The sequence below is a fragment of the Prosopis cineraria genome, unplaced genomic scaffold, assembly GCF_029017545.1.
Source record: "Prosopis cineraria cultivar Desert tree isolate PC_DT_omini unplaced genomic scaffold, ASM2901754v1 PC13, whole genome shotgun sequence".
NCBI lineage: Eukaryota > Viridiplantae > Streptophyta > Magnoliopsida > Fabales > Fabaceae > Prosopis > Prosopis cineraria.
Window position 1 is genome coordinate 33,983,209 of NW_026555344.1, and position 72,089 is coordinate 34,055,297.

At 30.5% G+C, this 72,089-nt stretch overlaps 2 protein-coding genes and 1 long non-coding RNA gene across 11 annotated transcripts; 1 reads left to right on the forward strand and 2 right to left on the reverse strand.

The window, feature by feature from the left end:
- Nucleotides 1–3,032: 3,032 nt before the first annotated feature.
- LOC129291628 (uncharacterized) lies at nucleotides 3,033–36,738 on the reverse strand. 8 transcript variants are annotated; one of them, XR_008588729.1, is made up of 4 exons: nucleotides 36,469–36,738; nucleotides 36,088–36,392; nucleotides 31,748–31,896; nucleotides 28,409–28,667 (listed from the first exon to the last, which is right to left on the reverse strand). It is a non-coding gene; the product is annotated as an uncharacterized LOC129291628 (long non-coding RNA). The 8 variants fall into 8 exon arrangements; XR_008588734.1 differs by lacking the exons at nucleotides 28,409–28,667; nucleotides 31,748–31,896 and adding an exon at nucleotides 3,033–3,297; XR_008588735.1 differs by lacking the exons at nucleotides 28,409–28,667; nucleotides 31,748–31,896 and adding an exon at nucleotides 4,833–4,917.
- A 17,952-nt stretch (nucleotides 36,739–54,690) lies between these two features.
- Nucleotides 54,691–57,186, reverse strand: LOC129291138 (cytochrome b561 and DOMON domain-containing protein At3g25290-like). Its single transcript, XM_054928336.1, has 3 exons — nucleotides 56,383–57,186; nucleotides 55,646–55,900; nucleotides 54,691–55,184 (listed from the first exon to the last, which is right to left on the reverse strand). Exons 1-3 carry the CDS (start codon nucleotides 57,028–57,030, stop codon nucleotides 54,873–54,875), a joined length of 1,215 nt encoding a protein of 404 aa, XP_054784311.1. The 5' UTR covers nucleotides 57,031–57,186; the 3' UTR covers nucleotides 54,691–54,872.
- Nucleotides 57,187–69,342: 12,156 nt separating this feature from the next.
- On the forward strand, nucleotides 69,343–71,881 carry LOC129291493 (60S ribosomal protein L32-1-like). 2 transcript variants are annotated; one of them, XM_054928868.1, is made up of 4 exons: nucleotides 69,343–69,477; nucleotides 70,069–70,174; nucleotides 71,322–71,503; nucleotides 71,592–71,881. In XM_054928868.1, the coding sequence occupies exons 2-4, from the start codon at nucleotides 70,085–70,087 to the stop codon at nucleotides 71,719–71,721; spliced, it is 402 nt and encodes a 133-aa protein (XP_054784843.1). In that variant the 5' UTR covers nucleotides 69,343–69,477; nucleotides 70,069–70,084; the 3' UTR covers nucleotides 71,722–71,881. The 2 variants fall into 2 exon arrangements, with proteins under 2 accessions (XP_054784843.1, XP_054784842.1); XM_054928867.1 differs by having other exon boundaries at nucleotides 69,366–69,486.
- The last annotated feature ends 208 nt before the right edge of the window (nucleotides 71,882–72,089 follow it).

Sequence of the window (72,089 nt, forward strand, 5' to 3'; positions counted from 1 at the left end):
ACATTAATAATGGTTATCTTGTGTCTCGAATAACAAGTTTCCCTTCACAACTCCTTTTTCACCACTATCTTTGTCAATATAATCTACATAATTATTTCACAATACTATATATTAATTTTACATTAAAATAAATAACTTTAATTTAAATAGTTAGAAAGTTTTAGATCTATAATCCATATTAACACTAATTTAAGATTTACGCCTCATTTAACTTCCCAAATTCTTTTCTAAAATTCTCATACCCTAATAAACTATTTTATCCTCAAATCACTTCTAGTATCACAATTTCATCCTTCTATATTTTAAAAATTCATGCAAAAATAAATTAAAAATTTTAAAATTATCCTGAAGCCTCAAATCACCTTTCTATAACCTCAAAAATACCTATTCATACTTAAATAAATATTTAATAATCATAGGTTTATCCCTACATCTCAGATTGCACATAAATTCAACCATATAGATCTAAATTTTTAACTCAAAAATTCTTAAACATGAGTTTCAACCTCAAGAAAATATTCTATAATATTTATTATATCCCTAAGAGTTTTAACCTATATTTTTAATCCATCATATCATCAGATTAACTATCCTATAGAAAATCTTAATCAAAATATTTACTCTATCCTACAAAATAATCATATCACTAGAAAGCTAATATTATTTAAAAAATAACTATAAAATTAATTTTGTAATTAAATAAATTTTTAAATGCTAATCTAAACAGGAAAGTTAGAACATACCTGAAGAAAAAGAAAATAATCCCCCCTTGCCAGAAAAAAGCCGAGTAACGTGAGAGGAAGAGAGAAAAATAATATAAAAATGGGATTGTGGTCCCAAAATTATATTAAAAAAAAATTATAGGTTCGAATTTAATTATTCAAACCTTTGGGCCAAAAGTTGCAATTTCCTCTAAATTGCATCTTAGCCTCTCATGCTTCCTAATGCACACACTCCCTCCTTTTTATACATGAAGGCACCTCTTCTCTTCCCTCATCTAACCAATGTGGGACTTAGAAACAACAACCTTCCACCCCCCTTTTTTTTATTCCTTCTACCTTCTCTTTTTTTTTAACACACAATAAAAAAATTATTTATGTATTATATCTTAACTAAATATTGCTTATGTGATTTTAAATTTAAATTTTTAAATTTATAATTAAATACCTAACCATAATATTATTTCTAAATAACCTCAAATAATATAAATTTCTATTATTATCATTTTTTTTCCCTCAAAACCTAAATTTCACAATTTCTTTATTATATAAAAATCAGGATGTTACAATGAACATCTGAGTTACAACCATGAGTACTAACACTTTGAATATGGTGTCCTTCGAATAATGAATCAAACCTAGACTAATATTGCTTACAATACTACTTAGTACATAAAGAAGTTGGTGGAGCATGCTTATACAAACCAACAATTCTTAGGCATATACTAGAGACCTTATCAGTCAGATTATATCCCAACAATTTTTGCTATTAATTGCAATTTTGCACTTTAGACGGCCATGCGTGTGCTTGATATTTTGACAAGTGCTCTGGAGATTTTGCCACAATCTCATAGGGGTAACCCCACATCTAGGTGAATTCATCAAATATAAATGTAATGAATACATCATCCATAAGAAATATAAAATGATTAAGAGGTTGGCTCAGCCTTACTAACAATGCATTTTATTACTTTCTCATACACCATAGGAAGGGGACAAATATTTTTAGTACTAAAAGAACCAACACTTAACTTGTTCTTATCGATATGAATTATTTTCATAGGATCTCTAATCACAAAGATTGGGTTATCATTACTGTTAATTTCATATTGGCTTAAGTCCCACTTGTAACACTTGCCTCGAGTGTTATCCAAAAATCACATAATTCAAACAAACTAAATGTGGTTAAGGAGTTGATCCTCTAACCAACTTAAGAAATAAATCATTTAAAACCTTAAAAATAATTATAGGTTCTACCTATAGCGCACGAAAGCAAGCTAGACAAAAATGGAATAAAAAGATGCTGTCATGACAGTAATTTATTGCTGTCATGACAGCCCTCCTGGGCCAATTTCCAGGAGGCACCGTTCCGTCATTCGACCTCCGATCGAAGTGATTTTAAAGCTCACACATCACATTCAAAGGGTACTATAAGTGTACCAAATTTCAAAAAGATCCAACGGTCGGATTAAAAATTAGATATGTTAAAATATTGACTATTTTTGCTGTCATGACAGCTACAGCACTTCCGGACCAACTTCCGGAGTGTACCATTTCATCATCTGACCTCCGATCGGAGTGATTCCAAAGCCCACATGTCACTTTCAAAGAATATTATTAGCATACTAAATTTTGAAAAGATCCAACGGACGGATTGAATTTTGTGCAGGTTAAAAAATCAACACTGTAGCTGTCATGACAGCAATTTAATGCTGTCATGACAACACCTCCAGACCAAATTCCGAAGTGCATCGTTTCTCCGTACGATATCCGATCGACGTGATTCTAAAGTCCACACGAAGCTTATAAAAGGTTTTACTTGTGACCCAAATTTTAGAAAAATCCAACGGTCGGATTAAGATTTGGACACCCGGATGCAAAAGTGCAGCTTTTTGGTAAAAACTATTTTCAAAATTGTCCAATCTCATCCTAATGGTCACAAACCTGTGGAAACACTTTGGAACACATCAAATAAGATTAAAAACACCTGATAGAACATTCAAATGATGGAAAACCCCCATACATCAAAATTTGACCACCCGGGTGCCATTTCCCAAAATGGACCCTAAACCCCCAAAATGCACAAATCATACAAGAGTGGTCACAAATCAATCCAAATACCATGTATTTATATAAATACATATGCTAAACATTTTCACTTGGCTCAGAGCTCCTTGTGGGGCCCACGCACCCACTCTCTCTATCCAAGCTGTATGTTTGCCCATAGCACACCATTTACAATGCAACCACTTTGTATTTGCTTATAAAATCACATATATATATCAAAATAAAGATCTGCTTGTAATAGAAACTTGGTCTACTAAGTAAATCCATCAAAACCACACATCATAACCAAGTTTCCTAGCCACAAGTTTGCAAACAGACAAAAATTCATACACAAGCACACGATCCACACATATTCACACACACACACACAATCATATCCTACTGGCACCCTAATCTTAAATACATTACAATATATTTGCTCAAAAGAAAGGGGTTGCAGTTCTTTACAAATCACAAGCAAACCCCTAGCTTTGCTCCTTTCCCCGTCCACCACTGGATCCTTCGCCTGGACCTAGAATATTGAAAAGAAAGGGGTGAGACAACCACAGTCTCAGTAACAGCGAAATTTACATTGATTATTACAAAGTAAGCCATAATCAAATAAACGAATAATAAATTCAACATAGTATATAATTTAGCCATTTAAAATGCATGAATGCATGACCTAGGCCGGTATGGCCTTTCATGACCAACAGAATGCCCCCTGGCACTCTTTAACTCGCAGGTAAACCTTATACCTACTTGTACCTCCACAGGCACAAAACATAATCTAAGGCATGATCTAATCCACCGAACCGCCTATGCCCCTTCGACGTGAATCCTGAGCAGTCAAAGCTAACTCCCTCCCAGAGCCAGCCCAACTTACTCTCCATGTGAGGGCTACCTTGGCCTAGGCACTCAACCTCACACTTCATATGTCGGATTCCCTCCCCCACTGAGAGGTGTCGAACACTCAATACACTAACCACTTTAGTGCACTGAGCCCACAATACGTAAGACAACACTGAGTACTGACAGTGTGCCATAGAATATCAAAAATCCACACCTTCTTATTGGTGAACTCCCACCGAGATCATGCCTTTTACTCTTGTCTACCTTTCCTGAGTATTGACCATTCAACACTCTAAAGTAGTATAATATTTATAAATCTCATTTCCATAAAAACATTGTTATTAAACAATTAGAAAACATATTTGCACTATAATCAAAGTAGTACCCCACAACCCCTTATAAAGCACATTTAATCTTTTAAAACATGTAATGCATGATAACTAGTAATATTTATTCAAAAATAGCTAAAACAAAGTAATAAGAAATATAAATTCCCCTGTTACCTCAACCCTTTGGTACTAAAAGGGTTCCCCTTGTACAAAATAGGGCTCGGCTTGTTCCTTACTTCTCAATAAATTCCACCAACAATTTCCTATAACATATAAGTGATCCACATCACTTATCATGACAAATAGCATTAATGAAGACTATAACTCATACCACACAACTTAGGTCAATGAGTCATAATCCACCCTAATGGTCTATATATTAAACCAACCATTCACATAGTATCACTTAACCACCAAAACCATTTATTAGCCATCACTAGGCTAATTTTCAATTTATATAATTTTTTAATCAATTAAAAACCTTCACTTAGTGTCACCAACTTTCACCATTAGCCCTTATAATGAAAACCAAACCTTAATTTAAATCTTATTGGGCTCAAATAGCAAAATTATAACTAAATCAATAAGCTTAAACCATTGAGGAGAAAAAACCCAATTTCTCAGGGTTTATTTTGTGCCCAAAACACCTCTTTTCATCCAATTATCCACTCAAAATATTAGATCACTATATAGAAACTCAAAACATACTCCCTAGGATCCAAAGAAACAAAAGCTTATAAGAATAAAGCCTTTGGGATCAAAATTCAAAAATTTTCTCTTCCAAAAATTGAAGAAAATCAAGAGAAAGAGAAGAGGATTGAAGTAGGGAGTTTACCTATCGTGTAGCCGAGCTCGCAACGGTCGCAAAGACTCCTAGATCCAAGCCTAACTCCCTCCCTTTCTCTTCTCTTCTTCCTCTCTCTCTCTCTCCCGTTTGTGTGTTTCTTTCCTTGCTCATTTTCTCTGTGTTTCTGCATCAGTTTTGGCCTTTAAATTGCTGGTCAAAAAGTTTGGGGAAAATTACAAGAAAGGGCCCAACATTTTTTATTATTGCACAAAAGCCCGGGTCAACTTTGGTAATTTTTCCCATAGTTAAAAATCAAATAAAACCAAACTTTTGCTTAGTAAAATTCAAACTTTAGGCCTCTGTTAAATTATTCTAAATTTTAATTTAATTATAGATATTTTATTTTATTTTTATTTATTTTTATTTATTTTAAATAAATTTGAGTCTTAAAATTTTTAGGATGTTACACCACTTCATTTAATGTTTATATAATTTTTTTTCTATGCCATGGTCTTAGTTAATGGATCCACTAGATTTACATTTGGTCTTATATATTCGATTAAGATAACCCTATCTTTTAGCAACTATCTTATAACATTGTGCCTCAATCTAATATGCCTACTCTTGCCACTAAAGGTCTTAATTTTAGCCATAGTTATTGCTGATTAGCTATTACAAATCATCAACATATTTTATGTCAATTTTACTCTCAATATAATATTTGCTAAAAAAAGTTTTTCAGCTACTCAACCTTATTATTAACCCACTCTAGACTAATAAACTTTAACTCTCATTTTATTTGGCTACCAATTGATTTTTTTGCCTAAATATAAAATTTAGTTAACATCATTGTATTATTTTAATACAAAGAAAATCCATTATTTATGATACCAACATTTATGGTATCCTTTAAATATTCCATTTGTCTCATATGACCATAGCTTATAAAGACTCTATAAGTCAGGAGGGTTTCATAACTTAGTTAGCATTCCTTCTATACCACAACATAAAGCATTGGAAACTACTTCATGATTTATTATTGATAGATAACCAATTTTGGCCTCTTGGATAGTGAGAGAATCTCTAGCTTTTCTTTACACTTTTGAGAGAATGGCCATGTAAAAGTCACTTTTGGACTTTTCTCTTTCTCTACAACATTCTTATCTCTCATGATCTCTCTTGCAACCATTTTATGCTTTTATTGGTGTTACAAGTTATGGTTTTCTTGAATTCCAATATTTCACCTTTGACACATATTGGTTCACCTTTAGTTTTTTAGCTTGTTCATTAATTCGAGTTATGTTTCAGATTGCTCTCTTGCTTTTGAATCTTCTCGCTTTGGTTCTTGCCTTTCCTTCTCCTATTTTGCCTTAAATTTATTCTCTCTCTAGTTTCTCATGCATTTGCTTTTCTAGTACCTTCAACTATTCCTAGTTTCCGTTCTCTTTGCCTTTTATGGCCTCACTACTTTATTGCCATATAAATTATTTCAATCTTTACTAAAAAAGTGTGTGCTTGTTATTTGCCCTGACTCTAGAGTTTTCTCGAAAGAGGAAATAAATGTTGCTATGAAAGGATATATTGTAGCTCTGAGGCTCTTTTAAAGTGATATGCTTTAGAGAAAACATCTTTTTTATCAACTTCACAGATGATGAGGATAGGCATTATGTTTATCATCATGGTCCTTGGGTGGTTGACAACTCTCTACTAATCATAAAACCATAAACTCTTAATCTAATCATGCACAAGTTCAATTTAGACTAATATACTGTATGGATAAAGCTTAAAGGTCTACCTCCAGGGTCCATTAATGGAAAGGTTGCTTTGCTTATTGGGAATCTTCTTGGAAATGTTGTACATGCATATGATCAGGTTTTTTGGGAAAATGATTTGGGTTCTTTGCACATTCAGATTGAGGTAGAAGTTGAATATGAAAGAGTTTATCGCGGTAATTTCATTGTGACCTTTTAATAGTTGAAAGCTTTATACAAGTAGATAGTACAGCTTAGCAGAATGTTTGATTATGATGCTAAATGATGCATAGATTAATAGTTTGGTGGCCCCAAACTTTATAAAGATTCCAATGATAATTAATGATAAAAACCCTATCCTATGTCTTTTACTAGACAATGACACTCTTTCTCTTCCTCAAGTTCCATTGCCTCAAGTTGAAGTTTTTCCAACCCTACCTTTGTTATGGAATAATGAATTTCATTTTGGTTAAGGTCTAAATTAGTCTCTTGATAATCCATTTTATATTTAGAATTCCCTTATTGAAGTCAATATACATTAGGGATCTTTCAACCTTACTAGTGTAATGATTTTCTCTTTTACTTTTAAGGTTGGAGAAGGTTCAAATTAAAATCAAATCTTTCAACCCCAGGATGAGCTTTATGCTAGTTTGCTCTCATAAGATTTGCATCATGATCTTTTTGCCTTCCCCTTATCAATTTGCATGGTTTCAACCTAGAATAGAGTACGATTTTCTAGTACGATTGAGGACATGGATATCAAAACTCTCATATAAAGGAATTTTTGCACTAAGCCAAATCTATTAGCTAGATTATCTCATAAACTTTATGTGAAGACTTGAATTACTCAAATCAGATAAGTGTGTGTAAAGTTATACTAATACGATGTTGTGCGCTACGGTGCATGTGTTGTTAGGAGAACATTCTCTTTGTGTCATGTGTCGCAATACACGACACTTAATCTATAATATCCTAAAAATTAAACCTCTTACTAATCAGATTAATTAAGGATAATTGAGTGGGATTAGTGTGGGTATGGATAGAGAAGACTAATAAGTATTTTAGGTTATGTTTTCAGTCGTCAATGTAGGTCCAAAGCGAGATCAAGTCACTCAAACTTTAAAGTAGGAGAAAAACAAGTGAAAATGGATTTGTGCCATATGCCACCACGTGTGCACAGCATGCCACGGCACACGAGTCATAAAAACATAAAGGAACCTTTTCTGTGCCATATATCACAGTGTATGTCCTATGCGTCATGATGCATGAACAAAATTCTACAGTAATAAGTCATAAATCAAACATAAAAAATAGAGAGTGAAAAAAGTTTGAAAGAGGATGAAGGAGAATGACTTGGAGATTCAAAGCTTTGGGAGCATTTTGGAGCTCTCAATCACTTAAGATAAGTTTTTTAAGCCTTAATCTTCCTCCACTTTTCCTCTCTTAACATATTTTAGTTAGGGTTTGATTATGGGAAGTGATTTTTTGACCAATATGGTGATAGGTCCAAACCCATTAGTCTAAATGAGGTTAATGGGAGTTATTTAATGATTTTAGTTATTTTTAAACTTAAACTCTATTAACCTCTAAAATTTCATGTTATTTCATTACATTTTTTTAGATTCTAATCTATTTTGGCTCAATTGTATATATTTTTATTGATCAAATTGAGAAAATGTACATTTTATTTTAGGTTTGTATTCTTAACTATGATTTGATATTTTTAGCCTAATTTCATGTTATTTTAGTTTAAGATTTGATTTGATGCATTACTAGACTTTTGTTGATGCTTTTAGGAGATTTTGGATGAAAAAATCAAGTGCAAAAAGGATAAATTTTGTTAATTGTAAAAATAGTTCACAACTACCAAAGTCATACGAAAGTCGCGACCTTGGTTTGCGACTTTCGTCACTATCAAAAAAACATTACATTTTATTTATCTAAAATTGGTTGGGTAGGACATATATATGCTAAGAGCTCGACCCAAAATGCATTCTTCAGGCTTTGAGTAACTATTTGAAGATTTGTGTGCTAGGGTTTGGGCATTGGAAGAGTTGGGTCCGAGGGAATGGAGTTTTAAAGACATTTGAAACTCTTTTTCTTCAGTTTTTCTATTCCTCTTCCCTTTCCTCTCTTATATTCTAATATGGATTCAAAATTTTATGTATTTGTATCTTTTGGATGATTATGAGTAGCTAAAAACTTTGTTTTCTAAGGTTATTTGGAACCCTTATATGGATTAATACTATGTTCCTCCTCTCTTTTTGTGATTAATGATATATATGTGTTTATTTTACTCTTTTCTTAATGCTTCTAAGTGATTGGCCACCATTTAGATGTTGGTTTCACTTGATTGATGTTTGAGAGGGCTAGATTGAGTGTAGAACTTGGGTAAAATAGTGTGAGAACTTGATATTTGCATGTTAAATTGATAGTTTTGCTAGTAAGATAGAGATATACTTGCTATCCTTGCATAGCCATATTAGGGTTAGAGCTAAAAATTAAGTTTTATTAATTATAATAAGAGATTGGGCAATTAATTTAACTAAACACTTGTTCATGACTTGAGAGAGCTTGTTCAAGTATTTTTAAAACTCTAGGTTAGCACTTATTTTTATTAAAGGCATTTAGGAGAGAAGGTGATTTTGGTGTTATAAGATACAAGGGCGATAAATAATCCTAAGTCTAAATTTATGCTTGAAGTCTATGAATCAATTTATTTTCTTTATTTTCTAGTGTTAATTTAGTTTGCAAAATCATGTTCATCTAATTATGTTTGACTCAACTTGATTGAACTCACTTAGTCTTTTATTTGATCATTGTTTTTAAACAGATTCTTGAAGAAATGATACTTTACTTTCATTATATTACTTGCTATGACCTGTGTACTTGCAGTAAGCAATAAACTCTCATGAATGGATGAACCTAATAGGTAAGTCTAAATGCTAAAAATGAGAGATTTGGATATTTTTATATTGAAATAGGAAGTTAAAAATGGTATAAATGGTGATTTTGGGTTGTTGGATGTTGAAATCAATATTACTCAAGTTCATATGAGTTAATTATAGTTTATGGGAGCTAATGTATCATTGGTCAGGAGTAAACTCAAGAGGTTGATATTATGTAGTGGTTAAAGTGTTGAAATAGGAAGTTTAAAGATTGTAAATAGTGATATTGATGATTGTAAACTTGATTAATTGTAAATTAATCGTCCCTGACATCAAATTGGGATTGAGATCAAGCTTTAGAAGCATTGTTCGAGGCATAAACCTTTGACCATTTAAAGGTTTGAAGTAATCGGGAGAATCTATTTGATGTAATTGTGTGTTAATTGATTTGAATTCCTATGTGATTTGTTTTCAATATATAAAGTTGATTTCTAATTCCCATTATGAAACATGTTTTATAAACCACAATTGAGGCTGTGGTGATTTTGTGAATTATGATATGATGATAAAATGAATGAAATCTTGTGTTGCATCATGATAATTAGGAATTTTAATGACTAATTGATAATGAAAATTGCAATATGATAATGATGAAAGGTGGTGATGGTTTATGTGTATGTAGTAATGATAATATGTGAATGTATGTGTTGATGTTGTTGATGAAATGAAGAAAATTTATATATATGATGCTCTTATAGCTTGCTAAATATATGTAAATGAGCTTGCTATTGTGATTTGTAAACATGTGAATATGTAAGCATGAGTGATTGCATTATTGTATTAGCAAGAGTTCGCCTAGAGAGAGGAGTAAAGATAAAATCCGCATGGTATTAGCAGCTTATCGCTTGAATCAAAAGCTAGCCTGGCTATCTACTTGTTGGAATCAAGGGACTGTCCTATTATTTATCGAGAGACTCGAACCTAGTTATCTTTACCTGTTTGTCGAGGAGACAAGCTTAAAGTTTATGACACCCCAGCAATTTAGAATGAGGGAAGCCATGGTCTAAGAGTGACGAAAGTCCATTCACAGGGGCGAAACCCTATTTAATTTATAGCCCATAGTTTCAGTTAGAAAATATAAGGAGGATATAAAATTAGTTCAATCATGCATATTGTCTGACGTGTTACATGGTTGTTAAGTTTGTGACATTCATGATATTTGAGTTAGCCATTATCACATGGTTGTTAGTATTATGACAATATGCCTTGTAATTTGATCTGTGGAAAGATGAAAATATGATGATTTATACAAAATTACATGAGATATTTGTGAAATTGTAAGATATGTGATTGTATGCCTTAAAGATTCGCCTCCTGCAGTGGTATCAGAGCCTATGATTTTTTTTATACTTGTTGATTATTCTTTTTAAACTATTTTTATTTTACACCATTTTATTCTTCTATAGTGGAAACATTAGTGAGTTTGTAAGCCCAAACTCGACAACGCAGTAAGTCTGTTGGATTAGGCGATGGTGATCCCATTTACCTAGAAAGAAGAATAGTAGAAAATAAAAAGAGCATAAAAAATGAGTTGGTTTAATGAAATCTTAGGATCTAAATCTAGAAAGGAAGATAGAATAAGTCAAAAGAGTCTCAGTTAAATAGAAATAGTAAATTTGAGGAAGAAATAGAAGAGGTCATAAAAAATTAGATGTTTAGAGAAGCAAATAGAAATGCATTTAATACCAACAACCTTTAATAAAGAGACAACCTTTGATTTCTCATATCCCAAATCTATAAAGACAGGCAATGTATTTATATGATTCCAAAAGAAACCATAAGGAAATATAGAGAAAAATATAATTGGATGCATATAAGTATGATTTAAGTTGTAGTTAAACTTAATTTCAAATTTGGTTTAGATGAACCCATATTTATATGTATGAGAGAAAAAGACAGGAAAAATGATTTTTAAAAATCCATAGTAGGATTTATAAAATCAAATTTGTTTGAAAGACCATTTTATTTTGATTGTTTCCTAAAATATATAACTAGATCAAAAGACAAAGAATGCAGAAAAGCTTTAGTAATAAAAATAGCAAGTCAAGAAACATGAAAAAAAGGAGTCACCTATATTGTAGTAGGATATAAGATAATGTTTAAAATACAAAAAACTCATCAAAATTTTAAAGCCATAAAAGAATCACATAAGGGAGAATCTATGTTAATAGAAATAAGAGATCCCTCCAAAATCTCTATTATAATAATAAATATAGTGAAATACAGTTACCAACAAAATGGAGTATTTCAAAGTTAACTAAACTAGAACCTTTAGATCAAAGAAAATTAAAAGAAATAATAAGAACATCAAAAAGAGATATTACATATGAAATGTTAAACAAATCGACTTCTTATAGAATAAAAGGGAAAAAACCTTTGTAATTTCAAAGTCAAGATAGTTGATATATAATTCAACTATAGGATATAAATTAATGAGAGTAGATTTTAATCCAAAAATTCCACAGGCAAAATACCAAGCCAGAACTTCTAAAATTAGAGATGATAACTCTAAATAAAACATTGAATTAGAAACACAAATAGAAATAAATAGATAATTTCAAGCCCTTACAGATTATTAGTCTATAAGAAATTCATCAATGGTTATAAGAAGAGAAAATTGTGAAATAAATAAAGAATTATTAAGAATAGAATTCATGTTAGCATAAAATAAAGATATGTTCTAATCTTACTAATAAATAAAGATTTCTATGAAGCTAAAATGCTAACAAAATCTAGACCACTCTAAATGAACCAAGAACTTCTTAAATTTTTATCAAAAAGAAATTCAAGAACTCCTCACCAAAAATTAATTAAAAAGAGTCACAATCTTTTGGTCCTATGCTGCCTTTTATATTAGTAAAAATGTAGAAATTTAGAAAGGAGCTCTAAGGTTAGTAATTAAATACAAGCCCTACTCCTAACAAAAAAGATCTTCTTAATTTCCTTCATTTGGAAAACAAAATTTCTAAGTTTGATATGAAATCTAGATTTCTACAAATCCAAATTAATAAAAAAAGTTAGATATAAAATTATAACATCCTCAATTTTAAATTAAATAAATTAAGCTAGATTAGATTAATTAAGTTTATTAACGAGGTGTGTGGTCAGAGAGGTCTAACAATATATTTAGTTTTATTACCAGCCTTAAATACAAATCCGAAGGAAGTTGGGTCACCCAAGAATGGAAAGAGGAAGAAAAATTAAAGGGCAAGGTTCTGTGCCATGCACCGTGGCTTGTGGATCAGCTCATCGCAACGCATGCATGCTGACACACATGGGGAGATTCTCTTTGTGCCATATGCCATGGTGCATTGTGCGTCATGAACACTTTTCTGCAAAATAGGAATGTAAATTGATGCAACAGAAGAGGGAGAAACAAAGATATACGAAGGAGCGATGAAAATGCTTTGCTATAGCTTGAAGAATCCAAGTATTAGGAGTATTTTAGAGCTCATAAATATTAATAGTAAGCTTCCTACACCTAAATCTTCCTACCTTCTTCCATTTGCTTAGTATTGAAATTTAGGATTTGGTTAATAATGATGATTTTCCAATCCATAAAGGCTTTAGATTTGAACCCATTGACTTAAATAGAGTTAATGGGAGTAGATTGAGCTAATAAAACTTGATATTTATGGAGTTATAATAATTAGTGGTTGAGAAGCATTTAATATGTGAAATTTCCATAAATATATTAGTTAGGGACAATGTAGTCCTATTAATGGCCATTAAAGAGCTTAATAATGATAATGAAGATTGGAGGAAGCTAAGAAACCTTATAGGTATTTTTATACGAGTAGAAAATGAATTTTGATCATGAAGAAGTATTGAGTTACTAGTGAAAATTAACCTAAAAGTGGATATTGATAAACTTCATTGCGATTGCTTGTAGAGTGATTATTTTGGCACCATTCAAGCTTTTTGGAAGCTTCGGAGTAAGTATTTGTGGGGTGAAACCTTTGACCACTCAAAGGTTTAAGGTAACAGAAAAAATTCTATCTTGTGCTTTTATGTGTTAATTAGTTTATTGATTTATAATTGATTATTGAAATGTGTGAAAGAAAATGAAATGCAAGTGTGGTGGAAAATACTTGAGAATTCCACTATCAGGATTTTGTAAATCTGAATGTTTTATGGTATGCAAATTTTATGAAATATGGCTAGTGGAGTTCTATGAATGCAATTCCTTAGAGTTTAATGATATAAAATGATAATAAGTTTAATGACTTAATTATGAATAATTCAAGGAAATAGAAATTTCTAAGTTCAATGAATTGATAATTGTAGAGTTCAATGAAAAGTAACGTTAAGGAGTTCAATGAATATGTGGAATTCAATGATTGAATTATATGTGTTAATGTGATTATTATGTATGAGATATGTACAATGATGTGTTTGTTCATGCTTGAGATTGAGTAATTGCATGCCTCAAAAGATTGCATATCTATGCATTACATGATCTTAAGAGGTGGGAGTTTGCCCAAGTAGAGAAGTAGAGATTTAAATCCACGTGATTGGGCTTCCATCCGAGTTGATGGCTTACCTGGATTGTTTATATACCTATTGTCCTACTTGTTCAATGAGGACTTGAACCTAATTAGCTATCTATTAGTTCAACAAAGAAGCTAGTCTAGGGAAAATGACACCCTATAGTGTGTGAAAAATGAGGGAAACCATATTCCACAAGTGAATTGGAAAAACTTGGCTGAGTATCCCCTCACATGTGTTTAGGCTAGGAAATTCCTAGATCATAGATTGTCCCAATGTGTTATAGCCTATAGTTTTATGTCAGAGGTATAAGAATTACATAAGGGAGGTGTGATCATACATGCAGTGAAAAAAAGCACATGGTTGTATGTATTGTGATCCTAATGATGAAAATCATCAATCAAGCCTTAATTCCTTGCAAGTAAATGTTAATTGATTGTGTGACAAACTCTCTTCCTATACGAAAGTTGTTAAAAAGCATTATTTCATGAGTATGTGCTATTATGCTTGAAAATGTGAATTTATGTTCTTGAACATTTTACATGGTTTGGAAACTGATTGTATTTGCTACTTTCATTTAAATTAATTGACATGCATTAGTATGAGTTAGTTGGACCTTAGTTATGAATGGTTGTACTCACCCCATTATCTTCAATATTATAGAGAATAACTTAAGAGGATTAGACAGAGGAAAATAGCCAGAGGCATAGGACTACGATCTTATTTAGTAAGCCTCTTTATTTTGAGTGCTTATGTGTAAATGATTATTAAAATTGCCAACTAAGAATTGTTCATTTTGGTTCTTATTTGCATTATGTGTTTCATGAGTTGTAAGAGTATTTTGGCTTGAGTATGTTTGTAAAATGTGATATCTACAATAAGGCCAAAATACTAATGCAAGTAAGAGTTGGGCATATTATGCAATATTCATAAAATATTTGATGAATCGATGATTTTAGCTCCCTTTCTATTTTTGAAAATTTAGGGTTGAGCATTGAAAATGCTATTTTCTAGTATTTTATATGTTGTGGTGCATTATACTGGTTAGTTTTGGTCTATTGTATGTGGTCTAAGTGGTGTCAATGGCTTTTGGCTTTTGGTAAATAAGTTAAGGCACTTAGTTTGTGAAAAATGTTATAAAAGTACTAGTTTTGAAAAGAGTATCTAAATTTTGAATGAGTAATAATTTGCTTAGGAAACTAAACCATTAGCTAGAGCTTATAAAGAGCTTTCTGTAAACACTTAATTCACATCAATCGAACGTTAAATGGAGGAATGGGGTATGTTAAAAGTTGCCTCGGAAGCTATCAATTTGACAGCATAAATCTGCTATCATGAAATATGCAACAAACCACGGTACATGGCACAAAGGTGAACAAGCTGCAATGCTTGTTCAATAAGCCACAGCGCATGCCCCTGAATATCACAAAATTGCATTGTTTTATGATTTTTAAGCCAATGCACTAAGCCTTAAAGTGATCTCATACTTCCGCATTATTATAAACTTTGATTTGTTGATCTCAAAATCTTTTGAAATAGATTTTAGTTTTGAAAACTTGAGACACTACCTTTATAACTTATTTGCAAACATGATATACTTGTTTTTTACCTTAATCTAATCTCTTAATTAATTGAGATTTGGAGTTAATTATAAACTTGATGAGGGAGGATATTGCAAAAACTGCATTCATGGTTCCTTTTGGCCAATATGGATGGAATGTTTTGGATTGAAAAATGCACCCTCTGAATTTTAAAGAGATGTTTTAGTCAAATCCCAATCTATTAATCAGCACTCACATATTCACATATTTGTTACTATTGTCAAACAAAATTCCTAAATCAATGATAAAACCCAACTGTAAAGATTTATATGATGTTTAAATCATGTAGGAGAATTTGTCCCACATTAATCTTGTTAACCTCTCTATGATTAACTTAAGAAAAATATACCTTTATGGATAAACACCTACTCCCATGCCTAGCTTTGCCAAACCCACATGCATTAAAAATATTATAGACTGATGCCTTTAACATTGAATATAAAGGAATCCTCAAATAGAGACTTGATGGGAAAAACATCAAAAGAATTGGAATCCAACCCTAAATTTCAACAGTCAAAATAGAAATTTTAGCCATTATTCTATGCATCGTAAAATTTCAAAGTGATTTATTAAACCAAAAGTTTTTAATTAGTGTTGCTTGCAAATCAACCAAAGATGTTTTGCAAAAAATGTTAAGATCATTACATCAAAACAAATGTATGCCAAATGCCAAACTTTATTAAGCATTTTTTATTTTGATATCTATAAACTCTTTTCTAGACTACTTTGATAGAGATTCCTGTAGGTAAATCATGCCTCCAAAGAAAAGGAAGGAGAATATAGGAAAAATTGATCTAGGTCATTGATTAAATGATTATTGACTCAAACTAAAAAAACCAAGATCATTAACCTCAAAACCAACAACGAGGATTAACCCACCTAAATAATATGATATCCTTTTCTCAGCTCATTGAGAGCTTAAAAAACAAATAGGTACTTCAGCTGCCTAAGCCTCTCAAATCTTTCCTCTTGGGTTTCACTTCAAGCTAACCTTGAACAAAAACCTAACAACTTTATGAACTTATCCTAGTGGACACTAAATATATAAACTTGAGACATAACCTAAACAAGAAAAATGGAGTGGATCATACCACATAGACCTACTATACCATACAAACATTAAAAATGCTACTGACTGCCCTAGTAAACCAAAAAAAATTCTTAGTCAAATTTGATCAAACGGATACAACTATTTAAAATTCTCACTTTATAAGAACAAATACAACCATCATACACGGTTCCTTTATTTTAAAAAGGACTATAATCATTATAAGTTTCCCCAGTGGTTTATAAAATGATAGGATTTATTGAGGAAATTCTATCCCCAACCCATTAAACAATGATTTTTAGATTTTAAATCAAAATCCCTTTCCAACTCTTTTACATTTTTCATCAAAACTATCATTTTCTTAGATTTTTGTTTGGCACTACGAATATACCAATCCATTTAGAGGATACCCTATTCTCCAGAGGGTTCTATACATGATGTGGTATGTAAACTTTCAATACTATAAAGCTGATGTCTTTACAGTCCAATCATAAGAGAATTGCCAATGGCTTATCACCTTATAGACCAAAAGTTTATCAATCTAGATAGAGAGACTTTTATTAATCAATTAAAAAGTGCACTCTTCTTATTGGAGAGAGAAGAATAGATAATAGCTGCCTCTACCTCTATTACAGAAACCGTAAAAAAAGATTTTGCATAAGAAAATGAAGATGTTGCCTTAACATTAACCTTAAAGAAGATTAAATGAAAAAAAAGTTTGACCATGGACTGTTGAGTATTGACCAAGTGCTAACTGCTGACAAGTAGCAACATGCAGACCATCAGATGAAGATTATTAAGATGAAATTTGAACTATTAGATTAAACAGATCTTAACCGTTAGATGCATTTTTAAATGTTTATATAAAGTCTTGTAATGTCCCTTTCAAGGGAAAGTTTTTTAGTTAGAGAGAAAGAGAGAAGAGAGAGGTCTTAAAGAGAGTTATCTTTGTAAGCCTCCTTTTCATTCTTCAATAAAGCTTTCCATTAACCTTCTTCTTCTACCTTCTTGCACTTTCTTCTTCTTTTATTTCCTTTACTTTCTCGCACTTTATCTCTAGCACTTTGATTTTTGTTTTCAAGATCATTGTAGAAAATAAACCTCTCTCTTACACTCTCTTATACTTGACCAAAGTTGCAGAAAATAAAGAATGAAAATTCAAAATAAAGCTAGTTGTCAAGTATAAGATAGTATAAGAGAGAGGTTATTTTTGTCTAAACCATGTGAACTACCACTGTTCTAGCTTTGTTTTGAATTTTAATTATTTATTTTTTGTAACTTTGGTCAAGTATAAGAGAGTGTAAGAGAGAGGTTTATTTTCTACAACGGTCTTGAAAATAAAAAATCAAAGTGCAAAAGATAAAGTACAAGAGTGTAAAGGAAATAGAAGAAGAAGAAAGTGCAAGAAGGTAGAAGAAGAAGGTTCATGGAAAGCTTTATTGAAAAATGAAAAGGAAGCTTACTAAAGAGAACTCTCTTTAAGACCTCTCTCTTCTTTCTTTTTTGCTAGCCAAAAAACTTGCCCTTATAAAGGATATTACAAGGCTTTTTATATAGACATTTGAAAATGCATCCAATGGTCAAGATCTATTTAATCTAATAATTCAAATTTCATCCTAACCATCTTTATCTGATGGTTTGCATGTTGCTACTTGTCAATGATCAAGCTTTTTTTTTAGTTAATCTTCTTCAAGGTTAATATCAAAGCAATTACCTTCATTTTCTTATGCAAAGTCTTCTTCTTGGGTTTTTGTAGTAAAGGCAAAGGTAGCAATTGATTGTCCTTCTTTGTCCAATAAGAAGAGTGCACTTTTTAATTGGTTAATAAAGGTCTCTCTATTTAAGGTTGAAGCCAAGCATGCATGATCTAACTTTCTTGGTTGAGAAACTTGTTGGTCTCTAAGGAGATAAGCCATTAGGGGTTCTCTCTAAACCATAACTGGACCTCAAAGACATCGGCTCTATAGTATTGAAAGTCTACAAACCACCTCATGTATAGAACCCTCTAGAGAATAGGTGGTATCTGCTAGGTGGACTGATATATCTATAATGCTAAGCAAAAATCCAAGACAATGATAGTTTTAATGAAAAATGTAGAAGAGTCGGAAATGGATTATCTATTAGGTTAATTTTTTATCACAATCCTTTTTGAAATAAAGAAACCATATATGACACTAATATTTATAAAGTGCTAAAACATATTATAAAAGACATCAATGTATATAATCCTAATAGTTGTATCCTATTATATCAAATTTGACCAAGAATTTCTTTAGTTTATTAGGATTTTGGCCTCAGTCAGTAGAAGAAAGCAATTTTAATATATGTATGGTAGAGTAGGTCTATATGATATGATCCACTCCATTTTTCTTGTCTATGTTATGTCTCAAGGTTATGGATTTAGTGTCCACTAAGAAAAGTTCATAAAATTGTTAGGTTTTATTTAAGGCTAGGGGCTTAAAATGAAACCTTGAAGGAAAGATTTAAGAAGCTATATGGTTTGGATTTTTTAGGAAAAAATTTAGGCCTTATCAAGCAGTGGGATATAGTTGGTTTTAAGTTTCCAAACAGGTTTAGGTAGCTCAACTACCTGTTTGCTTTTTGGGATGGCCACAGTCACTTGTTTATTTTTGGGAGAATTACATTAAAGTCCCACACAAAAAAATTAATTATTGCAAGGTTATTAACAATTAAACTAAACTACATTGACAATTGATTGTACTGTCAATACAGTTTAGTTCAATTGCCAATGGGCCTGCAATAATTAATTTTCTTATGTGGGTCTTGGTTGTAATTCTCCCTTTTTTAAGGTCTTAACGAACTGAGAAAGGGATATTATATTATTTTCTAAGTCTTTTTGGCTAAGGCCTAAATGGTTTGAATAAAAAAGTTGTAAAGATCTAGGGCTGCTATTTGGACAATTGATTTAAAAGAGGTTGGTTTTATGGTTAATGGTTTTGGGATTAATGAGAATGATGTCTCTGGCTGTAGGCTTTTTATGGTAGATGACCCTAGTTTTTTTGTTTGAGTTAATGACTTGTTTAATTTTTCCCATCTCCTCCTTCCCTTTTTTTGGAGGCATGATTTTCCTTTCCTACAAGAATTCTCTATCAAAGTAGTCTGGAAGAGAGTTTTTAGAGCCTCGAATATATTCAATATCAAAATAACAAATGCTTAATAAAGCTTGCTAGCAGGCAAAAATTTATTTTGATGCAATAGTCTTAACATTTTTTTTGCAAAGAGCAAAAACTTTTTGGTTTAATAAATCACTTTGAAATTTTGTTATGCATAGAACAATGGCTAAAATTTCTTTTTTTACCATTGAACATTTTTGCTAGGTTGGATTCCAATACTTTCTTTTCCATCAAGTGGTTTCCTCTATATCCAATGTCAGAGGCATCGATTTCTACTATTTAAACATTAAAGCCATATTTTTCTTAAGTCAACCATGGAGAGGTTTAATAAGATTATTTAATTATGGAATAAATTCTCATACATAATTTAAACATCCTAAAAAATTCTGTAGGTGGGTTTTATTAATGAGGAGTTTATCGACAAATTGGATGGCTCAATCAATAGGAGTAATCATCCCTTAATGGATGTGATGTCCTAAGAACCTTTTTTTGGTTTGGAAAAGGCTAATTTTTGTCGTGGAAATAGCAACGCCATTTCTTTTAACAATATTAATAAATATGTGAATATGTTTAAAATGCTTATCAATAGATTAGGATCATCAATGTAAACAATGTTGAATTTGATGTATGGGTTAAAGATCTCATTCATGATTCTTTGGAATATAGAGGAGGCACTTTTTAGTCCAAAAGGCATGATATTTTATTGGCCAAAAGGAATTGTGAATGTAGTTTTATATCTATCCTTTTCATCAATTTAGATTTGCCAAATATTTCAAAAATTTTTGCTGAATGAAGGCTATTAAGAAGGTCTTGTTTACCTAATCCACTAGAGTGCTTGGTTCAAGAGCTTGTAGTTAATCACTAGCCTAATCTTTTTGTATTTTTATTAACATAAAAGGCAGCACAAGACTAAGGACTGCTACTTTTTCTCATCAATTTTTTAGTGACAAGTTCTTGAATTTTCTTTTGACAAAATGCGAGAAGTTCTTGGTTCATTTGGATTGGCCTAGATTTTGTTGGGATCTTGGTTTCATGAAATCATAAACTGGTTGAATGTTTCTTTCTTTCCTAAAAAGCATTAGGGAGATCAAAACCAACCCTCTGTCTAATTTCTGGTTTGGGTTTCTATGTTTTAAAAGGAAATTTCTTCTTTTAAGAAATTAATTTGTTTTTCTTTAATAAGAACAATATTGACCTCTTTCATTACTAGTTTGGAAATAAATTTGAAGAGAACCAACTTTCCAAAATTATTTGAAATCCCTAATTTTTTTATAATGACATTTGTAATTTTCCCATTCATGCCTAATCTTTCTATAGTTTTTTTGAAATATTTGAATATGTTCCTATGTCAAATAAAGCTATTTAATCAAGAATGAATTCTTGGTTAATGATTATTTTAACCTTAATGTAAAATTTTTGGAGTTTTAATGTGGAGATTAATTAAGAAATAGTTCAAAAATTTCTTCATTTTCATTATGCTGTTCATGTTGTTCTTCATCATTTTCAAGTTAATTTTCAAAATTTGGTTCTCAGAAACTAGATGGTTTTATTTCTTGCTAAACTTGGTCTTTGATGTTGTTGACTTACTTTTCTGACTCTGGTTGTCTTCCATGACTCTTACTTTTTCATCATCATCATCTCTCTCTCTCTCTCTCTCTCTCTTGTCACCTCATGCTTTCCATGTTCTTTTATTTTTACTATTTACTTTTCTCTTTTTTCTTTTTGATTATTACCATTTTGTCAACCAATGTTGTTTACAGCTGTCAAAAATAGTTGTCTTTACTATGTCTATCGACAACTAATTGGTACTCTTGGGTAGATGACCCCATATCTTGGAGCCTATTCTTCTTTATTAGTACTTTTGGGTAGACGACTAAATGGTGATTTGTGTATAATAATGCAAAAAAATATAGATGCATAAAAAAAAGAACTAAAATAAATGTCAAATGGATGGTAAACCGCATGATCTAGACTAAAAGGAATTTAAAATAGTGCCAAAACAGTGATAGTCTATAATAAAGACAAAATGTAGAAGTACAAATAGAAGTAGATGAAGAAGGTTAATAGAATTTATTGAAAATGATGAAAAGACTTACAAACTCTCTCTAAACCTCACTCTCTATACAAGCTTGGCCTTAAAAGGGTTTAGGATAGTTTATGTAGACCTTAGAAAAAATATCCAACAATCAAGATTTGTTTATTATAATGGTTTACATTACATCTTGATCAAGGGCAATTAACAGTCATCTTTATTTTCTTGTGCATAATCTTCTTCCTCTAGAGTTTCTGAAGCTAAAGCAAAGGCAAAATAATGCAACTTTCCTTCTTTCTCCAAAAAAAGAGTATGGTTAATAAAAGTCTATTTGTTAGTTGAACCCAACATAGATCTAGGTTTTCTAGTTAAGAAATGTAAAACCTCTAATTTTTAAATACATAACTAGCACATACTTAACCTTAAGGTAAAGCTATCATTATATTTATAACTAATTTAATAATAAAAGATATCATGGCATAAAAGGATCAAACTTGGCTGTTGAAAACTCATAAGATTAAGTAAGAAAACTTTATACAAATGAAATCCTATAAATCATTTAATCTTAAAACCAAGTTTAAAATGTCAATTAACATTATAAATCAAAGTAAAAAGTATTTGGGAAGCATGGAAAACACTTAGAGTTAAAAACAAGTCAAAACAAGGTCAAAAGGATCATTTTTGCTAAATAAAGACACTTAGCTGACACTTCCAGAGAAGATTTAGCTGCAGCCAATTCCCTTTCAGCCATGGCCAAATGGTCTCGGCCACTCCTTTGGCTGCGGCCAATGATCCATAAGCCGTGGCCAAAGATATAACAGTACTTGTCATGACAGCTACTAACTACTAAATTTCGACACACATAACTTTTGACTCAAATCTCTGATTGAGGTGATTCAAGCGCCTACATATCAATAATTTTATAATCTAGTTAATAGTTTTAATTTCATGCCAATTGATATCAGATAAAGAATTTAGACACCTAGGACCACAATTTAATATTTTTGCCTCTAAACCATCAACCAAGTGTCCAAATCTCAGAGCACAAGCCATTAGCCCAGTAAGGGCTTGAACCACACTTAATAAGTCTTAATACACTTGTCTAAATAGTCACAAGCATCAAATAACTCCTAATACAAGAATTGACTACCTAACTTCCATAAAACACATATCGAGGGGGTGAAAATGTAATTATTTGCATTCAAACTAAACAATCACCTAAAATATGTAAAATTCATTTAACTAGTCAAAATATACTTATTTAAACTATCTTGGTACACTACCATAGTTAGATTAGGGTTGGACTCTACTATGGGCAAGACAATCCAAAAATGACTAAATTTCAATGTTTAAGGTTATAAATGCAAGTGGACTTTAAATAAATATAAGTCAATATTAAAGACCCCTTGCTGGCAAATATTGTATTCATGCCACACATAAAAGATAAAACTAAAAACATTATAATTGATCACTCAGTCTCTAACTTCATAAGCCTCCCCTTTGCTCTTAACTTAATCATCACCTATAAACATTAAACTACAAAAGTGAGATAAACATCTCAGTAACTAAGTAATTTAATCAAGCATATTAAAGTGTGACAATCATAACAATTAAGCATTGAACATCACATAAGGCAAACTAACATTATTCACAATACATCTTTATAATATGGTTTGCATGATCAAATTTAATCACCTTATACTACTCCTTATATCATCTGACCGAATTCATGGGCTATTATCTCATATAGGTCTAACCTATGTGACTGAACTAGCCCCGCTCTCTAATTGTGAAGGGTTACCTTGCTAAAAGCTCCCATACTCACTCTTGGACCTGGATTCCCCTTACTCGAATTTTAGGATGTCATAAGTGCCCGACCCATACATCTAATCCACTATGCCAAACTCAATGGAGGCTACACCACATAAATTTTCTACCATATTCCCTCTATTATGTCAGGGTAAACTCTCACCTATTATGATTATGCAAGTTCAATCAGCATATGTGAATCTAAACTCATACATATCATAGTAATTCATTGTCCTCATAATTGTCTGGAACTTGCATGCTTATCATTATCTACACCGCGTCATAGTTTACAATAGATCATCATATAATCAATTGATAGGCAATCCAGGGCCACAATTCATATGTCAAAGACCACATAACGTCTATATAAACATAATCAATAAGCATTTCATCACAAATATGCATGCTTTTCACAACTCTTCGAATATCATCAGTTACAAGCACTCATCATGCTAACACATCATCTTATAGGCAACAATATCACACAGTATCTATATAAATATAATCACCAAATACTTCATCACAATGAGTCATGTTTCATATTTAGGTAATAGTTCAAAATCAACATATTCTTCCATAAGCTTATTTCAAGCCATTCATAATAATACTTAAAGTATAAATGCAAACACAATGATATACAACAACAACAATAAGCCTTTATCCCACTAGGTAGGGTCGGCTACATGGATTGCAAGACGCCATTGTGCTCTATCATTTATCAAGCTTTTAGGAATATTATTAATTAACAGATCGCGTTCAATAACTTCCAAAAGTGTTCTCTTAGGCCTTCCTCTATCTTTCTTAATCGGACTCAAAGTTATATGTTCCACTCTTCTCACTAGTGCCTCCCTTGGTCTTCTTTGTACATGCCCAAACCATCACAAACACAATGATATATTATACTTAAATTTTTGGTTACCTCATCTCTTAGTTTACCAACCAAGAGTACCTGTGAATATCAAATAGAGCCTCCAATAAGTCAATAGCACCAACAATAGTCAATTTACAATCAAACACATCAATAATCATTAATGACTAATTATCTTTAATCAACTCTAATCAAAGCCTAAACCTAAAAATCTCACTGTGGTCATTTATCCACAATCTAAATCTATTTTTAGATTCCATTAGTTCACGACTCTCATTAGTCTAATCAATACCACTAATAACTCATAATCTCCTCAACTCAACTAATTAGCTCTAGGACTTACTTCAAACCCCACTTTGAAATCCTAAAACATCAATAGCATCATAATCTAAAGGTTAGACACTTAAATAAACTTTCATTAATCCTATTGAAGTCAAAATTTTAGGCAAATTCACAACTTATTTTCAAATTCCTAAAGAACTACCCAAAACCAAGATGAAAATGCATAAAAGAGCAAGAGAAGAGGTTGTCGACACTTACCCAAGTAATTAGAAGCTCTAAATAGACTCAATTAGACACTCACAACAAGCCCTAATAGAGCTCTCCTTGTTCACCTTCAAACTCTTACTTAACTCTCTAATTTTCTGAACTGAAATGCAAGTCTGGAGGCTTAAAAGTTGAGTTTTGGCTGTGGTTAAAGATCAAAATTTTAGATTCTGAACACTATCCATCTAATGGGCCCAAATGTGGCCTAATACGTTTTAGGGTCCAATTCAAAGCCCTAATTAAGGTTCAATAAACTCATTAGCCTTCTGTACATTATCTTTTAATCTAAGTTAACTCTTAATTGTCTAATTTATCCTTAATTAATCCATTAACCTTAAATTAAATTTTCTAAGATATTACAAGAAACTTATTAGTTTATGAGGTTATGAGCTACTAGGGATTCATTTTTAACCATTCTTATTCATATTACTTGGTGGATTGGTGATAAAAAGTGTAGAACCAGAAAGGGATCATCTTTAAAGTTACTTTTGAATTTGAAGGTTGAAAATCCTTGTTTAATAACAAGAGGTAGAATTTTTTTAGTAAATCCTAAAGTAATCCCACTATTTAATAAACCACTAAGGAAACTTATAAGGATTACAGTCTTTTGAAACTTATAAAGGAACCATGTTTGATCCTGACATTTATTTTGGCACAAAAATGTATTGAACCTTTTTAATTTGTAATATAGAATGAGTCTTTTATCCCATCCTTTTCTTCAAGGTTATGTCTCAAAGTTATGGACTTACTGTCTACCAAGATAAGTTCATAAATTTTTTGGGTTTTGTTTAAGGTTGTGGGCTCAAAAATGGAATCTTAGAGGAAGAATTTGTAGGGCTACATGATTTAGATTTTTGGGAAAAAAATTCAGGTTCAATTTGGACAATGTATGGCTTTATCAAGCTATGGGATATAACTACTTTTAATTCTTTGAGTTGGTTAAGGTAACTCAGCCACTTATTTGGTTTTCAGATTAATAACATTGACCTATTTATTTATTAGGTTTTCAATAAGCTGGGAAGGTTTTTATCTAAATCTTCTCCCTCAACAATGTTTGTCCATGTTTTCTTAGGTAGAAGGGTTAATTCTTGAGAAGCTAAGGCTTGAATAGTTTTAATTAGGAAGGCATAAGGTTTTAGGGTTGTTGTTTAGGTAATTGATTTAGAAAAGGTTGTTTTATAGGCTAATTTAGAAGAGGTTAGTATTTCTTGCTAAATTAACCTAAAAAATTCAAGCAAGAAATACCAACCTCTTTTAAATCAATTGCCTAAACAGCCTTATGCCTTCCCAATTGAAACTATTCAAGCTTCTCAAGGATTAACCTATCTACCTCAGCAAACATGGGCAGACATTGTTGAGGAAGAAGATTCAGATAAAAATTTGAAAACCCCTCCCAACTCATTAAAAACCTCATAAATAAACAGTTATTGTTATCAATCTGAAAAATAAACAGGTGGCCGAGTTACTTCAACCAATTCAAAGAACTAAAACCAATTATATCCCATAGGTTGATAAAGTAACATACATTGTCCAAATTAAACCTAATTTTTTTCATAAAAATCTAAATCATGTAGCCTCATAAATCTTTCCTCTAGGCTTCCACTTCAAGCCCTCAATCTTGAATAAGACCCAACAATGTTATGAACTTATCTTAATAAATACTGAGTCATAACCTTGAGACAACCTTGAAAAAAGGGATGGGATAAAAGACCTATTTATTTAGACCTATTCTATATTAAAATTTGAAAAAGGCTCTTATTCTCACTGATTAGGGCTAAATCCCAATAATTATATCTCATTAGTTCAAAGTAACCTAACAGGACATAACTATTAGGATTATATTGATGCTTGGTACAATATGTCATGGTACCAAAACAAATATCAGTGTCACACATGGTTCCTTTGGTTTAAAAAGGATTGTAATCCTTATAAGTTTCCCCAGTAATTCATTAAATGGTAGGATTACTTTGGATTTACTAAAGAAATTCTACCTTCTGCTATTTACACAAGGATTTTCAACCTTTAAATCTAAAATTAATCTTGTAGATGATTCCTTTTTAGTTCTTCTAAACTATCTTTAGCATGGATATTTGCTTAGCATTATAAATATACCAATTCACCCAGTGGATACTCTATTCTCTAAAGGATTCTATACATAGCCGACAACTAATGTCTTTGATGTCCAATCATGGTTCAAAAGGAATCCCTAATAGCTCATAACCTTAGAAACCAATAAGCTTCTCAACCAGAAAAGCCAAATCCATGCATGCTTGGCTTCAACCTTAGACAAATAGCCTTTTATTAACCAATTCAAAAGTGCACTCTTTTTTATTAGAGAAAGAAGGATAGATTGATGCCTCTACCTCTACCTCTACTTCTACTTTAGAAGCTCTAGAGGAAGAAGATTATACAGAAGAAAACGAAGATGATTGCTTTGAAATTGACCTTGCAAAATGCCTTAAAAAATTATTTAAAAACAAGAAGAAGAAGAAGTATTTGACTATTAACTGTTTGAATATTGACCATTAACCATTGTTAAGTGTTGAATGCTGACCAGATGGCCAGTTAGTGACTGTTTGACTGTTGACCATTAACCATTATTAAATGTCGAATGCTGACTAGATGGCAAGTTGCTGATCGTTAGATGAAGATAGTTAGATGCAATATAAACCGTTATATTAAACAAATCTTGACCATTAGATATTTTTCCAAAGTCTATATATAGAGAGAATGTGAGGTCCAGAGAGAGTGTCCTCTTTGGGAGCCTCCTTTTTCATCCTTTTCAATAAATTCTATTAACCTTCTTCTACTTTCTTGTACTTTTACATTTATTTTCTCACACTTTAGTTTCTATCTTTGTCTAGACTATGCAAACTACTGCCATTCTGACACTATTTTAAATTCTTGTTCCATACCCTTCTTCTAGATTGTGGGGGTTACAATTGCTCTAGCATTATTTTAGTTCTTTTTTATTACACGCGTGCGCACACGTATGTGTGTATATATATGTACATATATATAGGAGAATGGCAATTAAGTCCTAAAGTTCTGAATTAATGACAGTTAAATTCCTAATAAATTTAAAAAAATAAGTTAAAAAATCAATCAAAATGATTACAAATCTAAGAATTTCAATTACAAATTAGTATTTAATTATCAAATGTAACTATTAGATTGTAACAAAAAATTTTGTTTGTAACTATTTGAATTAATATTTAAGAAATTCAGTGCTTTATGACCTAATTATCATTATCCCTATATATACACACAAACACATACGACTAAGTTATGCTTGTAAATATTTGTGTATTACTTTTATTATAAATTAGTTTACCTTAACTAGAATCTCTATAATGACTTTTGATATTATGGCTTGTTGTGTGTATTTCTTGTATCTTGTGCAATTAGCCAAATCATAAAAATAACATATAATTTAGGAATTGTGTTTAATGTTAAAGAAATCTATTCTCAAGCTAAAGGAAAAAAATGGCCCATCAAATGTCAAGAGCAACATCATGAAATTTAGGAAATGAAGAAAGACCCCTTATTGATCCTTTATAGAAAATCATGAATCACTTAGATGAGCATCAACATATGATGGAATAAATCAAGGAAACACAGATAAGATGGGATAGAGAAAGAGAGGCAACAATAACAACTAGTAATCCACCACTAGTCCAACCAAATCGACCTCCACATGTTCCACCACCTATCCAATTAGATCATATAGTGGAATTAGATAATGCACAGCGGATTACTAGATTCTGTCTATAAACTTCACCTACCAACTTTAAATGGAACATTTGATATACAAGCTTGTTATTGGCTTAGATAAGAGAGCACATATGGGTATTTATATGTTAGAGAAATATGCTAATAAATGGTGGAAGAATATTGAGCTTGTTCTTTGAGCTAGGAGTACTCTCCTTACTTGGGGGTATCCTTGGAGCAATAGTATGAAAAATATTTCTCACTATCGTGAGAGATGATAAAGAAGTTGAATTCCTAACTCTAGAGCAAGCTAAAGATGAATCGCTTTGAGTACCTAGCCAAGCATATTCAATTGTCTCGCTATCCCACATATCTATAATAGATCAATGATGAGAGGTGGAATATAGAGAAATTTGTGAGAGGATTGAAGCCAACTTTAAGGGAAAAGGTAGCTTCAATGCAAATTTAGACTTTTAACACAATACTGGAAGTCTGTAGAGTCATTAAAAGTATTATGAACTATCAAAATATACATAAAGAAATCCCTAAGAATGCTAAGGCTGGGGCTTTGCAAAAAATAATAGAATGCATCCAATATGGAAAAAGGAAATTTTAGTGGAAAGAAGGAAATTTCAACGAAGAAACAAAAAGAAGCCATGGAAAGAAATTCAAGAAGTAGGAGAAAAAAAGTTAATGCAATGGAACTTTGCAAAAATAATAGAACACATCCAATATGGAAAAATCATGGTAATAGACTATGTTTTGTAGGGCAAAATGTTTGTTATCAATATGGTAAATTAGGACATTATGCCCATGAATGCAAATAGGAGATGGAAGGCTTCAGACCCAAAACTCAAGAAAGGGTTTTTACTTTGGCACAAAATGGGGAATGACGATCACCTAAAATAATCTAAGGTATGATTAAGATAAATAATTATCTTGTTAATTCAATGTTTGATTCAAGCACAAGCCATTTGTTCATATTATATGACTATTTTAGGCAATTAGGTCTTACCATATAAGTGAATTACCTTATGACCTAAGGTTTCTACTTCTATTAGAGTTCATGTTGTATATAGTTCAATATGAACATTGTTATACCACACTAGATCTTATATGTTTGCCCTTCCATGATATTCTTATTGGACTTAATTAGTTGTCTTCGAATCATGTTCTTCTTGACTATAAGAATAAAACTATTGTTTTTCCCTCCTGTGAAACGATTCTATGTACTAAGATTAAGGTAAATCTTATGACTATAGCCCAAACTAAGAGATACTTAAAGAAAGGATATCAAGGCTAAGTATATGGTTTTCTTTTCTATTCAAGTAATAGTAAAGGAAAGCATTGCAAATATCCCAATAGTAAAAAATTTTCAAAAGTACTTCTTAAGGAAGTAAGTGGTTTACCCCTAAAACGAGAAGTGAAGTTTGCTTGGGATAGGGCCAATTTCAATAACACCTTACATGTACCAATCCAACTCTACCAACATTAGGTACTATCTTGAAAATTACAAATCTTGAAGAGGTGGGTACTATCTTGTCTCATTACACCAATATTGGGTACTTATAAGTATTGTCTCATTATGCCAATATAGGTATTGTATTCTTTATACAATTATAGTATAACAATCAAGTATAATTTCAACTTGTATGTTTTATTTTGTTAAGGCCATGGAACTTTTTTGAGGCAGTGAATGTCTTCTTCCAAATACCCAAAAAAAACCCTACTAATTAGCATAAGTAGGTAAAAATAAAGGCATGTATTATTTGTTTAATAAAGCAAGTTGGTATATATCTACCTAATGGTTTGATTGATATTTTAAATTTGTTATTCTAAAAATGTTGTTTTGATTTGTAGTTGAATTTCTAGGATGTCCAAGTTCTAAGGCAGACTTTGCTGAATTTTTGCATATTTGTGCAGAATTAAATATATAACTTCAACTTTAATCACTGGTTTTCATTTATCTATTACATGTTAGTTGAATTTTGGTTTTAACCACATTTGGACATTGACTTGTTTTAAACATAGTTAGGAGTGTGCATATTATGTGATAAAGTTTATGAAAGATGTTATCACACATCAAGAATCCTCAAAAAGTAGGTGTTTTGAGATTTATAATTCATTTATTCAATATAACAACTATAATTAATTATAAGTCACTTTCTCTTGTAATATTATGTGGATGCAAGGTGCAAGAGTTTATCCATGGAACAACTTGATAATATTATTGAATAAGTAATGGGTTGATTGTGAGGCAACTTCAAGTGTTTTGATATATGTAGTGTTAGAGCAAACGTGTTAGAAAAATGTTGTTTAATTTGTTAGAGTACATGTGCTTAAAAAAAATTATACAAATTTATTTTGAATCATTTGAATTGAATAACAAGTTTTGTATTAGTCAATATACATGTATTAAAAGTTTTGTATATGGCTGGTGAATTATTACTGGATTAGTCATTTGTAAATAAGCTATAAGAAGGATATGTAAAATATCAATTTTTTTTTAAAAAAATTACATAGCCCTATAAGCACTTCCAAATGCTCAAGATAAAATTAAATGCTTTCATAAGCTTTTTTGTAGTAGAGGATGACATCACATGAGAAACTCTCAACATTAGGATAGGCGTTGAGGTAATGCACACTATCAGGAGGATGTCATGCAATAAGACCACATTTTTACCTACTAAAAGGTGAGGCATCAACATGACACCCGTTCTTTCTAACTTGGATCATTCCCCTTGATTCAAAAGCTAGATTTCAATAACCTCAAAGTTTCTGACCTTCTCACTCTTGCTAGCAACCCTTACTTTCCACTTGTTTGGAATAATACTCTTTCTAAATCCCTTTTATAGACCAATCTTGCTCATGTCCCTATGTCCTACACGGGGTCTAAAGGACAAACTAGTTTGGATAGATCATTCATCTGGTTGTTATAAAGTTAAAGAAGGTTTTCGTAACTTGCACCATTCTTAGCCTATTGAAAGCTCAAAATTCCTCATAAGTACACTTTTTTAACTTGGAAAATTCTCAATAAATCCATTCCCTCCCAAGATATCCTTAATGCCCATTACTCACCAATCAAGCAACTTTGTGTTTTTAGATATGACCAGGAAGAATCAATTGACCATATTTTCCTTTCATGCCATTTTGCTACTATACGGTTTGGTTTCCTTGCTTGTCATACCACAAATCTTTCACCTAACTCATCTGCATCCCTCTCTGACCTGCAAACATTAATGGAGTCATTCCTCAAAGAGAAACAAGAAGACATCCTCATCAAGTTTATCTACCTTCTTCACTCAATCTAGAAAAAAGGAACAACTCTTTACATTTAGGAAAAAACCCAGATACCTAAATGATAATTCAAAAATTAAACCACCAGATTTTTTTCACATCCCAGCTCTGCCATAATCAAGAGGAAATGAAAGCATCATTGGATCTATCTTTAGTTTCACAGTGCACAAACCCATCTAATCTCAAAAATTTGAATGGATGGCTTATTCTCTACTCTTCAACTAAAAGGAAACAAAGCGATACTCAAGATCATCTTATAAGGCCAGATTATTACATCTTTTACTTAGATTCTCTCTTCCTTAATGCCAGCAACTAAACACAATCTTCATCTCAAATGCCTTTATGGGATTATATTTTGGATCAAGAATTTCAGACAAGATAATGTTCTCCTAACCCCTTACCATTGCATGCATTAGGAAAATGATCTTCAAGCTTTAATTTGATGTCTCCTCTATTATTTCCAAGGATGTTTTATCTTTTCTCAGAACCTTTCTTGTAATTAATTTATGCATTTTCCATTTTGAAGTTCCAAACTGTTACACTTGTCTTGACAGTCAAGTGTTTTATTTGAAATTTCCTTGTATGTTTTGACTATAATATTTGCTCATTTATCAAAAAAAAAAATACATGACACCCACTCATCCCAAAATTTACTATTAATTAAGGAGCTAAAATATAATGTAACCCCCTACTTTCATAATTAGGGGTAGACCTAGGCATAGTTTAAGGCAGCCCTCTCCCCCATCTTGTACATGTCATAAATATAGATTGCCATGCCAATGGAGTTTTTGTCCCCTTATACATGAATTGAATAGATACTCCCTCCTATGCATAATATCTTATTTTGTTAGTGCATTAATCCCTCCTAATAACAACTATACCATTTATTTATTATTTCTTTTAAAAAATAGTCCATTAGAATTTTAATTATTATAATTAAAGTACTTATATATATATATATATATGACAATTAATAAGAGTACATGTACAAATTTTTAAAATATTAATAATGTTTTCAACTGACTTTTTTCTTAACAAAGTATAAATAAAATAAGCTTATTTAAAAAAAATTCAATAATATATTTGTATTATATGTTATTTATATTTTTAAAACTAATATATTAAAATATATATTTTACTTTAAATATTTTTTTAGTTTTTTTATAATTATAGATAATTATTACTCCCTCCGTTCAAAAATGTGAGGCATTTTTTAAAAAGTTGGATGTTCAAAAATATAAGGCATTTTTAATCTTTTAATGTGTAATTATTTCATTCTAAAAGTGCCCATATTAATAATGACTTCATATTTATTATAGAGTATTTAATAGGAGTAAATATGAAAAAATAAGATTAGTTAAAAAGTAGGTAACCACTTTATTGAAATTTAAAATTCATTAAAAATGCCTTACATTTTTTAAAGGAGGGAGTATCTTATAAACTTTTAGATAATAAGATTATTTTTAAAAAATATAAGAAAAAATATAACTTTAAATTCCTACACTTTGCTCTTCCTACTGATCCTCACATTTTTTATTGTGTTTTAAGTTCCTTCAAGATCCCTACACTTTATTCATGAAAGAACCTAAAACATTGAAAAACAAAAGTATAAGGATTTAAAAAGTAAAAAAAAAGTGCAAAGACCTAAAATTATAGTTTTTCAAAATATAATTAACAAGCATTATGTTTATAAATTGGGAAAATTACGTATAAGTCTTGCAAATAAATCCCATAAAATTTAAAAAATACAACCACGTTCTTTAAAACCTGAATGTGATTTAAAATTAGGGTGCAATGACAATATTATCCTTACATGTAATACATGTTCAGTTTAGTTATTGGATATATAAAATTATAATTATAAATTACTAATGAAGTAGTTGTAAATAATTAATAATGAAGTATTAAATTCTTTTAGTAATGCATGATCAGTTTAACTACTAAATATGTGAAATTATAATTGTAAAATATTGAAGTGATGGTTGTAAATTACTTATAAGGTAGCTGTGGACAATTAATATTAAACTTGTAACACATGATTAATTTAACTATTATCTTTGTATCCCAATTTTAAATTACACTTAAGTCTTCAAAGACCTAATTATGATCTCTTTATAATAAATAAGTCAGCTCATGTGACCTATATGTAATTTATCCTTATAAATTTGGCCCCCTTCCAAGTCATGAAATCAATGCTAGTTCTGTCCTGCGGCTGCCATAGTGGGAGCATGGATTCTAATGTTGCAATTCACATTAATCTCGAGATAATTTTTTAGGTGTTGTTTTTCCAAGCATTCCCTATCAACCACATTAGGCAACATAACGCAAACGTAATATATCCAATCTTTTTAAAAGATTGAGATAAATTTAGGCTCTTTGAGAAATTTCCATGAATTGCCAAGTTTCCCATTATATGGAGAGAAAACTAAACCCAGATTTCAAATCAAGGGCAATCTAAACGAAAAAGAATGGGATAAACAAGCACACAAACAAAATTTCACCTTAACCATTCCATAGTTCTCCTACCTTCCCTCCATGATTGGACAGAAATAGAAAATCAAAAGGAAGGAAACCAATATGATGACTCTCTTTATCATATTCAGCTAATGATGAGGGCACAAATTTTTTCTCAAGTTTTTAACGTTAACCAATACTTCACGGTTTCCTGATTTTATAATGTGAGGGCATAACAAGCGGCAAATGCAAGGGCGACATCTAATAGATCTCTAGTTATGCACATCATGTCCAAGTTTGGAGTTTTCTCTGTACTTCAACTTTATCAATAATTTACACGATCTGTGACTTGGAGCATATTATAGGTTCATAAAATAAAATAGAGCACCATAGGCCCCAAAAGGAAAATGAGGACAAGAAATGGGAATGACAGGAAAATGAAGTACTTGTGTCTTATTTTAGCAGAAAAGAGAATTGAGAATGGCTGAAAGCGATTTTAAAAATTTTAAGATTCTATAGCTCCTGAGGAAGGAGCTGAATAAAATGTATGATATTCATGGAAAACAAATAAGAAAGAATGCAAATAATATAGAGTTATTATATAAGATAAGAAACCCCACCGATGAACTAAAAAATGATTGAGGAAAATATTAGAAATCCCATAGTTTCCAAAGGTAGATTCACATACAAGACAACCAATGACATTACTTACCTTGCAGGAAGCTAGACCACATGCTTGCAATGACACACAACCTTGCATCGTTTAATATTCATGACAAGGAAGATAAAGAATGAACACAACCACAAATATGTCTTATGAAGAAATTGTCATGAACTATCAAACTTCCTGTAACATGGAAAGGAAAAAAATGCACCAAGATTTCAAATTAGGAGCACAGACATGTCTCTCGAAGAAACCAATTTTGTTGGTTGACTTCCACTGAACTTTGTAAGCTTTGCTTTTTCAGTATCAGCAAGTAGTGCTGCTATATAAAATCCATTCATCCCTTCTTGCAGTGGCAAGAATAATAAACAGAACAGAAGAAAACCAAACATGACCATTCTCATTGTCATGTCCGTTAATAATCTAGAAAAAGTAATTTTTTGCCAAGTTTTCCCTATTCTATAAAGTGAGGACATAACAAAAAGCAAATGCAATCTATTCTATAAAGTGAGGACATAACAAATAGCAAATGCAAGAGAGCCATCCAATGAAGATAAAATAATCTCCGGTTATGCACTTCGTGCCCAAGATTAGAGTGGCCTATCTACTTTAACTTTTACAACTAACTGAAGACAAATTTGGCAGGTGACACAGATTAAAATGTGTGTGTTTATAAATTTGGCAGCAAATGATAATAAACAAGAAGTCATAAGGTATTAGCCTCCTTAACCAAACATCTTTCGCACTCAATATCACAGAATCGATTATCAGCTTTCTCTATTGGACAAGAACCCGTTTCTTGCATTCATACGAGGCTTGGTATGAGGCAGACATGAATTTAACACCAAAATGAACCATTCTCCATTGATCAAATCGACAAAAAATCACAGAAAGGGAAATCACAACAAAAAAAACAATTGAGCGGCAAATGGATCCAGATACATAGTTGGCAAACAACCTTAAGTACAGAGGCAAATAGCAATTTTTAGAAGTGATTAAATACCTTAACTCTGATATGATTCTCGGTCTCTGGTTTCTCTCTAAAATTTTCCACAATCACACCTTTTGTGGCTCCCTCCGTCTCATTCTCACTCTCCCGCCCTGAATCTCCCCTTAGTCCCTCCTGATCTTCATATTTTCCCTCCTTATATGGAGGGCACCGCCGAAGGTGAACGTAATCAGCGGCAATTATCGCTAAATAACGATGAAGATAATAGCTAGAATCAGTTGAAGTTCTGTCCTTCGTACAATGTGATTTGGTTGTAGAAAGACTCGTCGAGTCACAACAGAATCCTCAATGGAAAGGATCTGAACCCAAACGAAATCCATATTAAGAAAACTAAGATGAAATCTAGAGAAATAAGGAACTAAAGCTGATGCTTACCTATACATGTGCCAGTCGTCCGTATGAAAGTAACTTCTTCGATCAGGCCAATATCCGAGAGAATGAGGGAAAACTGGAATTGTAATATCGTGAAAGAAAATTTTCAGGATTTGGGTTGGGAAAGAGAACAACATAAAAGAAACTTTGCTGAGCGATTTGAGTTCTCGTGTAGGTTTGAAGAGGTAACGGCACTAAGAAGCTAAATGAAAATGCCGTTGTTGTTTCGACCCTATGATTGGTTAACTTGGGAGGTGACAGCTAGTTTTTCTTTCAGGGAATTTTAAATTTTTGGTCAAAATTCCGGACCCATATAAAAATTTAAAATGTAAATAATCCTAATTTCTTTTTTTTTTTTAAGATTTTCTCATTTCTTTGGTTGTTTTTTGATATATTTCTAACCCACTCTAATCTAAGTTTCACTTTTTTTTTATTGCTAATAGATAACCAAGGTTCACTTGTTTTTATTATGGTTTTATCTATTTATCTCAATTCAAATATATATTAAGCAAGAAATATTTACTTAAATATAAATGAAAAATATATCAAAATAAATTTATTTATTTTTCTTCTCCTTTATATATTCTACTCTGTTGAAGTATAACTAAGAAAAAAATTAAACAACTAAATCTAAGTTAAAAATAATATGTTGTTAAAATGGTATATTTTATTCTATTGTAAGTGACTAACTTCTTTGACTAAATCCAACCTCTGTTAGTTATAATAATTTTTAATTTTTTTGCTCTATTATAATTAATTATTTTAATGTACTTCATATCTTTGACATAGCTTAATTAGAAAATAAAAAATTTAATCAAGGAAAGGAAAAAAACATGCTGGTCAAAAAATGAAGGGGAAAAAAAGCACATTAGGATCATTCAAGAAAAATGAAATTAAGACCACAAATTTATAAAAGGGGAGTCACATATAAGCCTCCTCAAAGAAGATTTTTTTTAATAATACTAGAAAACTTCATTCACAAAAATGTAAACAAATACAAACTAAGAAGAACTATCTACAAGAAGGAAAACATAAAAGAAACTCTTTAAGGAAGCAAAACTAAACCTAAAGTGGAACTTCCTAATACAATTTAAAATCACAAGGGATACTATGAGTCAACTCAGCCAAATAGTCAACAACCCTTAAAATCACAAGGGATACTATGAGTCAACTCAGCCAAATAGTCAGCAACCTTGTTCTCATCTCTATACAAAAAATAAAAATGAACAATCCCATTCCTATATATTAGTCTCCTCGTAACCTGAACAATATCATAGAAAGGATGATAACTATGGTTGTCCCGTGTGATAATTAAAATGGCATATTCACTATCACAAAAGACCTCACATCTCTAAACCCCTTCTTCCAACATAATTCCAAACCATAAAAAATGCCCTAAATTTTAGCAATGCCAATTGAAACATGATTCAATTTCTAATTAAAGCCTAAAACCCAATTACTAGTGGTATCTCTCAAGAATCCACCACATGCACTATAGCCATTGACAATAACGGATCCATCTGTCTCCAACATCATGCTATCAACTCCTTGAATAGAGGGATGATCCACATGTCTTAGACCCTGATAATTCGTGATTTGGGAAAAAACCCTGACATCTGTTGCTACTTTAAAGAGAAAGGAATGAGGATCTTCCTCCCCTGCTTGGAAAAGAGCCCTGCCCCTATCTTTCCAAATGTTCCAACAAGTATAAACAGAGAGACATTCCATGGGAAAAAAACCAATAAAGCAATTTCCAGCCATACATACTTGGTCCACCATTTCTTAGCATGTGGACAATCACGAAAGAGGTGTATAGTATCTCATTAGCAGAACACCCCTACTCAGCAAGCTCAACATATTCTAATAATACTTTAATTGTTCGAAGGCTTAATGTGCAATTATTCAAAGTTGATAGGATCATCGAATTACCTTTAATGAGTGAAAATGTTTCAAGTGTAAAATCACATAAATTCATGTAAACAAATGAACTTTTATTGTAAACAATGTGATTTTTTTTTTTTTGTTATTCATGAACCTTTTGTTATTAATTTTATTCAATTAACTTGTAAATTTTCTCCTACAAGTATGAACCCACATAAACTCTTATGAAGAAATAGATTTCTTGTAATGAATAATTGGGCTTCTCTTATTATTTATGAACTTTTTATTGTTAATTTTCTTTAGTTAACTTGTAAATTTTTTTGAGTACAAGTATAGACCCAAATGAATTCTCATGAATAAATGAATTTATTATCAATAATTGGACTTTTCTTATTATTTACCAACCTTCTATTGGTTTTTTCATGAGTTCGGCCTTCTATTGTTAATTTTATTTAGTTAACTTGTAAATTTTCTCCTCAAGTACAAGTGTAAACCCATATGGATGCATTTGAATAAACAAACTTCTTGTTATATATAATTGAACTTTTATGGTTATTTATGGAACTTTTATTGTTAATTTACTTTGATTAACATGTGCAACACAAATGTTCTAACTCACTAAGGGTAGTTTGTCTTTTCAGCTTTAAAAATAATTGCAAATGAAGCCTTTGAGGTTGCAAAGGATTATCAAAATTTATTGAGCCTGTAAACAAATATTTTCCTTCAAAGGACCTTATATGCTGTAATATTCGAAAAATTTTAACCCTAGATTATTAACTTAATTAGAATAGTTAGTGAGTTAATGAGGTGTGTAGCCAAAGGGGCTTAACTTGGTATAATTATTGTAATTTCAACCCTAGAAGTGCGTCCGGATCGATGGCGGGTCACCTGGGCAAGGAAAGGAGATGAAAAAGTAAAGAGTTGTGTTCTGTGCCACATGCCACAGTGCGTGGTTGGTCTGCCACGGCCCACGAACATAATTTGAACGTAACAGGCTCCTCTGTACCATGTGCCACTGCGAAGGGTAGCGTGCGCCACAGCGAACGACCAAAAATAAGATAAATTAGCTTGTGAGCTGTGTGAAAACAGAAGAGGAAGAGAGGAGAAAAATGAAGATCTTGGTTTTAGCTCTGCTAGAGCATGATATTTGGCTCCATTAAGGATAGATTAAAGCTCCCAAATACCCAAGGTAAGATTATGGTGCTTCCTTCTTCCCTTCCCTCTCTCATTTATGATTATTTATGGCAGGATTTGAGTTGGGAGATGGATTTTTGATTCATAAGAGTATGGGTCCAATTTCATTAGTTAAAATAAGATTAATGGGAGTGATTTAATGTATTGGAACATCACATTGATGATTTTAAAAGTGGTTGGTCCATAAAAGTATTTAATATCTGAAAAATTAGTATTCATGAGGTAGTTGGGAGAGGTTAATGTGCATTGATAATGGTTTGAGGTGTTATTAATGATAATATACATTAATAGAATCTAAAGAGCCTATTAGGTATAGATAGGTAGTGGTTATGAATTGGTAAAATAGCATATGAGGAGTTTTTGTATTGATAGAGCTTGAAGAGCTAGATGATGATGATATCCTTATGATTTGGTTGTAGAGAGGTTCGTCTTGGCACCTTTCGAGCTTGTTGAAGCTTGGAAAAGTTGATATAGTGAGGGGGAAACTTTTGACCTCTTAAAGGTTTGAGGTAATTGGGGGGAAACTTAATTTTTATAATTAAATATTAATTGTGTTATAAAATGTGATTTGTGAGTTAATTTGATAATGCATAATGATAAATGCTTGAGTATGAAATGGTTTTGAGAAAGAAAACCTTGATTCTATCACCTTTGATGTTTTATGAAATTAATTGTAATTTATTACTATGGGTGGAGAATTTTGATGAATTATGTATTAAAATATGAAGTATACATGTTATGTGAGTCATGTGTTGAGTAACGAATGTTGACATGCATAAAATGTGTGAAATGTGCATTGCATGATCATTGATAAGAGTTCGTCTAGGGTGAGGAGTAGTTTGATTGAAAATTCATGTGATATTGGCAGTTATTGTTAAAATCAGGAACTAGCCCTGACGCCGACCGTTGGAATCGGGGGGTAGCCCTTGTCCCATGGTTGATTCGAGACTGTCTCACTTATTCTATGAGGGACTTAAATCTAACTAGTCTTCACTGGTTCATGAGAAGGCTAGATTAGGGGTATAACACCTTATGGTTGTTAGTATTGAAGGAAACTAAATTACATAAATGAGAGAATTAACCCTAATTCAGTAACTTCTTACAAGTAGGAGGCTGAGTTAGTCTGTGAAGAACGTAGCCACGTGATAACTACCAGTTTTGTGTTGGAGGTAACAAGAGGATATAAGGTTGGCACACAATCATGCATACAAGTCCGACTATATGATTGTTAGTATTATGGTCCGACACGTATTAAGGGTGCATGGTTGTTATTTTTGTGACCCTGAGTTATGTTTTTGAAAACCACATGATATAGTATTTTGTGGCAAGCCTAATCACATGATTGTTATTTTTGTGGACCGTGGCACAATACTATGTGATATATGTGTTATGTGCTTTTTTGCATCTATTTATAATTAATATGTAACTGTAAAGGTTAAGTAAAACTTGGTTATTGAGTGGTTGTACTCACCTCTCAATTCTCAATATTTTCAAGGACTAGCTCATCGGATCCAAGTGAGGAAAAACACACAGAGACTTAGGATTTATGGAGTAAATCTTCTTTTTGTCTCTCTTTAGTTGTTTACATGTGTAATTGTCAATGTAATTGCCAACTAGGATAAAGTATCATGATTGGAGTACTACTTACATGATTTTGTATTTAACTAGTGTATTTTGTGTGGGTTAGTGAGTTTTTGTTATGAACCCGAGGATTAGGTTTTGAGAAATATGAATGAAATGGTTGATTTTGTATAACTTTTCCTTCCCATCTATGTTTTGTGAAAATTAAGGTTGAGTAGTGATTTTGTGAAACAAGTATTTTTGGTTGTGTGTGGTATGTTGCATGAGTCTACAAGAGTTCATTGAATGTGGTCGAAGGGTTGGTGTAGGCTATTGGCACGTGTAGTTGAGTTGGGACACCCCATTTGAGAAATTTTGTGAAAATGTGTCAAAATGAGTTCTAGTGTCTAACTTTTGATAAAAAATAAATTTGAGTGCGAAACTAGTGCCATTAGCTAGAGCTAAAAAAAGCTCCGTGTAGACTCTAAAACCATATCAATTAAACATCAGACAGAGATTTGGGACGCATCAGAAGTTTGCTTTCTGTGCTGTTAAATGACAGTACTGATCTGTCAAATTTCATGTAATGTGCTGCAGCAAATGGTGCCTCACGCCACAATGCATGGCACAGAAGAGACACGCCGCGGCGCACGAACCGTAAGCCGTGGCGCACGTGTCAAAATTAGTGTAAAAATTTGTTTTGAGTTTTAAAACTCCTTATTTTGGGTCTCAATTGATTTTCAAGCTTCCGCTTTATTTTCAAAACTCTAATTTGGAGTCCTTAAAACATGTTTGAGATTTGAAAAGTTGAAAATTGGGATTCCTTGAAATAGATTTTGAAAAATTTATTTAGAAACCCTACAGTTTGATAATTCTTATGAGTTAAGCCCTAGATTACCACAATTTGGAGTTAATTGTGATTTAACCTCAGGGAGGTTGCATATACAATAGTAGATCCATATACTTTTATTGTGTTTTATTTTTAATTGCGATAATTTTATTTTGTTGATCTCAATCCTTTTAGTTTAATTTGTCTTCAATATTAATGTCTATAGTTTTAAAGCTATACAGAATAGTAGTCACAAGTTGGCACTAACAAAGTTAATTTCATTGTAACTCTACCAACTCCTTTGCTGATGTAGTAAAATTATGATGTCATATAAATAAATTGATGATGTATGATTAAAATAAAAGATTAGAGGGCAAACAAAACTTTCTTGTATATTTAGATTAAATAGAATGTGAGAGATGAAGGCAAGATTAAGTACACATCGACAAAAGGGTTAACAAGGTTAAATATGTGTTAACAAAATTAACTCTGTTGATGTCAGCTCATGGTCCTTGTGCACTTTTAAAAGGGAAAATAACAATTGTAGACCATATAAGAACATTAATAACAATCTCATACCTTGAAAAATTGAAATCTTATTAAAGGACCATGGTCATTGCTTGCCATTAAAATATAAATTCGTTTACAAAATATCCCTTTATGAGCAAATGAAGAAAATAGCTTATCAAAGACTCAATTTTTGTGCACAAAAATTTTCTCCTCACTTCAAAATTGCTTTATTCGCCTTCTATCCTGATCTTTAATGTAGTAGTTGTCTTGTAATCTATAAATACATGCATTACTATACTTTTCCTAAGTTTTACATGTCTTCTTCTTTTATATCTTTCTTATCAAAGTGTTTTTGTCTTCTGTACTATATAGAAAATAAATGCTTTATTCTATACTGCAATCTTTGTTCTTTCTCTTGTATAGCTAGCAAAAAAGGTAATCTTGTTAATGTATATAAAAAAATATAAGAATGTTGTGATTTTCCACTAAGACAATGTTGAAATAAAAGTATTGAGGGGAAGATAACTGTTGTTTTTTCTTATTCTCATGCTTGCAGCTTGATGTTTGAAAAACTTTGCTTTGTACCTATATTAGGATGAAAAGTACATTAATGCTGAAAATGTAAAATACGTGTTGAATTGTTAGTCTTAGTCAAAAATATTAGTTGCAAAGGAATAAAATTATATGTTGCTTTTTGTTCTTCTAGGATTAATTCACATATAACAAGTACTTTAGTAAAAGAAATAGTTTATTATTTTCATATTGAAGAACATTGTGTTATATATTCACAATGGAAGATAACCTATGAGGGGAGGTCAATTTTTAAATTAATTAAAGAAGGCATGGATAATCGAAAGTTGCTAAGGATAGTATCATTACTCACAAAAGGTGAAGAGGGTAAAAACCACATGAATATTCACACAAGCAAAGAGAATCACAATTCCAAAAATAGAAGGTGTACCATTACTCAAGGCTAATTTTTATACTATTAGCAAGCACAACAAGTTATGTAAATATAGGTTTGTAGCTTATGTTTTTTTTTTTTTGAAGTAGATTATACAACTATATTTTGGTAGATAATAATAATAGGAAGGGACTTTGTTTTTACAAAAGGATTGCACATAATTAACTATGTTGTTGTATCCCAAATATGATGTGTGTAGATATTTCAATCAATGTAAGGTAAATGTTAGGTAATGCTGACCCAATATTTATTTCAACTTTAAATACGTACACCTGTAGTTTGATTAGATAACATGATAACTACTAAAATTATTAACATGGGTTGAGAATATTTTTATTCTTAGTTGAAAAACTAATAAATCATATTTAGGACTGGGGTTGTTTCTTTAGTATCAAAAATAGAGGTGGGGCCATGGTCTCCCAAGTTTTTATTTTTTTTCTCAATATTATATAGATGTTACATATTTCTAACCCCCAAAATTTATAAAAGCTTTGTAGTATATATATTTTTTAATTGCAACCCCTTATTGTTAAATCCTGACTCTACCCTTGCCCAGTATGGAATTATAAAAATTCAATTGTAAAATTTTGTAAAGCCAATTGAAATTTACTTAGAGAGTCAATTGTGAATATATAGGGTCAGATATGAATCCTAAGTTAATTGATCACTTGTAATTTTTTATTGTTAATGTTTAGATAATCCTACTTAGGAAATCAAGGAAAAAAAATAGTGACTATTACAAAAATAAGTTAAAAATTTACAAGAATCAGCTCTGAACTTAATATTAACAAGTAAAATTATGGTCAATCAATACATATGCTCATTTGTGAAATTTTAGGAACTCACTTGGAATTTGTTGGAAAGTCAATTATGAATATATATATATATATATATATAAAAGGGTTAATATGCAAATTTGCCCCTGAAGTATCTGTAAGGTGCAATTGATATCATTAAGTTTTAAAAAGTGCAATGTTACCCCCTAACCTTTCAAAAATAGTGCAATGTTGTTTAAAATTAATGGTTCCTCAATGTTAACTGCTAACATGAAATTTTTTTACTGTTATATGCTTTGATGGCATGCCTTATAGGACTAAGTAATGTCTACATGGCATCTTTTTTATTAAAACACATCCACAATAAAAAAAATCTGCAAAACTAAAAGGATGAAGAACACATGACAACAGATCTGGACTGAAGATGGAGGGAGAGAAAGGAGGAACAAATGCGATGAGTCCCGATCTAAAATGGAACTCCATATTTGAAATGGAAGTCTAAAGCCATTTTTGTTTGGGGTTTAAAACACATGAAGTCCAGGGCTTACAATGCTGTTACTTTCAGATTTAGGACTTACGGTATGTAAAGGAAGTGAAAGCAAGATGAATTGAGACAAAAACCATACAGAGGGATTAGGATGGAGGGAAGTAGGGAAAGTGGGTATCAAAGATTAAAGAACCCAACAAGAGGTCAAGGCTATGGTTGGGGTCTTACACCACTTCAGCAGCCACCTCTTATGTTTATGATATTGTCATTTTCTATCCCAGTGGCCCATCTACTCTCCCTAATTTCCCTGAATCTTCCTCTGAGAAACCTAATTTAAATGAGTTCTCCAGATTTAAAGATCTCATTGAGGATTACAATTAGATCGTGATATATTTACACTAATTTTCAAGCACCTTGACTCACTTAATTTTCCCCTCTTTTACTTTTTGTTTCCTTTCTTAATTATCTTGTGACGTTGTGTATGTTGAATCTAAGTTCTAGTGTCTTGGCTTCTTCCACTTAATTTTCTAGGCAATCTTGTGAAGTTTCAAGGAATGTAGGAGGCCAACCACAGTTTCAATTCAACAAAAACATGCACACTTATTTGTTTCTTTGAATATTTGCTACTTTGATTTTGGAAGAATATTGAAACAACTAATCTTTTGTAGTTGAAGGAATTTCAAAGCATACCCCTTTTCTACAAGTGAATCTGGTTGATTTCTCATTCCCCATGATTATAGATTTCATCAACAGATAGAAGCTTTAGCACTTATATTGAACATGGTTTGCTCCAATCTAGGTTAATGATTTTAGCTGTTTAGTTCTCTTTGTTTTTTTAATTTTAGACTTGGTTTTCAAATTTAGTTTTTTCCTGTTCATTTCAAATGTGATTTGCTTATTTTAATTTTAATAGTTTTAGTATTTTATTTTAAATTTAATTTTTTATTTCCCTTATTCAAGCCACATGGATGTTACTTTCACATAGCATATGCTAGGTGTGTGTAGCCAACAGAGCATTTCCCAATCAAATATAACTCATCCATGGTCAACAAATGGAATCTATTAGTTTTAAGTGACATTGCACTGCTTTTGAAAGGTTAAGGGCGACATTGTACTTTTTAAAAGTTTAGGATATTAATTACACCTCACATAATACTTCAAGGGCAAATTTGCATATTAACCCTATATAAAAGTAAGTTGTGAATCTTAAGTGAATTACTTATAAATTTTTGTACTTATTAATATATAGACAAACTACTTGGAAAATTAAAGAAATCAACTTGTGATTCTTATAAAAATGAGTTGGAAATTCAAGAAGTCAGTTGTAAATCTTAGGACAAGCATGTGGATTTTGTCAATTAGCACATATAATACCTACTTTATGAAATTTTGAAAAGCCACTTGAGATTTGTTGAAGAGTCAGTTGTGAATATATGAGAATTAATTATAAATTTCAAGTCAATTACTTTTAAATTTTTGTACTTGTCACTATATAGACAAACCACTTAGAAAATCAAGGGAAGCAACTTGTGATTCTTACATAAGTTAGTTGGAAACTTAACATCAACACTATTAAAATCAATATATTCAAAAGGCCAAATCAATTGGTTTCCTTTTGAGATTATATACATTGACTAATAAAATCTTTGAAATATACAACTTCTGAAATTACATTACATATATAACCAAAACAACAAACGTGAAGTATATGTCACAATTATCTTGGAATGTGACTCTCTTCACTAGTGCAAATATGCATATGACATCCACCCTCTTCACCATTTGTTAGTGATGATACCATCTTCAACAACTCTTAATGATTCATGCCTTCTCTAATTAATCTAAAAATTGATAACCCCTCATAAGTTGCAACATATAATTCCATTACTTTAACAATTAATCTATAATAAAATAAGAAAATACTTCTTTTGTTAAAATACTTGCTATACTAATCCTAGAAGAACAAGAAGCAACATATAATTCCATTACTTCACAACTATCATTTTCAATATTCCCATCTAGGACTTCAATAATTTAGTATATATTTTACATTTTTTAATATTAACGTACTTTTCAATTGTCATCACAGTACAAGTGAAAAGCAAATTTTTATTAACATTGAGTTGCAATAATGAGAACATGAAGGAAACAGAAGTTATCTTCCCTCAATACTTATTTTAAAAATATCTTAGTGAAAAATCACAACATTCTTATATTTTCTTTTATATACACACATCAACAAGATTTCCTTTTCTGCTAACTATACAGGAGAAAGTGCAAAGGTTTTGATTATAGAATGAAACATTTATTTTCCACATGGTACAAAAGACCATAGTACTCCAACAAGTAAGATGGAAAAGAAGTAGACATGTAAAAATTAGGGAAAACATAGTAATATGCATGTACTTATAGATTATAAGACAACCTACTTTGTCGAAGGTCAGGATAGAAGGCAAATAGAGGATCTTTGAAGTGAGGAAAAGAATTTTACGCACAAAATTGGAGGCTCCAACAAGCTCTCTTCTTCATTTTATCATAAGGGCAATTTTGTAAACTGACTAATATTTTTTTTTTTTGCCAGAAAACTAACTTATATTTTAATTGCAAGCAAGGACCATAATTTCAATTTTTTAGGGTTTGAAATTATTATTAATGTTCTGATGTGGTTTGCAATTGCCATTTTCCGCTTTTAAAAGTATAGAAACTAACATTGCAAGTGAATCAAATTAAAGGGAATGGAAATGACAAAATAAAATTATAAGGTCTAAAAATAGAATACTATTGAAAATATAGGGAGTTACGATTATATTTTCTTTTAATATTATTTCTTATCTGATAAAAGATTAAAATATCATTTTAAACATGATTTTGATGAGCTACCAAGTGATTACCATGTCACTATTAATCACTATCACAACAACATTAAAAACTAATTAAAAATAGGATAAAAGAATAAATTAACCCTTAAACTATTAGTCCATGAGCATTTGAAATTTTAAATTCATTTTTTCTGCAATATTTCTCTTTAAATTTTGAAAATTGTGCAATATAGCTCCTACCATTAACAAAAGTTAACTTTAACTATTAGTTAACTAAAAATTAAAATGACAGAAAAATAAATAAATAATTACAATGTGACAAAAAAATAATTACAATAAATGACTCAAAAATTATAGATAATAACCTAAAAATACAGAAAATGACCAAAAAATTATGAGTCCTTTTATATCATTTTTAATCAACTAATAATTAAAATTAACTTTTATTAATAGCAGGAGCTAAATTATACTATTTTTAAAAGTTGAAAGGAACATTGCACAAAAAATAAGTTTAGGGTCTCATATACTTCTAGACTTATAATTTAGAGGCCAATTTACTTTTTTATCCTTAAAAAATATGTTGGTAAAACTTTAGCAAACCAAAACCTATGTTTTCTCGTAAATTATCAAAAATATAAACCACCTGGGACTCGTTCCAATTTTCATGATTGATCATGTCTGCAAGTGAAAGTGTCCTATGGGACAAAACGTCTCAACGATAGTTTTGCCCCACACAAAAATTAAGGACCACAAGCCCAAACAAAAAATGTCTATGGTCTAAGGGATCTTCATATTTATAAATATTAAAGTAACTATGTATATTGAATTTGAATAAAATTATATAAATATTTTTCATAATTTTAAAATTAACATAAAGACTTATTGATTTTATAAAATTATACAATTTTAACAAGCTTCTATTAAAAATAATAACTTATCAAAATATTTTTAGCACGGTCAAAATTATATGTACATTTCATGGTTTCATCTATATCCTTAACAATATATAGAAAGTATCTTAAAAATAATACGAAATATTTTTGTAATTCCAATCAAATTCAAGAAAAGTTTGCATAATAAAAATATGTTAGACAAAAAGATCTGATTAATGTAGGTCCGTCACATACCTTGCAACCAAAAAAAATAAAAACAGAGAGTCCAATTTAGTTTAAATATGAATATAAAAATCAAAAGTGAGATACTAGGGCCCATTGGATGCTTGATTCGATATAATCATCATTGCATCACTATGACGTTGCACACAATTGACCAATCCTTTGCTAAAGATTTCATCTTAAAAAATTTCAGTGAGGATTCCTTCTTTACATTTAAGTCCAATCAAAGTTTTTAAAATTTAAAAATTTCATTATATATATACTCTCTATTTAAAAATATAAAATATTTTTAATTAAATTTTACTTTCAATCAAGTAGTTACTTACTTTTCAATTAATCCTATCTTTTTATATTTATCTCTATTAAACACTCTACAATAAATATAAATTCATTATCAATAGGAATACTTTTAAAAAAAAGACAATAATTACACCTTAAAAAATTAAAAATACTTTATATTTTTTAACATTTAACTCTTCAAAAAATGCCTTATATTTTTGAATGGAGGGAGGATGTGTGTGTGTGAGAAATTAAAATAAAATTAAAGAGTTAATTAAAATGATCTTATTATCACTAATAAAATTAAGCATGTGAACAACTCATTTAAAAAAATTAATAATTGATATATGAAAAATGTTTGTTTCTTTTATAAAATTAATTGGTACTTATACAATGTTGTTGACTTAAAAATGTCAGAAGCCTTTAGAAAAATATTTTTTGAATATTTTATATCTCATGTTTGCTTCTTTTTTTAGCTATCAACATTAACATACATGAAGCAAATTTAATAAAATGGGGAAAGATATCTTCACTAAAAAAAATTTATGTGTATTCATACATCAATATTGACTTAAAAATATTGGATACTCATGAAAAGGTTTGAGTATTTTTTCCTTTGACCCAAAATATTTTATGTATCTTTAAAAAAATTTCAAAGTAGCTTTAATTATATTCCACCTATTTAAAAAAATCTCTATTAATTTTTAAGAGTTTTCAATTTTCTATCATTATCTTATTTTGTCATTCCTAAGAAAATTTTCTCATAATTATATGAGAGAAAAAAACGTTTTGTCATTTATTAAACACAGTATAAATACTTCTTTCGATCATTAAAAAAAAAAAACTTCTTCTCACCATTTTCTTAAAAATACTTTTTTTTTTTCCTAATGTACCAAATAATCCAGTCAGAAGATTGAATCGCATGCACATGGCATGCCATGTGGAGAATCTCATGCTGTTTAAACGATATAAAGCAAATCAATCATCGAATCAAAAGAAGGCACTTTCATGTTTCATGCCGATATATGCTCCTTGCCTTAAAGCCCCTCCAACTTATTTTAAAACGGAATCCAAAGCAAATTGCCTGTGACTTTTGCTTTTAGCTAAAGTTTTTTTGGTGGGGCGAAATGTGAGAGATACAATGAGTCTGATACGTAACTCTTGTGAGGTTTAATTAAGTTTACAAAATAAATTATTAGACGTAATTAGACCTCAACTTGTAAGCAATTAAGGTAAAAAAAAACTCGAGTAAATAAATAAATTACCCCTTAAACTTTTAATCTGGTAACACCGTAGACTCTCAACTTAGTTATTGTATAAATTATTCTTTTAATTTTTAAAAATAGTATAATTTGATCCTTTGTTATTAATAAAAGTTAACTTCAACCATTAGTTGATCGGAAAATGATAAAAAAAATTTGGATCCTTATATGTGATTTTTGAGTCATTTATTGTAATTTTTTGTCAATTTTAAAAAAATTTTATATCATTTTCTGATAAATTAATAGTTAAAGTTAACTTTTATTAATGGTTAAAGTCAAATTGTAACATTATCAAAAGTTGAGGAAACAATTTTGCATAATAAATGAATTCAAAATATATGATTCTACTTGATATAAAATTTAAGATATAATTTACTTATTTACCCACAAAAATTTGTAAGCCAATAAGTAGTTTGTAATTTTTTATTGGGAAAAACTTAAATCACCTTTCTCAATTAAATTAAATATATATATATATATATATATATTTTATAAGTTATTTATTCTATAATAAACTCTTGTTATTAATATTATTAACATAACATACTGAAATTTATTTGTCTTGATTAGATAAAAGTATATTAATTACTCCCTATACTCAGTATTATAAGGTGTTTTTTTTTTTCAAAGTATCAAGTTCAAAAATATAATACATTTTGGATTTTTTGTAAGTTGAAATTAATAAATTGTTTCTAAAAACATCCTTAATTAAGCCATCAAGGGATGTAATTAATAATATTTTTTAATTGAGATGTCATATCAGATAAGAGTGAATATAAAAAAAATATATAATTTTAATAATAATTAACTAATTTATTAAAAGTGTAGTTCAAGGAAGCCTAACTATACTCACTAAATGGAAAAAAGGTGTGTGTGTAGAGAGAGGGGGGAGACTACTAAAGTCTCTTCCTTTTTAATTTAAGATAAAGTATATTTTTATTTTTAAAATATTTTTTAAGGGGCACCCATCATTTTAAACTATTTATTGGAGTAATTTTATTTTTAAAATAATTAAAACAGAGTATTTTTATCATTTTCATCAAATTATCAACATTAATTGTTAGAAATATTATCTCAGACTCCAATGTTGACTATTGAAGAAATTAATGGAAAGGGCAAAAATATTCTGTTTTAATTATTTTAATGACAAAATTATTTCAATTAATAGATTAGGATATTGGGTAGTCCTTGAAGAATACTTTACGAGCCAAAATACATCTTTATCCTTTAATTCATATGGATTATTATTATTATTATTATTATTATTATTATTAAAGAGAAATAAATACAATTATTTTCATAGAAGACAACTAACTCGACGTCTCTAAATAATATGGTTTTGCTATAGGTTATAATTTTATTATTATGTTGATGATTAAAATATTGATTAATCACCAAAACTCTTTAAATTAATTAATTCCATCTATTAAAAATCAAATAAACTAATTCAGGTATACATATATAAATCATAAATTTCATTAACATAAAATATGTAAGCGTCTAACTTGAAATGTTTTTTTCCAATTCTTTTTTCATCAATTGATGATGATTTCTTCAACAAATTATCCACATTTACACCTTCATGTATCATCCGTAAATCCTAGTTTCTTCAAGAACTTTCCTCTGAGAGAGGATGAAGTAGTTGAGAAATTGGTTTAGGAAAATGTAATGTGGCTTTTTCATTAGACAATAATGGACCCCTTAACTAATTAAAGTGACTGACATTATCGTAAATAAAGTTTTATTAGCGTTTAGTCAAACTTCAACATCATTATATCTTTATGCCACTTTTATAGTCGACAATCGCTATCATTCTAATTTTTTTAGCTTTACTAATTTTTCTTTCCAATGTGTAGATCAAGGACAAAGCATGGATCTGAATTTTTTATTTTCTGAAAACCAGACTGGTAAGTAATATATCACTATCATTCTAATGTTTAAGCTCAACCAATTTCTCTTTACAACATGCAAATTAAGGACAAAGCAAAGATCTAGATTTTGTACTAAAAATCAAACAGATTGGTCAAGACATTAATTTAAAAATTAATAGCTAATGTAATTAAATTAATTTTAAATAAAATATTTTATTAAACTGATTAAAATATTTGTTTATTGGTTTATCAGTTGAATTGAGTAAGTTAACTCGTTTTTTCATACTATGCAGCAATTTTCTCCTCTTTTCTCCATGATTTTCTTCTCTCATCTCATTCTTAATAATTGAGATTTAATAAAATTTATTTATTTATTTTAATAACAATTTACAATTAGTATACAGTTGTAAACTATTTGGATCAAATTTCAACCATATGCATTTATTTATTTATTTGTTTGTTAATGTATAGATATGGTGCAAGCTAAGCATCAATGATTGACTTGTTTTACTAGCGTCAAGTCAATGAATCAATTGTTGATGAGGCAGGCAACGTTCTAGAAACTCCTCCAGGTTTTGTATCATTATCATTATCATTATCTTCTTGTTTTGTGTGTAATAAAATGAGATTTAAGAAAATAATATTAACTTCACAGGCTCTCAGCAAATAATATTTTCCCTTAAATAATTAGTATGATACCAACTCTGTATGGGTATTGGACAGGTGTAAGCATTTAACTGTACCTTTGTATCCATTCTCTCTTATTTATTTATTTACCTGAAAGTGGCAACAACTACCCTTTTTTTTTTTAATAATCAGGGGTCATAATTATCTTAAGCAACATCATATAGATTTCAAGTTTTATTTCACATATTTTTTTGGCAGGTATTTATTTAAAATTTTGCACTTATCCCATAAAATAACACACACACACACGCTATATTGATTTCATTTGCAGCAAAAAGTAAGATAATTATATGAAAAATTTAATCATTTAATCTTGATAGTTTTAATTAGATTATAATCAAATTTTCAACTTTAACTTATTACAACTCGATCCTTGTAATTTTAATAATTTAAAATATTAGACTTAAGTTTCAAAATAACTTTAGTCTTTGTGTTGTATTTTTTAAAATATAAAAATTAATATTTTAAATGATTAAAAATATAGAAATTGAATTGCATCAAGTTAAAATTTAAAGATTAAATTACAATTGAATTAAAATTATATTGACTGAGTAAATAATTTTACATAATTATATTTATTTTCCGGAGCATACTTTAATACTTGGTAATGATATCATTATAATAATATTTAAATTATATTTTATGGATATAAAGTAATAAAACGTACTCCTATCAATTCTATTTGTAGCATACCTTTCAAAAATAACTTTTTATCTAAAATGTAGGACATTTTATAATATTTAAATTACTTTTTCTAATTTTATCTTCTATTGATTAACATAAAAGTATTTAATGTAATTATATCTTTATTAAAAATTCAGGGTAAAAAAAGTACATATTCATTTTTATGATATTAAAAAAAATTAACATTTCTTCATATGCACAAAGTGGTAGAAAATGTCTTAGAATAAAGACCGAAGGGAGTATTTAAAAGTTAAAACAAATTGAGATAAAACTTTAAATAATATATTTTTAGTAAAAAAAATAAAAAGAACAATAGTATATAGGAAGTGAAGTGAGGAAGAGGCAAGCATGATGAATCGAGGGTATTATGTGGTCCAGGTTCTCCGATAATAGATGCAGAGGCAATAATAATTAGCTCAGGAAAATGAGTAATTGCTTTCGAAATGGGCAAACATTACCCCAATTGAGTTGAGTCCTAAGTCAAACATTGCATGCACTTTAAACAAAAACTTTGAGAGGCTTAATTGTGGTTCTCCTTTTGTTTCGTCTCTCTTGGATAAGCTTCTTATTCTGTTTCTTAAAGAATGTATAGCTCGAATCCTGTCATTGTAAGAACGTATTTTGTTCTGTAGTTTAATTATGTTTTTGTAGAGCCCTGATATGAAGTACTATCATTTTCAAGACTAGCTTTTTTTAAAAAAAAAAAAAAAAGAATCTTCAAGACTAGCTTTTACCGCGTGAACACATTTTTTAGAATAAAAATAAAATCTTAAAAGAAGGAATTAATATAGTTAAATTTTTAATAATTTTTTCTTAAAAATAAGCAATCATAAATATTGATTTAGATAATTGTGAATAAGAATAATTACAAAATTGAGAATTATACTTAAAATTTAAATAATTATTTATCATTGAAACTCCTAAATTTATAATTATTTAAATTAATATTTACAAATTATTTTTTATCAGGATTTAAATATCATTAATTTTTTCTTTTAAAACTTAATTATCATTCTCTCTCGATATGATACTGGGTACTCCTAATAAAAATTCAAATCAATCCAGGTCAATTGGACAAGTTATCTCAACATAATTTTTTCACTTCCGTCTCTTTTATCATTATATTTGTATAGCTTAGCTTCACATTATGGGAATCTTTTATCATCAACAGTCATTTATCTATGCACTTCTACATAAAAATCACAAGTTTAGGGTGCGTTGTAGAGGAATCAAAAGCAAGAATGGAACATTTAAAAAAAAAAAAACAAACAGAAAAGAAACACAACAATGGAACCATGCAAACAGAATGAAGAATCTGTACATATATACTAAATAAGAATCTCTATTCAGTCAAACCAAGCAAGGTACAAAAAACACAAGCTATGTAACAAATAGAAGCAGTCATATAACATCTCAATACTACAAAATCAGAAGCTGACATGACAGGGCCAACCGGAGCGCCGGACTGGACCAGAACGGACCGGTTCAATCATGCGGCAAAGGGCTGTTGCCGGTTTTGTCCATTGTTGTATGCATCATAGGGCTTTGTAGACTTGTTAGACTTTCTCCTCAACACAATAATCCAAGTGATGACTTCCAAGAACAAGGCAATTCCTCCCAGTGCAGCAATTACTATAACGTAGGTTGTCTTCCATTTCTGTTCGGGTCTCAGGATGTCGAATCCTCGGAATATGTTAATGATTCCTAGGATAATCACACTGTATCCAATGCTGTGGTGATAGATGTTCCAGTAATATCTATACTTGTGATCCTTCTGTGGTCGTACGAACAATGCAAAAATCTGGGAATCCAAACAGCAAGAATTCATCAGTAACTGTTACATTACATCCTTTGACATTAGCATATTACTATGCTCCATCCATTTATAGTTCCTTAAACAACTCGGGAACTGACTAAGCACTCGAAAAATTGTTCTGTTCATGCACTAAGATTCAAACTTTTCTCCCAAGTCACAAGTCAAACAAAGACCTGGTTGAACCTATATGCAAGAGAACTAGTAATTTTGCTTTCATATCAGTTAAGTAATTAGACCTAGATGCAGTTCCTAATATTTTTTTTTTTTGTTTTTTGTTTTTGGTAAGACCGATATTACAGACTAATCTCAATTTGAGTCTTGTTAGGTCTAGAACAGGGAATGAAGCTCTCAGAACATAGTTTTCTTCATTTCATACACAAATCTCAAACCCAAGACACTGCTTGTCAATAATCTGATACAAAAGATGTAGAGAACTGAGGATTTACCTGTATTGTAGCGAGACAGAAGGCGGCAATGCCAATGTTGCGATGGCCGGAATATTGGATGCCCTGGGATTCGCTTCCGAGCTTAAGACCGGTGGCCCAGCCAGCTACTCCGATGGCATAAGCAGAAACCTGGCAGAAAGCATGAAGATAGAACCATGCTGGATCTGCAGATGGGAAGGTTCTTAGATACCTTGCTATGATTGCTCCAAGAGGAAATAGAATGCCCCAGCTCACTGCATTTAGCACTCCATGAATCTGCCAAAAACAATAATCAATTATTTGGTGAAAGATCGTTAATTCAAAATAACTAGGTATCAACTTCAAAGCACAAATCTTACAAGAAAAATAAAAACTTGAGTGGAAATCAGAAATATGAATCTTAATTCACCCACAATAGACAACTATACCTTAATATGTTGAGATATTCATCATTTTATATCCAATTTAAGTTAAAAAGTGATAATCTTAAATAGGTCAATCACCTAGTTACCGGAGTAAGGAGACCCAGAAAAAGTCAAAGGTTATGTTAAAATTCTAATAAGCAAATTTCACTGAAATCAAAACACTCTAATCACAATCAGCCATTTCTCTATTCTTCTAAGTTCAGAGATCCAAAATCAAATCCCAGTGAATCAGATAAGCACAACTTAAAAAACGTTAATAATTGACCAAATTAGTAAAACTAGAAACATCCCTTTCATATAATAATTAAGTTTTAATTAAAGACTGAAACTCACATTCCTCTTCTTCGTCGTTGAGTCTACTCCACCGCTAGTGGAACTCTCACCTCCGGTCGAACTCTGAACTCGGGTCAAACTCAGAGTACCTTTTGATTTCATATTCGCCGTCGCAAGGTCATGCCTATCCGGCACACCGTTGGTGACGGAGGGCCCCACTTGCCACACCTGGTTCAAACTATCTTTCTTTCCCGGTACCTTAATTTTCGCGAAGATCGTCATATGCCCACCCGATTCCTCTGCCTTCGTGTCCCAAACCTCGAACGACAGCTTCCCAGGTACTACAGATTGGTAGGAGCTGATTTTATAGGTCTTGACGGTCATAACACCGTTGTTCTTGAAGGCGATCAAAGCTTGAGCCCCCACCATGCCGACGCCGGTGGGGTTGATCGCCCACGAGACCCACCCGTCGGAATCCGCCGGAGCGGCGACAAAGGCGATGGAGAGAGAGGAATTTGTGGAATTGAAGGTCCAATGGAGGTATGAAGAGAGAAGAGGGAGATCTATACAATTTGAGTATATCTCGTTGCTTGTGAGTTTCTGAGACGTGCAGGTAAGTGAAGCGGCGGGTGAGAATAGCATCATCGTCACCGTCGAACACAACAAGAGGGTGAGAAGGAAGGAAAGGGAGAATGGCAGAGACGCCATTGTTGGTGTTGAATGAAGGTGCGTTTCAATTGGCGGTTTCTAGAGGGAGAATCTGAGAGTGAGAGAGTGTCTGAGGACCAAAGAGAAACTGGGAGGGATACAACTTTCGAAAAGAGGAACAGCACTACAGAGAGTTTTAAGAAGGAAAATATGGACCAGAGGGAGTGATTGAGTGCGGCAGGTATGGGAAAAGATGAGGTTTTGTTGAGAATCGGAAGACGACACGTGGATAAGCGTATTTGATGCAGAAATTTTGGAATTAATTGTTGCTTTATGAGGATTAAAAATGAAACTGTCATTATGACGATGAATATCACCATCATTATTCATTAATATATATATATATACACACACACATATATTGGATTTTCTTTTCGTTGCAAGGTAGTCCCCCGGTCATGTCCCTCTTATGAGACAATCCTAATTATAAAAATGAAGTCATTAACTTTATTTAAAAGTGGAATAAATTTTTTTATTTGTACGCATTTAAATGAAAAACTTTAATTAAATTTTCTTTTGTGGTTTATTTTAAATAAGAATAATGTTGAAAGCATTTAATACTACATTCATTTGAAAATATAAGATATTTTCTATATAAAAAAAATATTCTCCCTTAAAAAATATAAAGCATTTTTAATATTTTATGATGTATTCATTACCTTTTTTAAAGTATTTTTAATAAATAAATTACTTTATATTTATTTTAAAGTGAAATGCTCTATTAAATAAGGGTGGATAGAAAAAGATGGTATTAATTTAAAAATGAGTAACTACTTTATAGGATGAAATTTAATTAAAAATACCTTATACTTATGAAAAAAAGGAGTAAGATATTTTTTTAATGTGAAATTAATGGATTTTTTTAAAGTACACTAAATAAAGCAATTAATCAATCATTCATCTTTAAGCATAGTATAGAAATTTAGGTCAATTTATTTCGTTGAATTGTCAAACCAATGTTTTGTCTAGTTTAATAAAATGAGCAATTTGATACAATTTGACTATAATTTTAATCATTAATTTTTGACTAATACTTTGACTGGTTCAATTATTGATTTGATTATCAATACCTTACTTTTAAGTTAGACACCCCATTAGAAAATGGTAGTTCAAGTTTAATTAAAAAAAAAAAAACTAAGTATCTAACTGAAACAAATGAAAACCCTAGACTTATTCCTCCTTCTCTGGTTCATTCATCAATATTTAGCTAATAATGATAGCAAAATCTAATATTTATTAGTGTTAATTTTGATATTGTTATTTAATATTAAATTTAGATTTTTAAGTTTTGCATATTTGTTGTGATGTGAATTGACTTAAATTTATTTTTTAAAAATTAATCTTAAATGTAATAAATTTTTTAAGATTATAAATATATTTTTTAAATTTTTAAATTAAAAAAACACGACAAATGCTTGTAAGACCTGCCCTTTAGCCTCAAGAGCCAAGGATAAGCCTTACAAAATAGAGCTTTAAAATATAATGAGGCTTATTAAGGTTAGTTTATTTAAACCTTGGCCCTTCAAAGGCCGAGTTGATCCTAATTGATAGCTCTATTATTAAACAAGGACAAACATAAAAATATGAGATCAATTTAAAGACAATTGATTAATGTATTAGAGGTATAAGTCAATTAAAAATTTATTATACTTTTTAATAAAGGGAGTACTTCATCAAATGACTAATGACTTATAGCATGTCAAGAAATAAGGACAGGAAAAAAAAATATGGGGTCTATTATATTATATTGGACAAAGTTTATGGTTCGTAATCTAACATTTCACAAAGTTTTAATTTAAATTATTAATTTTATAAAATAATTTTTTCTGATATAATCCTAATATCGTAAATTTCATCACCTAAAAATATTGATATTATATTTTTAAATGCTAACAAAATATTTTTAAATGCTGATATATTAAGTTGAATATTGAAAAATGATTAAAATAAAATATAATCATTTGAAAATTGTTAGCATTTAACATGTAGTATTTGAAAACTTTAGAAATAACTTTCTTAAAATTTGATAATGACTTCTTAAATATCTCAATAAATAACTTTGACATTTTGAAATAATTATATGAATTATAATTATTTCAAATGTTTTTAAAAATTATCATTCAATTATTTTATTACGGACTCGCCGTTAATTTCTATCCAAAAATGTAACAATCAATTTTTTTATTTTTTTAACAGAATAATTATTTTATTTTACTTTCTTGTTTTGAAACATGAGGAACCTTCTTTAGAGGGGACTTTATCGTGTTTTGCTAGTTATACTTACCTAATGATTCATGCTTTCGGGTTTCGAACGCAACATGTGAAAATGTGTAAAATGCTAGCAGTCACGATCTACTGTAGGACCAACGAACCACAATGAACAATGAAGCGGGTGATTCCACTATCGTATTGCTGACTAAACGGGTCAAATTTGGGAAGGCAAACGAGACACAGGGACGGATGTAGAACTAAGTTAACGGGAGGCTTGCATACAAAATTACATTATAGTGGAGGGCTAAAATTAATTTTATCATTTTTTTCAAGAAAAAATCAAGTAATTTTAACAATTTTTTTATAAGTGCCTGGCCCCTAAAATCAGTTTCTAATGAGACTTGTACTCTGCGATCACAAAGGAAGTCGGATAAGACGTTTTTCAAGTATCTTAACTATCAGTCCATCACCATAGTGGCACCAGGATTATTGGATAATTTAAAAAAATGATAATAATTTTTTTAAAATAAATAAATAATAATTTGATCCTTTAAAATGTCATAATTTTATTAAAATTTTTAAATATTTTTTATTATTAATGAATTTATATAAGTAATTAAATTATCTTTTTTAAAAATAAAACGATTCAAAAGTTTTGTTTAAATAATCACAACTTTTTTTTTATATTCATAATGATACAACAGTAAATCAGAAGTTTAACATACGAAGTTATAATTTGTTATTATATTTTTGTGAATATGAGAAGAAAAATTATAATTATTTAAACAAAATTTATGAATTATTTTATTTTCAACGATAATTTAATTATTTATATAAATTCATTAATGATAGAAAAGTTTTTAAAAATTTTAATAAAATTATAGTATTTTGAGAGGTCATATTATCATTTATATAATTCAAAAAGATTTTATTATCATTTTTCTTAATTTTTAAGGTCTTAATCTGCCAGAATCAATGTCTATTTTAATTCATGAAAACTATGTTGCTTGTCTAGTATAATTTCTCATATAATCATCACCTTTTGAAAGACTAACAAGAAAACAAAAAATTTTGTCATGAAACATTGGACAATTTTATTTGATCATGTTTTTTCTTAAAAAAAAATAATAATATGCTGACCCTCATGTTCACTGAGCATCTAGCAACAACTACTATGTTATGATATTCGATTATCCACCTTAGGATGCACAACGCTTATAGGTTTTAACATGATTTGATTGCTTTGTGAAATTTCATGGTCCTGCACCGAAAAATCAGGTCAAATTTTGGAAAAGTGTATTAATGATGAATTATGTACTGGGAGTCTCTTTTCTTTTTTCTTACTTACCTGAATAAATATATAGGTTTCTTTTTATCTATTTAGATATTAGCCAACTCGATATTCCGTTATTCATTTTGACTTATTTTAATGTTGGTACCTCATTTTTAATAATGAAAATTAAATTAATAATTGAGATAAATTTCAAAGACTAAGAGCCTGTTTATTTTTTGTTTATGAAAAAAAAAAAAAATTGTTTAGATAAGTGTTTTTTATTTAATTAATCTAATTTTTTTTCTTTTTAAAACAAAAAATAGAAACAATCTCAAGTTTTTTTTATTTTTCTTATTTTTAAAATATATTATATTTAATTATTAAAAATTACAGTTAAATTGATTAATTTCTATCAAAAATTACTACAATTAAGTGCTTATAACTATTACTATCTGTCTATTTTTTTAATTCCAAAACTATTTTTAAATTAATATAATCAAATGAATTTTTATTTTGTTTTGTTTTAAAAAATAATTTTAAAAATTATATTATAAAATATTTTTTAAAAAAAATAGAAACAGAAATCAAACAGCCCTTAAAAATTCCATGTTTCCAAACTATTTCCTCAATAGCCTATTCTTTTCAAGTTTCAATGTAGAACCAAAGAAGCTAATAACAATATCCAGTAGCTGCATAGATGGATCAGGGGGGCATGAGTGGTGTACTTGTGTCCCATACTTTTTACTTTTCTTGTATTTAGTTTAAATTTTTCTTTGTAAAAAAATTATAAAATTGTCTCTAATCCCTATATTTTATGTAATTGGAAATTTTGTCCCCCATACATGAAACTCTGGAGCTATCATTGTCCACTTGTAGAATTCTGTTTTTTCATAAAAATATCAATTAATGAAAGTGAAAACAACTTACAAAACATAAGTCAGAAGAACTATAAACGGAAAAGGGGAAAGAAAATAAGGTTTATACTACGAAACATTGAACAAAACAGCACTAAACTGATGTAAGTTATCAAAGGTCGGGCTAAACGATGTTTCAACAAGAGACAGTTGTAAAGCTCCTTTTTACAACAGATCAGAGACAAACTACCATGATCAATAATTCTTCACAGCGATATAAATCAGTTAGGTGCAAATGCAAAGCAAAATGAAAGATTTAGGCTCGTGATTGGATTTGAATTGACATTATATTTGTAATAGAACTCCATGTGGAATTTTTTTTTTTTAATAAAACATTAAGTTAGTGCTCTTTCAAAAAGCAGTTGGGGGCTGTTGACGCGGTGTCACCTTCATCCTAACTGTACGTTACTACAAAAAAAAAAACAAGTTTTAAATTATTAAAACATCAACAACTACATTGTCCATCCCATCGTTTATTAGTGATGATGATGATAATAATAATAACAATCACAATATCAACTTTATTACTTTTAGAAGGCAACAATCAGTCAATCACTTTATGTGTAATTGCGTGTTTATATAATGCATGAACAAATTATAATAAACTCCTATTATATATTCTCTTTATTAAAAAATATAAAATATTTTTAATTGAATTTTATCATTAACTCCGCCTATGTTTATAGCCGGTCCCAAGCCCGGGTAAAGGAGGAGGGTTGTGTTAGGCCATCAACAGCCAATGTAAAAATTTGTTGAATCTATCATGAACATGGACAATAGACGTTATAATGTTAATGCTAGGTCGTTGCCCGTAAGTAACGCGCTGCATGGCTCGAGTACAGTGATAAGTGAGTTAGAGCCGCTGCATCGGCGCCCGGATGTAGTGTTAAATGAGCAAGGGCTACCGCGTCATTCTGGACGCACGCGGCTAAAGAAGTTAGTCCATAAGAGCAAAATTAGATTTGGTACTTGGAATGTTGGGACATTAAATTGTAAATCTGTAGAGGTTGTAGGGGTTATGATTCAAAGGAAAATCAATATCCTTTGCTTGCAAGAAACAAAATGGCGTGGAGAAGAAGCTAAGGATATTCAAGGTTTCAAACTTTGGTATACAGGAAAAGTAAGTGCACGCAATGGAGTAGGCATCATTATAGATAAGGAGTGGAAGAAGAACGTTGTAGAAGTTAGCAGAATTGGAGACAGAATTATTTCTTTAAAAATGATAATTGGACGTGAGACTGTTAATATTGTTAGCGCTTATGCGCCGCAAGTCGGGATAGAAGCCAGTCTTAAGGAATTATTTTGGGAGGATCTGGAGGGGTTGATTCGACACATACCACAGAGTGAAAAGATTTTTATTGGAGGAGACTTTAATGGGCATGTCGGGAGGGAAGCTGGTCAGTATGCGAGGGTGCATGGTGGTTTTGGTTTTGGAGAGCTAAACAATGAAGGGCAAACTCTTCTTGATTTCTCATTGGCGTATGATTTTAAGATTGCCAACACTTGTTTCAAGAAGAGAGATGAGCATCTCATCACCTACAAAAGTGGAGCCTCAAGGTCGCAGATTGATTTTCTTTTGGTTAGGAACACAGATAGAAAACTTTGTAAAAATTGTAAGGTGATCCCTGGAGATGCTGTAACGACACAACATAGGGTCCTAGTCCTTGATGTGTGTATTATGAGTAAAATCCAAAAACGTCGACAAGTAGTAACACCAAGGATTAGGTGGTGGCAATTAAAAGGTGAGAAGCAAGATATTTTCAAGCGAAATCTTTTGGATAAAGGAATTTGGGATTCTCAGGGAAGTGCTAACATCATATGGGAGGATATGGCTAAAAAGATACGGGAGGTTGCAAAAGTAGTTTTGGGAGAATCGAAAGGTCCTGGTCCGAGAGATAAGGAGTCTTGGTGGTGGAATAATAGTGTACAGGACAAAATCAAGTATAAGAAGAACTGTTTTAAAGCCATACATTTGTGTAACAATGAGGAAAATTGGGAGAGGTACCGTATGGCTAAGAAGGAAACTAAGAGAGCTGTGGGTGAAGCTCGTTCTAAAGCTTTTGAAGAATTTTATAAGAACCTTGAGACGAAGGAAGGAGAGCAAAATATTTATAAGATTGCCAAGAGTAGGGAAAGAAAATCAAGAGATCTAGAACAGGTAAGGTGTATTAAGGATGAAGAGGGAAGAATTTTAGTTACAGATAAGGAGGTAAAGGAAGCTCTTAAGAAAATGGCAAATGGTAGAGCTAACGGACCTGATTGTATATCTATCGAAGCGTGGAAATGTTTAGGTGAAGAAGGGGTGAGATGGTTAACTAAGTTATTTAATGTGATTTTACGGTCCAAGAAAATGCCTGATGAGTGGAGGAGAAGTACATTAATTCCTATTTATAAAAATAAAGGAGATATTCAGAATTGTACTAACTATAGAGGGATTAAACTCATGAGCCACACAATGAAATTGTGGGAGAAAGTAATTGAGCACAGGTTGAGATTGGAGACAAGTATTTCTGAGAATCAATTTGGTTTTATGCCAGGTAGATCAACTACAGAGGCGATTTATCTACTAAGGGGATTAATGGAAAAGTATCGTTGTAAAAATAAAGATCTACACATGGTTTTTATTGATTTGGAAAAAGCTTATGACCGTATACCAAGAGAAGTGCTTTGGAAAGCGTTGGAAAAAAAGGGAGTACGGATTGCTTATATTAAAGCCATACAAGATATGTATGAGGGGGTAAAAACTAGTATAAGAACGCCTAGTGGTCAAACAAAGGATTTTCCTATAAAGATTGGGCTACATCAGGGATCATCTCTGAGTCCTTATTTGTTCAACTTGATTTTAAATGTTTTGACGGAACATATTCAAGAGGAAATCCCGAAATGTATGCTCTTCGCGGATGATATAGTTCTTATAGCAGAGACAAGAGAAGAGGTTAATTGCAAACTTGAGTTATGGAGGAGGACATTGGAGTCGAAAGGTTTTCGTCTGAGTAGAAGTAAGACGGAATATTTATATTGTAAATTTGATAAAGGACTATTCGAAAATAATTTGGAAGTGAAATTGGGAGATCAAATTATACCTCAAGTGGAAAAGTTTAGATATTTGGGAGCCATTATCCAAAATGATGGCGAAATCAGTGGAGATATTTCACATAGAATTCAAGCTGGGTGGTTTAATTGGAGAAAAGCTAAAGGAGTTATTTGTGACCGTAAGGTGCCTAATAAACTTAAAGGAAAGTTTTATCGTACTGCTATCAGACCGGCAATGTTATATAGTAGTGAATGTTGGGCTCTAACGGGACAGCAAGAGCATAAAGTTGGAGTAGCAGAGATGAGAATGTTACGATGGATGTGCGGACATACACGTAAAGATAAAATTCGAAATGAGCACATACGTGAAAAAGTGAGGGTGGCACCTATTGAGGAAAAAATGGTAGAAAATCGGTTGAGATGGTTTGGGCATGTACAAAGAAGACCAAGGGAGGCACCAGTGAGAAGAGTGGAACATATAACTTTGAGTCCGATTAAGAGAGGTAGAGGAAGGCCTAAGAGAACACTCTTGGAAGTTGTTGAACGTGATCTCTTAATTAATAATATTTCTAAAAGCTTAATAAATGATAGAGCACAATGGCGTCTTGCAATCCATGTAGCCGACCCCACCTAGTGGGATAAAGGCTTGTTGTTGTTGTTGTTGTTGTTGTTGAATTTTATCATTTAATAAAGTAATTACTTACTTTTCAACTAACACTATCTTTTCATATTTATTCATATTAAATATTTTATAATAAATATAAAATTATTATCAATAGGGACACTTTTTAAAAAAGACAATGATTACACCTCAAAAACTAAAAATATTTTACATTTTTAAACATTTAACTTATTAAAAAATATTTTACACTTTTAAATGGAGAGAGTATACTAGAATGAAAGGGAATTTATATAGCCAGTTGAAACATAATCTAATATTTCATTCAACTTTCACACTTATGATCAGTGGCTTTAACACTGTATTTTTTTTTTTTTTCCCTCTTTCCTTTTACGTGCTTGAGAATGATGTAGACGCTAATCAAATTGGAAGTAGTAATACTTATCACCCTGATGAGCACTATAACCCTGGTATTTATCAGGGTAATGAAATGTGAATCATTTAAATTTATAACTTTTTATTTTTTATTTTTATTAAAATAAAAATTATAAAAAATTAATAAATTTATTTTACCATCAATTGGATAATATATATATAATTTAGATGGTCCAATTAAACTTGTTTAAATTTTTTATAAATTGACTATTCGAACACTATCTAGATGTATTCTAGATAGTCTTTATTTAATATTAAAATTTTTAAAAATTTTTATTTTGGTAAATATATTATTAAAAATAAAGTTAATCACCATGCTGAAACTTCAAAAAACATTTGTTTGGCAAGAAAGTTGCGAGTTAAAAATTTTAAATTTGAATTATATAGTTAACTTATAAAAATTTTAGAACTTTTAATATTAAATTAAACTATCTAGATTAATATATATTATCTATATTGAAGAAAAAATAGATTTATTAAAATTTTATAATTTTTGTTTAAGTAAAAATAAAAAAATTATCCTTTATATCTAGACATTTTAGATTTCATTACCCTATTGAGCAGAGCAATGAGCATCATGATAACCACCGAAACCCGGTTCCAATTAAATCCAAATTAGAGGAACATTTCTTTTTAATTTCTTGTGGGTCTGGAAAAGCAGATGTCTCCTAATTAAATTGGTTTCATACAGGGATTAAAATAATACTGGGCATGTGATTTTGAGAAACCAAAGTAGTTAAGTTTGCCCCATGATCAAGCATGATTCATGATCCTCATTACGATTTGCAGTGTGCTCATCAGGTCAGCAATTCTGACCCTCCATTTCAGTCTAAATTGATCACTGCCGTCATTTAAATTAATTTTTAAATATTTTTAATATTATATTTATTAATAAAAAAATGTTAAAAATTTTAAATTTTTAATAAATATGTTCATAACCAATTTAATCATTACAGATTTAATCTAGCAATCAAATTTAATATTAAAAAATTTTATAATTTTACAATTAGACTGTTCATGTAGGCTTTGGATAGTTCAAATATAATTTAGATGATCTAATTTAATATTAAAAAATTTTTAAATTTTATAAATTAATCATTTAAATGTACTTTAAATTGTTCAAATTTAATATCACTATTTTTTATACTTTTTATTTTAATAAAAATAATATTAAAATTATTTAAAAATTAATTTAAATAAATAATAAAATTAAAATTGAGGGCCAGGGTTAGGGTCAGGACGCCGGTGCAGCGAATGCGGACGCTCGTCAATAATACGCCACAGGCATTTAATATTTAAGGAGAGGATTTGGCTCCACTTTTTTTACCAGTCTTGAGAAGATTTGGTATGAGGGTTGACTTTTTGGTTTCGGAAAGATTACATTGTAATTCGCCACAATATAATTAAATATTGCTAGATCAATGTAACTAAACATAATAAATTCACAATTAAAATAGCTATTAGTAAACTTTATACTCTTTTCTTCCTACTTATATATTAATAAATCTTATTAAATATAATTAACAATCTTATTTTTTAAAAAATAAAAATATAAATTTTTAAAAATATCTTTTATTTAGTAACCTTAAATCTATATTTAATTAGTATTAAATAGAGAAAGATAAAGGGTAATATTAAAAAATAATTTTATTTAATAAAACCTTAATTTTTTTAAAATGTCATATATTTTGAAATGACAAATTTTTTATAAAAGTATCTTATAATTTGAGATAGAAGAAGTTATATTTAATTGTTTTGTAGTGGAGTTAAATATTATTCTCTTTCTTGTTTAAGTGATCATGTTGTTAGGTTTTGACATTAAGATGCATGATTTGGTGTTAAACTTGTCATATCATACTGCATAGAGATTTATTTCTTTTAGGATACTGAAAGCAAAGCTATGATTATGTTTTATAGCGCATCTAAGCATTATGATATGCTTTAATTTTTCAACTAGATTTGACCTTTAAGGCTGGAATTATACTTGTGGTGCATCTAAGCTGCTTTAATTTCAAGTGTTTATAAACTAGGGTTAAAATGCATTGATTTTATTAGCATGAAATCTGCTAATAGAAAATATTAGCTAAAAAAATTATTCTTCTAAACTCTAAAGTAAATAACGATGGAAAGAATTTTTTACATGTAATTTTATTTGTCACCGTCAATGAATGAAGTGAAAAACATTACTTCTTTTGGTCACACAACAGGAGGATGAATCAAAAACCAAAAACATCCAACAAAAAGCCCACGGTAGAGACAAAGCCCGATCCCTTTGTAACCATCACACTGCCTTTTAAAAAAATTTCTTCTTCTTCTCCTTCTTGTTTGTTTGTTTTGTTTTTAACAACAAAAGTTAGTTTAATTAATAAAAATTTAGTCATAATCCACAAATTTGTAGGTTTAAATCTCCTTGTTAATGTAAAGATTATGTTAGTTGATAATTTATAAGTATCTCTATAAGTGTTTTTTAAATTTGAAGACATACACTGACATTTGTGAATCCCTAGAACCTAATTTATTTGACTTTTTAAGTAAAAATATTTACATGCAATTTTTTTTTCCTAATCTACCAAATCAATAGTACTTATTACCTCCTTTTTTTTAATTTAAGGGACATATACTAAAAGCCTAGAGTTATAAACGGAATTGATAATGCGACTTCCACTTGCATGGGTTTTAATGTTATTAAGCTATAACGTAGTATATATTCTCTTGTTAGAAGTTGACATAATTTCTATCTCTATGTATAATTTAAAATGCTGGCCAAAAATTTATAATTTAAAATCTATATAACAACATGCTATATAATAATATGACTTATCTTAGATTTTTGTTTAAAAGTGCAAGCTTTATCCTCTATCAACTTTTCTTGTTACAAGAGCAATTGGGTCAAAAATTAGAAACTATTTTGTAATAGAATTTTTATTAAAGACTTAAAGTTAAAGCTATAGACTTTATTATTAAAGAGGAAGAATTCTTACGTTTAGATGATATTCATGTCAAAGTTATAGACTTATTTTTATTTCAGATGATAAGTTATATACTGTATCAAGATTCTTTAAAAAATAAATTACATCTTTTATGTTCAAATGACTAAACTAAACATTAGAGCTGAGAACTTGAATTAGGCTTTACAAGTTAGTCCGAATAAGCTCAATAAAATTTTAGAATCAAATTTTTTAAGAGAAGTGATTTCAAATAATCTGGGCTTATTCAAACTCACCCAAATAATTCCTTTTTATTTATGTTTTTATATTTTTAAATAATTTTATTTATTTTATTTTAGGATAGAGACAATGTGAAAGATGATTAATGAAGTAAATTTGAATTTGATTTTTGTATTAAAAAATGAATTTGATTTATTGCTCGTTATTATTTGATTTTTTTTAAAATTAAATATATTAATGTTTCGAAAAAAATTAAAAAAATAAATAATTCAGGTTTTTAAGTCATCTCAAGAACTTGAAATTTTAGAACCGGCTTGATGTGTTTGATCTTTAAAAATAAACAAGCTAATTCAAACCAGTTGGAATTCGAATTCCCGGGACAATAAAAAATTAGTAATGTTCAGAAATTAAATAATTTATGTATTATTATAGTTTGTGTCGCTAACCATTTTTTTTTTTTTTGGGGCAAAGTGTTGCGAACATTTTTGATTATCGTTAAAAATAAAGGAGATGAGATTATGAACCCAAATCGTGAAGGAAATAATCCAAGTTTAGGTAGAGGCCCAAAAAAAAGAAGAGAGGCCTAAACCATGTGTTTTTTTTTCCCTTCATAAAAAACAGGAAGTAAAAAAAAGAAAAAGAAAAAAAAGGGTTAAAAAATGATGACCACTTCACAACAACTGATCTTAACCCGTTCGTGTTTGTAACTTTTTAAAACCCTAGCTCTCTGCTACCCTGGTTATCTTGGGTTCCTCTCGTTCCTTGGTTCAGATCACCGAGCTACTCTGCAAGCAGGTTTGAAACGTACTTCTCAATCATTTCCTTGAACCTTCACGTTGATTTTTGTTTGGTTTTTGTTTTGTTTTCGGTTGGCCTATTAGGGTTCCCACTACAACCTTTTTTGTCAACGATTCTATCTATCTATCTTTAAAGCGTTTCAAGACATGATAATTGGAGTTTATGCAACCTTGAAAATTAAAATTGCTTTGAAATGGTTAAATGTAATACGGGATGTTGAAATGCAGCTTGTTTGCATTTGTGGTTGCGCTACTGATATATATTTATCTTTTACTGCAATGTTAAACTAGGCAAGAGGTCAATGTGATTTGGAGTAATTGAGTGCAGGTTTATGTAAATTGTTTTATTCAATTGTCACTGACTAGCAATGTTCTAGCTTTTCGGTTGTTTTTTCCCTTTATTCTTTTTCTTTTGCACGAGTCCAAGTTCCTCAAAATTTCAGTTTATTTGAAGATGAATTTTATGCCCAATAGCAATAGATAGTTTCAGGATGTCTGTATTGAGATAACTGCTGGCATTTTTCATTTTCTTTTCTTATTTCATGTTGAATATATTGGGGGATGAAGAAAATTTATGTTTTTTTTTAAGATCTGTGTGAGACAAAATGGCGGTTCCGTTGCTAAGCAAGAAAATAGTGAAGAAGCGTGTCAAAAAGTTCAAGAGGCCCCAGAGCGACAGGAAAATTTGTGTTAAGGTATGTGTTTTTTGCGAGTTCCTTGTGAGTTAGTCTATTTAGAATGATCTTCTTGTGTACTATACTTAATTTATCTTCAAGTATGGGTGTTAACAGTCTCAAAATTGTTGGGAATGGGAATATGGAAATATTTTAGAGTATAATATATACGTTATATGTATTTCAACTATATATATAATTTGAATTAAAAATTGTTTTTGAATAAATTTTCTCATCAAGCTTTTCTGTCCACCTACGTAATCATAATATAACGTTGTAATGTTGAGACTGGTTCTGCGGTTCATTTAGTTTTACATCTTTGTTCGTCAGGGATGATCATGCTCTTATGGATTTCTTTTAAAAATGCGACTTCATGAACCAAGAAAGAAAAATATTATGGTTTCGTTATGATGCACTTGATACTTTTTTACTTATCGCTTGTCATCACTATGTCAAAGTTCATAAATAAACATCTCAATGAATATAACCAAATGAAAGCTGAAACCAGTCATCTCTGAACTGAAGTAGTTTCCTGCGTTGTTATAATTAGTAAGCATAGTTATTTCATGGAAAAGATTGCATCAAGAGTGGATTGACAAATAAAAGATAAATTGGAGTAATTAGAACAAAATATTGAAATTATCTTTATCTTATTCTTTCTGATATCAATTGTCATCTGGTTCCCCATTGTGGCAGTTGATGATGGCATCATATGATTCTATTTACAGTTTCTTCCTTAAATTTCAATGTAGGCAACATCTTGCTGTAAAATCTGTTCTACTTTTGTTATAAACAAGCAACCAAGGTTGCCATGACCATGTCAAGTGTGAGCCGTGTGCAAATTAGAATCATTAGTTCCTATTGAGTCATTGCAGTACTCTGTAGTTTGCTTGCCAGGAAAGTTGAATCAAGTCAATCAAAAGCAGTTCAGGCAGCTGGACATATATGTATATATAAAGTAGAATTTGTGTATTTCTCCCCGTTTTGGTAACCTCTTGGCATAGAGCTGAAGCATGTTTAGTAGAAAGTAATGTGCTTGATGCTTGTACGTTGCCCTATCGTGGTCTCACATTGAGACCTTTTGTAGCTATTATGACTACCTTTTCATCTTCACTGGCTCTTTGGGTTGTTATTAATTAGCCTATATTACTTTTATTGTGGTGTGCAGCCCAACTGGAGAAGGCCCAAGGGTATCGATTCCCGTGTAAGGAGAAAGTTCAAAGGATGTGCCTTGATGCCAAATATCGGTTATGGTTCAGACAAGAAGACCCGTCACTATCTCCCTAATGGATTCAAGAAATTTGTTGTGAACAATGTCAAGGAGCTGGAACTTCTGATGATGCACAACAGGTTACTAACTGCCTTTGATGTGCATTTTGATTTCCGCTTTCTTCTTCGCTGGCATTTTTCTGTATTTATTGACATGATGAAGTTTCAGGACTTACTGTGCTGAGATAGCACACAATGTATCAACCCGGAAGCGAAAGGAGATCGTTGAGCGGGCTGCGCAGTTGGATGTTGTTGTTACCAACAGAACAGCCAGGTTGCGTAGCCAAGAGGATGAGTGATTGATTGTGGGTACCAATCAAGTTTTTATTTTTCTTTGTTGTCATCTTTATTGGCTTGACAATTTTGGAACTTGTTGGTAAATCTTTTCTGCAACGATTGTATTATGGATTACTTGGTGGAGCTATGGAGTTTTTTCACCCGAGTTATGTTGGTTTGACACGTGTTAATCTCTAATGGCCTCCTCACTTCGATGAAGCAGAGATGTATCATGCATGAACCTGCATGATGAGAATCCACAAGAATTTATTTGCACTGTCCTTAGAAGCTTGAGCTTATGTTGGGTGTATTGTCGCCTGTCAAATTGTAGCTTGAGATTGAGATGAGCTTTTGGATGCTGACTATGTAAGAAAAATAATTAACGTGTGCT

Coding starts and splice junctions, on each gene's coding strand:
- LOC129291493 (XM_054928868.1), top strand. CDS start 70,085: ATGGCGGTTCCGTTGCTAAGCAAGAAAATAGTGAAGAAGCGTGTCAAA. Junction 70,175..71,321: donor ACAGGAAAATTTGTGTTAAG/GTATGTGTTTTT, acceptor TGTGGTGTGCAG/CCCAACTGGAGAAGGCCCAA. Junction 71,504..71,591: donor CTTCTGATGATGCACAACAG/GTTACTAACTGC, acceptor ATGAAGTTTCAG/GACTTACTGTGCTGAGATAG.
- LOC129291138 (XM_054928336.1), bottom strand. CDS start 57,030: ATGGCGTCTCTGCCATTCTCCCTTTCCTTCCTTCTCACCCTCTTGTTG. Junction 55,901..56,382: donor CAACGACGAAGAAGAGGAAT/GTGAGTTTCAGT, acceptor TGTTTTTGGCAG/ATTCATGGAGTGCTAAATGC. Junction 55,185..55,645: donor TCTGTCTCGCTACAATACAG/GTAAATCCTCAG, acceptor TTGGATTCCCAG/ATTTTTGCATTGTTCGTACG.